The sequence below is a fragment of the Alligator mississippiensis genome, chromosome 6 (genome assembly GCF_030867095.1).
Source record: "Alligator mississippiensis isolate rAllMis1 chromosome 6, rAllMis1, whole genome shotgun sequence".
NCBI lineage: Eukaryota > Metazoa > Chordata > Crocodylia > Alligatoridae > Alligator > Alligator mississippiensis.
The window spans coordinates 40,097,215-40,162,115 of NC_081829.1; the positions used below are offsets into that span (position 1 = coordinate 40,097,215).

The following is a 64,901-nucleotide window of genomic DNA, read 5'->3' on the forward strand; positions in this document are numbered from 1 at the left end:
TGTGAAATACAGTAGATCAAAGCTAGCATGGCTACACTGACATCTCCCAACTAGGGGTTCTCCTACTGAAGAAGCCATTTTCCCTACCTCTTAATGATTTCTGCACCAAAAATAATGTATTATTGAACTTCTCTGAATAGCTGAGAAAACCCAGTGTGGGTAGCTTAAAGAAGTTCAAAACAGGTCCATCCAATATACATGCATGAGTGTGGGATGACAAAGGTTACCAGAAACAAAGCTTATGATTAGAGGCCTACCAAATTCATGGGCCCCAGCAGCCAATAACATAGGTGTAACGTGGCCAAGGCCCCCAATTTCATGGCTATATCATGGCCCAAGCTGCCATTTTGAAGGTGGAGGAAAGTGGGACCTCCATGCCTTTGATTGGCTGAGGGGTGCCACAAATCTCACCCCTCCCAAGCATTGATTGAAAGCCCTAGCTAGAGCTGGCTGGCGTGTTAATTCAGTAACTATCACTCTAACTATCTTCAAGGAGCAGAGGGTGATAATTACTGAGTAACAAACAGTTTAAGTATAGCAATTACAGTTTAAGTGTGGCTCGGCTGTCATCCCGTCCCGTCCCCCCCCGCCCCCCCCCCCCTCAGGCCGCCTTCAGGAGAAAGGAGCTTTTGGTAGGCTTTTTCCTGCCCCCTCGCTCCCCACTCCCCTTCTGGAGACACAGAGACAGGAATTTTTCCCACCTGTCTCTCCCCCACAGCTCCACTTCAGGAGATGGGTAGTCTGCCTTTTTTTTTTTCCCTTTGCTCCCTTCCCCCTCCCTCTGCCCTTCTAGGAGACAGCTTTTTGCCAACTCTTTGCTAGATTTTTAGCACAGCCAGTTCCCTCTGCTTTTTCACAGGGAGACAGCTATTTCATGAGAGATTGCCAATTATATGATTTACATGAAATCATGTATTTCATAGATTCATAGATTCATAGATTCATAGATGTTAGGGTCGGAAGGGACCTCAATAGATCATCAAGTCCGACCCCCTGCATAGGCAGGAAAGAGTGCTGGGTCTAGATGACCCCAGCTAGATGCCTATCTAACCTCCTCTTGAAGACCCCCAGGGTAGGGGAGAGCACCACCTCCCTTGGGAGCCCGTTCCAGACCTTGGCCACTCTAACTGTGAAGAAGTTCTTCCTAATGTCCAATCTAAATCTGCTCTCTGCTAGCTTGTGGCCATTATTTCTTGTAACCCCCGGGGGGCGCCTTGGTGAATAAACACTCACCAATGCCCTTCTGTGCCCCTGTGATGAACTTATAGGCAGCCACAAGGTCGCCTCTCAACCTTCGCTTGCAGAGGCTGAAGAGGTCCAGGTGCCCCAGTCTTTCCTCATAGGGCTTGGCCTGCAAGCCCTTAACCATACAAGCGGCCCTTCTCTGGACCCTCTCCAGGTTATCCGCATCCCTCTTGAAGTGCGGTGCCCAGAATTGCACGCAGTACTCCAACTGCGGTCTGACCAGCGCCCGATAGAGGGGAAGTATCACCTCTTTGGATCTATTCATCATGCATCTGCTGATGCATGATAAAGTGCCATTAGCTTTTCTGATGGCTTCGTCACACTGCCGACTCATGTTCATCTTGGAGTCCACTAGGACTTCAAGATCCCTTTCCACTTCCGTGCCACCCAGCAGGTAATTTCCTAGGCAGTAGGTGTGCTGGACATTTTCCCTCCCTAGGTGCAGCACTTTCATTTCTCCTTGTTGAACTGCATTCTGTTGTTTTCTGCCCACTTGTCCAGCCTGTCCAGGTCTGCTTGCAGCTGTTCCCTGCCCTCCAGCATGTCCACTTCTCCCCATAGCTTTGTGTCATCCGCAAACTTGGACAGAGTACACTTCACTCCTTCGTCCAAGTCGCTGATGAAGACATTAAAGAGTATCGGTCCAAGGACCGAGTATTTGGTAGATCCCTACCTATGATCTTAATTAAATATGCTATGGCACACAACATTCCATAGGACTGAACTGTGAGGGTATCAAAGTATACAGATCCTCCCCTGAAAAGCGTGGGGTGGAGTTGATGTTATCAAAAGAGGGTATCTCTGGAGAATCTTAACTATTGTGCTGTAGGGTTATTATTTTCCACAAAAGCTTAATCACATGAACTGCAGCAATTCAAAGACATATTTCAAAGCCATATGCCATTTTATCTTCTATCTGTAAACTAACCTTGCAGGGTTCTTTGTTTCCAGCTTTTAAAGGACCATCTATTATTCCCTTCTGGAAAGCTCTTCATTTCCAAATAACCAAAAAACTTTGGAAGTATTTTTTCATGACTCACATTGTTAAATCCATTCTGTTTATTTGCTTGGGGAAAAAAATAAACATATGTACATCAAGCAACCAGCCAGTAATAGACTTCCTTACGGCCAAATTCATCCCTAGCCTCAATGCAGTTACATCAAGGATGAATTTGGCCCTTAGACTGCAGGACAGCATCAATTTTTTAGTAGCACAGAAATAGTATGTGAAGATGTGTCTAAGAAGCTTTACAGGAAGGTTAATGCACAAATCACTGCATCCATTATTCTGTAGTACAAAAAGCTTAAGAAATCTTGATTTTACTTAATAAAGATGAACAAACAAGTAAACTGTAAGATAGAAGAACAATGCAGTGTCCGCTTGCAAGCTACGAATGTAATGGAACATTTATACAAAACAGTATGAAAATAGAAAATATAACAATGACATACTTCCAGCTATGAGTCCTTTATGAATGACCTATAAAGTAAAAAAAAATTATGAAATAAACTGAATTCAGTAGTTTTATGGGCTGAGATGTTCACCACTTTTTGTAGCTAGCCTGGTATTTGTGAGACTTCTTTTCATATTTTTGGTCATTTGACTTTTCAGTGGTAGGTTTTTACAGCTTTTTAGAGCAGCTAGTCTTGTTTATGATCTGTCACTTGCTATGTTTATACCAAGCCAGATAAATTATAATACCGTTCAAATATACATCTTCACACTGCCCCTTTTTTCCAAAACATGCTGGATGATATAATAGAGGGACTCTTTAACTTAGTAGGAAAAAGCATAACAAAATCCAATTGAAGCTAGACACACTGGTTGCCTATACATGTGCTCAATGGTGGTGGGAGGTGTTTTAATTGGAGTGATTTCTGGGCAGCCACTCTAACTAAAATGCCAGTGTCACATATATTAAGCCTGCATGTATTTAAAAATGGCTGCAGGACGCTTTAGTTAAACCTCATTCAAAAAGGTTTAGTTAAAGCACCCCGTGGACATTTTGAAATGATTGTGTGTGCTCTGACAAGTTCTATTGCATACATTCTGTATAGGCAACTATTCAGACTAGAAATAAGGGACATTTTTTTAAATGACAGTAGTCAAACATCACACCAGTTTACCTATGGATGGAATGGATTCTTCATCCTTAGATGTCTCCAAGTCAAGACTAAAGTAAAAAAAAAAATCTTTTTCCCTTGTTTGAAAGTTATGAGCTTGATGCAGCTTCCCTGGTGACTGTCTCTAGTTGGGGGTGAGGACTAGGCTTCCAGTGGTGGAAGTGTTAAACAATAGCCCCATTCTCAGTTTCTATCACCCTGGGTTTTCCTGCCATACCTTGGTCTTATGTGATATAATGGGGTGAATGGGAATATACCTTGTCTTCAAGATAGTCCATAACATGGTTAAGAGAGTCCCATCGAATGTCTTCATGGGGTTTCTCCTCCGCTACACCCCACCCACACCTCTCCAGAACAGGTGTTTGCAACAGATGTTGACAGCTTTTCCTTCAGGATTCATCTATCTGGTTCCTCTTTATTTCATATCCTACTTCAGGTCAAGCTTTGGTATTTAAGGAAGGAAAATACTTTTTTCATAAAACAATTACGGAAGGTTTTGATAGCTTATTAAAAGAACTGCAGAATGACATTTATACAGTGTTTGCTTTTTTTCCCAGATATTTGATAAACATTTTAGTTTTGTATGTTTATTTTTATTCCTCTTTTCTGAGTGAATATTAAATGATTGTGGGCATGTCTACATGAGACTCTTTGAGTGCATTAGACTAAATCTACTGTGCATTTGTGCAGTGGGCAAAGCCCATGCAAATGAGTTAATGCGCACTAGATTTTGTCTAATGCACTTTAACATCACTTAAAAACATGGCGCTAATGTGCAGTAGAGCCAATTACAGTGCATTAAGGTAATACCTGGCATTACAGGTACTAAGTTACTGCACCATAATTACGTTACATTAATGAATGTGTAGATGTGCCCTGTAGGATCCACATTTCAGAGCAAAGTGCTAATGACTTGCTCTTTATGAATAAATTATTTTAAGCATTTGTAAAATTATCTGGACATATTAATTATTTGTTGACAGCAGCCTGCACCTCTTTTGCACATAACATGTCCTATAGAACCTTAAATATTCATGGATTTACCAAGATGATTTCATAGGTATCTTCAGGAAAAGACTGTTTCAGTTTCATAGTCCCTTGCAGCAAGTTGCATATATTATGCAATTAATTGGTTAATCATGCAATAGAGTTAGATGGGCCACAAGTGCAAAGTAGTTATCACACCATAAAAATGACTATTCAGCTATAAAAAGAGCCAGCCAGCTACAAAGATAGTGCTTGCAAATATGTAACAATGATCACCTTTACACAAGATGCTACTGCCCAGCAGCTCATTGCTACTGCATAGTAGCATCAGAAAAAAACTGTGCAGGGATGGATGCTACTGCACAGTAATGCCAGTTGCTGTACAATTGTTTAATACTTGGTTATGCAAGTACTAAATGACTGTGCAGTAACAACTGCATAGTCCGCTGCTCATGTAGACATGGCCAATGTGTAATATAAAGGTATTCATGTTTTTAACGTTCTAAACATTTTGTCTTGTATTTTATTGCAGAATTATTTCTCCTAGAAACTTCAGAGAAAGTTTATTCAAAAGATCCTAGTGATATCAAGTGCACAGGACTGATTTCAAAATAGAATAAGACCATTTAGTCTCTCAGCTAGAAAAGATAGCTTTCAAAATGAATCTTTGCTGCTTAGGAAGAATTCAATAATGATTACTGCTGAAAATAAAAGGAATGCTGCACACTCTTTCTACATATTCTAAGCTCTGTCACCTGCTCTTTTTGTATGGTACATCAACCATCAGCAGTCAAAACTACTGTAGTTCCTCAATGGTTTATGTTGCTGGCATTTTCTCTCCCTCATTTCCAACCAAAAGGAACGAACACTACCCCTACGTATTCCCTTCAGATACCTGCTCTAACATCCAGTTAGAAGACCACAATTGAACATGGTCAAATGTTAATATATTTTCACTAGTTCCTTCCACATCTATATCTTCATTTCTTAGGGGAACTATGGTGACAGAATCTCCCCTAAAAGGATTTTGAGTACTGAGGAGACTCTATATTATGAGCCTTTGCCTCATGCTTTATTATGGGGAATAGTTGGTTTTTTTTTTTTATCCTCACTTCCATGGCTCTGAATCTGAAGCAGCAAGCCTCATTTTCTTCTTAGCAACAGTCTTGCCTCAGTAAGGATCCTTCATCTGCAGTCTTTATAGACTGCTGTCATTTTATTCTAGTTATAAAATCTTTATAAAAATACTCCCCTGGGGCACATCCACACATGCAAGCACATGTGTTTGCAGCAGCTCAAATAGAAGCAGTGCAAAGTTGAGCTGGGTCTTTTTGCCTGAGCGCACATGCCTGGACATGAAATTTGTTGTGAAGCAAATTGTGTGTCATTAAGATAGATAGCTGGCAAATGCCATGAACCAAACACCGGCAAGAACTAAGGCAGGAAAAAAGGGAGCCGCACTTCTGGAGTAGCTGCTCGATACAACTAAAGCGGCCCCGGAGAGAGTGAGGAAGGGACAGACCTAGATGACAACAAGGATGGAGGCATGGTGCACAGACATGAGAAGAGAGCCAATTGGAAAGGCAGGGGCAAAGAGGAGTTGGGGATCAGCTGGCTAGAAAAGAGAGAAGAGTGCAACGAGCCGGGACGGAAGGAATAAAGAATCATTGCCAGGAAGGAGATCCTAGAGCCGGCACGAATTTGGGGAGCCAAGGATCTGTTGAGAAGAGATGCCAGAGTCCAACAGTTCCAAGTAAAATTTTTCTTAAATTCTTTGGTTACAATGATGGGCTGGGCTGGAGCACTATTGTCAAGAAAAAACATAAAAATACAACAAGTCCGGTACTGTTAAAAGGATTTAAAGAGGAAGGCACTCACTTTTGTGAGTCTCTTGTTTTAGAAGAAAAGAAAAAAAGGGAAAACAGGCAAAACCTCAAGCCCAAAAGACAATCTTGTCTATGTTTATACTGCTTGAGTTTAAGTTTTGATGTTTTAAAGCGTATAAGGAACACAATACTTACCTCCACTAGGGAAAGAGTTAATCAGCAGTTTGCGAAACAAACTTCTGTCATTTCGTCCAGCTCAAGAGGCACTGAAACCTAAGAAACAATGTATAAAAATTAGATAGATACCTAATAAAAGAACCTTATCATAAAGAGCATACTGTGAGTTTTCATTTTTCTGGTCTTCTAAAAAAATTGTTTTATGAGAAAGTTCAAAACCTCAATAGAATAGATCAGTATTTCATTGCCCGTGGTGTTTAACTTACATCCTCCCAGAATAATCCTTTAACAACAAGATGTGACAGGTGAAACTCAGGCTCACCACTGAAAAGAAAGAAGCAAAGAATAATCAGGTAATGTAAGACCTAATCTATGTAACTGTGATTTATATATGCCAAGAAACTAGACAGAATACACCACATTGTGCCACTTGCGGCAAAATAACACTGCCTGGCTCCTCCCAGATCTGCAGCCAGGGGGAGCTAGAGCCTGGAGCCAGCACCTGTGCTGTCCCCAGCAGGATAAAAACCTGCCCTGGCAAGCAGCTCAGGGCTACTTGCCCTCAGGAGCTTCTGAGGTGGGCCCTGTACTTGACCAGGAAGGAGGCTCTGGCCGGGAATGTACCCAGAGACTGCAGGGCCACTTTCCTCCCACTTGTCCATGCACGTTTCCAGGCAGAGCACCAGTGGGCAGCATCCACCAGCTCCTTGGATGCCTTTGAGGACCAGTGGGTGCGGCCCGGGGGGCTCTGCTCAGTGTCCCCCTCTGGAGCACTTATTTTCACATTTTGAACTTTGACCCCCACATCACTCCTATCCTGTTTTTCCTTTAGTTGTCCCAAGGAATTAGTTGCGTTATTCATTCATTGGCCCCACACCACAGGGGCCACTATTTAGTTAGGTGGGTCTTGGGCCCATGGCATTTGGGTAACACATATAGACAGGAGCTTCTGAGGCTCAGGTACTTGGTATCTGGAGACACTAGCCCCTTGTGCCAGCTAGACTGCTGAAGCAGCATCCCAAATTCACTTTTTAAAATACCCCAAAATCCACATTCTTCCACAGTTAGAAGAAAAGACAGAGAGAGAGGGATTGATTGGATGGACAGTGTTTTATTGCTATATTTAAAATGTTAAAGCAATTTGGAATCCTACCAGTGTTTCTATCATCATAATAAAATAAATCCTAAATATCTAAATGTTTTAATATTTGCTTTTGGTTTCCTTATTGCATGGTGGGTGTGTGATGTGGAGATGTGGGGTTTGCAGGAGGGAGTGGGAAGGGAGGCAGAGGGATGTGAGTGGGTGTGTGGGTGCATGGGTGACTGGTGCCTCCCAGGTCTGGGGGGGCACCAGGTCACCAATGGGGTGGGGGAGTCCCCAGCACCTGCCAGCTTCCGCCGCTCCCTCCCTGCAGTCCCTCCACCAGCACATCCCTGCCAGGTGCCCAGGGCAGCAAATCCTGGTCCTGGTCCTCGCACACATGGACTTTCCTTGCAACCTCAAGAAGGTCTGGTCTTGTCTTTCACTCTACATCCCATGCACTGCCCACCCCTGCAGCCCCTGTGCTTGGCAGAGCCACCACTTGCCGAGGAGCCAGAGTCCCGGGATGAGCAGGCACGTGTCCCTGAAAGATCAGCGGCCATGGGCTCCAAGCGGGCATTGGCGGCTCCGGCTTGAGACCAGATCAGGGCCGGGCTGGAGGAGCCTGGACAGGGGGGATGAGGGCTGTGTGGGCCAGTGGGGGCAAAGTGGGGAAGCAGCCCCTTGCACTGAGGCTGGGGCTCCTCTTCAGCCCCTATGTCCTGCCAGCAGGAGCTGGGTGGACCCAAGGCAATGGCAGAGTCTGCCTTCTGCTGCCCCGCTCCTGATGCCCAGCCCTGCATGCAGGGCTGCCCTGGAACTTATGCCCAGATTTCCCATGTATTAGTCCCCCACGCTCCATGTCTGGCCCCATGCCACCCACCCATATCCCCCTGCTCTGCGTCTGCCTGACCCGCTCCACTGAACCCACGCCCCACCCATCATTCTGGACGGGCATTCCTCCTCCAGCCTCAGGTGACTGTGGTGTTGGCGGGGGGGAGGGGCTACAGCTCCCCCCCGCCCCCCCCCTCCCCACTGGTCTCCAGCCCTCTGATCATTCCTCTGCTTGTCTCCAGCCTCTGGAGGCTACAGATGAGCAGGAAAACAAGCAGGAGGCAGGAGACAGCAGGGGAGTGTCTCCAGCTCATCTCCAGGGGCTCATCTCTAGCCTCCTGCTGTTCCCCTGCTTGCGTTCAGCCTCCTGCTTCTCTCCTGTTCATCTCCAGTCTCCAAAGGGGGGCAGGGGGAATAAATGGTTGGCTTGGGGAATGAATGGGGGTGGGGGAAACAAATGGTGAGTTGGGGAAACCAATAGGGGCTGGGGCTGGGCAGGGCCTGCCCCATGGCCCTTTCCCCCACTCCTCCAGCCCCCCAACTCCCCTATTTACCTGGCATGAAGCTGGGTCCAGGTCCCTGTAGCTTGTAGCAGGCAGGCAGCATACTTCAGCACTGGGAAAAAGGCCAACCACAGGGAGCTCTGTCAGGCTACAGAGTGTCTCTGTCGAGGACTGAGCCTCCAGTTGCCTCAGGGCATGGTCAGGGGCAGTATTGTTTGACCCCTGGATATCCAGGGGTCTTATTTTGCCCCAACACTGCACATCTGCAGCACAGGGAACATTTTTTTGTTCCCACACATGCCTCTTGCAGCATCTCAAAGGGGTTTGAGATGCTGCAAGAGGCACATGCATGCTCATCTGGATGCGCCCCGAAGTTGTAGCAGAAGTTCTATTACCATGCAGTAGCAAGTCAGGAAAATCTTCATCAACCCTCTGCATGTGTAACTTTGATGGCAACAGAGATTTCTCACTCTACCAAACAGAGGGATAGATGTCAGAGACTTCACACACAGGCTGAATTATATAACTGTGGCAATGACACCACCTTGATAGCAACCAAGATGAAGTGTAGGGAAAGCCATGGAACTCAGAAAGAAGATGGAAAATCATGGAATCCATGGCTTCCACAAACTCTATAAATCTACAAAGGTCCATAGGTCCTGGGAACTTCAGAGTATAGCCAAGGGTGTAAACCCAAGAAGAGGAACATGACTTGCGTTCAAAGTGTTAAGAAAAACACAGGTTTGAGAAGATGAGGGTAGCTGGAGACTACAAAGAATTCCTAAGTCTCTGCTCCCTTGCACAACTAGTGAATTTCATTATTCCATATTTATTTTACCATTGACATTATACTTTATTTTGAAAGGTATGGCAACTCCCATTGACTCTCACTTGGTTAATCTGTGGTATTTTCCTAAAACAAGCCACAAGCATATCTATATAGCACAGTAATATACAGCATTCTGTTACTAGTATGTGCATAAAGTTGAGTGCCTTATTCTTTACCATACAGTGATTGCGCTAAATCCAGCTTTCCATATGGTCATACAGAGAACACAGAAAAAGAATGTGGTTTAAATTCCATATTAGATAAATAGCATGCTGAATGCAATCATTCCCTAGTCTTCATTAAGATGCCATATGCCACCAATTAGGCAAGTGTCATTAAACACAGAGTAAGTATATCTACATTCATAAATATCCTCGCCCCATATTATGAAATAATAACACTTATAGAAAAAGAAAAACATTGAGTGTGGTAATAAAACATCCAATGCATCATGGGAGACATATATAAGACTGCTTAGAAAAGCATGTCAGTATAATGGCTGTATAGAAAACATTAAACTACAACTCTGCACCTTGGTTTTCCTGCCATCACAGGGGAGCCCAGGAAGCAAGGGAATCATAATAAGGGTTTTTTTAAATGTAAATGTAAATGCTTTTAAACAGATGTCTTTCGAATTTAATTCCAATTTTTCATAGATTCATAGATTCATAGATGTTAGGGTCGGAAGGGACCTCAATAGATCATCGAGTCTGACCCCCTGCATAAGCAGGAAAGAGTGCTGGGTCTAGATGACCCCAGCTAGATACTCATCTAACCTCCTCTTGAAGACCCCCAGGGTAGGGGAGAGCACCACCTCCCTTGGGAGCCCGTTCCAGACCTTGGCCACTCGAACTGTGAAGAAGTTTTTCCTAATGTCCAGTCTAAATCTGCTCTCTGCTAGCTTGTGGCCATTGTTTCTTGTAACCCCCGGGGGCGCCTTGGTGAATAAATACTCACCAATTCCCTTCTGTGCCCCCGTGATGAACTTAAAGGCAGCCACAAGGTCGCCTCTCAACCTTCTCTTGCGGAGGCTGAAAAGGTCCAGTTTCTCTAGTCTCTTCTCATAGGGCTTGGTCTGCAGGCCCTTGACCATACGAGTTGCCCTTCTCTGGACCCTCTCCAGGTTTTCCGCATCCTTCTTGAAGTGTGGCGCCCAGAATTGCACACAGTACTCCAATTGCGGTCTGACCAGCGCCCTATAGAGGGGAAGTATCACCTCCCTAGACCTATTCGTCATGCATCTGCTGATGCACGATAAAGTGCCATTGGCTTTTCTGATGGCTTCGTCACACTGCCGGCTCATCTTCATCTTGGAGTCCACTAGGACTCCGAGATCCCTTTCCACCTCTGTGCCACCCAGCAGGTCATTCCCTAGGCTGTAGGTGTGCTGGACATTTTTCCTCCCTAGGTGCAGCACTTTGCATTTCTCCTTGTTGAACTGCATCCTGTTGTTTTCTGCCCACTTGTCCAACCTATCCAGGTCTGTCTGCAGCTGTTCCCTGCCCTCCGGCGTGTCCACTTCTCCCCATAGCTTTGTGTCATCTGCAAACTTGGACAGAGTACATTTGACTCCCTCGTCCAAGTCACTGATGAAGACATTAAAGAGTATCGGTCCAAGGACCGAGCCCTGCGGGACCCCACTGCCCACACCCTTCCAGGTCGAGACCGACCCATCCACCATGACTCTTTGGGTGCGACCCTCTAGCCAATTTGCCACCCACCGGACTGTGTAGTCATCCACATCACAGCCTCTTAACTTGTTCACCAGTACGGGGTGGGATACCGTATCGAAGGCCTTCCTGAAGTCTAACTATACGACATCCACCCCTCCTCCTGTGTCCAGGCGTTTCGTAACCTGGTCATAGAAGGAGATTAGATTGGTCAGGCACGATCTGCCTGCCACAAACCCATGCTGGTTTCCCCTCAGCATAATTTGCCCTGCCGGGCTCTCACAAATGTGAGCCTTGATAATTTTTTCAAAGACTTTACCAAGGATAGAGGTGAGACTGACTGGCCTATAGTTGCCCGGGTCCTCCTTCCTCCCCTTCTTGAAAATGGGGACCATGTTAGCCCTTTTCCAGTCCTCTGGGACTTGGCCCATGCGCCACGAGCGTTCGAATATTCCCGCCAGTGGCTCTGCAATGATGTCGGCCAGTGCCTTCAGCACCATCGGATGGAGCTCATCCGGGCCTGCCGACTTAAAGGCATCCAGTTCTTCCAAGTGACTCTGCACCACCTCAGGATCTACGTATGGAAGTCTGGCGCCTTGCTGCTGCCTCTCTACAACCCCAGTGAGAGACTTGTTGTGCCCCTCACTTAGGAACACTGAGGCAAAGAACTCGTTGAGGAGTTCAGCCTTGTCCCCCCTGTCTGTCACCAATTGTTTCTGCCCGTTTAGCAGGGGTCCTATTCCTCCCTGGGCCTTCCTTTTACTCCCTATATATCTAAAAAACAATTTCTTGTTGTCTTTTATTTGGGTTGCCATCCTCAGCTCCATGGTAGCTTTGGCCTGCCTAACTGCCTCCCTACAAGCACGAGCAGAGGAGGTATATTCATCTTTAGTGATCTCACCCTGTTTCCACTTTTTATGTGCTCCCCTTTTGGCCCTTAGGCTGCCCTGGATTTCTCTGGTCAGCCATGGAAGCCTCCTGGCCCCTTTCCCTTTTTTGCCTCGCTCGGGGATCGTCTTGCTTTGTGCCCGAAGGATCGTTTCCTTAAGGCACAGCCACCCTTCTCGGGCTCCCATCCCTTCAAAACTCCTACTCTGTAGTGCGTCCTTGACTAATCGCCTGAGTGCATTGAGATCAGCTTTCCTAAAGTCTAGCACTTTCACCCTACTACTTACCTTACCCACTCAACATCTTATGTTGAATTCTATTATTAGGTGATCACTGTCTCCCAAATGGCTACCGATCTGGAGGTCCCCTATCATGTCATCCCCTGTTGCCAATACCAGATCCAGTATGGCATTCCCCCTAGTGGGACCGTGTACCTCCTGTGTCAGGTGGAGGTCCTGTACACAGGTTAGAAACCTGCGTGAGCAATGGGACCTTGCTGTCTGCGTCTCCCAGCAGATGTCCAGGTAGTTTAGGTCCCCCATGACTACCGCCTCTTTAGCTTTTATGGTCTCCGAGAGTTGCCTCAGGAGCCCCGCATCTATTTCTTCCCCTTGGTGTGGGGGTCTGTAGCAGACCCCTACCACCAAATCCCTTTCTCCTTGCCCCCCATGTAGCCTAACCCACAATCCTTCTACTTCCTCAACCTTGGATTCTGTCTTGATGAGGGTTGATGTATATTGCTCACTGACATAAAGTGCAACCCCCCCCCTTTCTTCTTCGACCTGTCCTTTCTGTACAATCTATAGCCCTCAATATGTACCGCCCAGTCATGGGATGAATCCCACCAGGTCTCTGTTAGCCCCACTAAGTCATAGGTGTTTAGTGCAAGCAGGAGCGCTAGTTCATCCTGCTTGTTCCCCATGCTCCTAGCATTAGTATATAGGCACTTGAGCCCTGCGACTGGTGCCTTTGCTGCCCCCCCACTCCGAGTCCCAAGGGGCCCATTGTTTCTTACCTTCTTGTTTCTTACCTGTTCTGTAGTGCTGGCCTCCCCATGGCTTTCAGGTTTCCAATGTTCTCCTTCTTCAGGCTGGGCTGTCCTTGTGGGTGCCACATGGTTTGGTGGTCCACAGCTTCCCCTGCCCTCGTACTCCCCTCCCCCCGATGAGCCTAGTTTAAAGCCCACCGGAGGAGATCCGCCAATCTAGTAGAAAACACACGCTTACCTTTGGGGGACAGGTGAAGCCCATCCCAGCTGAGCATGTCCCTCGTCATGATGTGCGGGTCATTGTCCAGGAAGCTGAAGCCTGCCTCGAGACACCACTGCCGAAGCTGCCAGTTGGTTTCTCGGATGCAGTTCTCCTGCCGTCTTCCTCGTCCGGTCACTGGTAGGATGGAAGAGAAAACCACCTGTGCACCGAACTCCTTCAGCACGCCGTCCAGAGCGCTGTAGTCCGCCATCAGGTGATCGGGGGTTCTCCTGGCCGCATCATTAGTACCCACATGGACTAAGACCATGGGGTAGTAATCGGTGGGCTTGATCCTGGCCTGGATTACCTCCGTCACATCCCGAATCTTTGCTCCAGGGAGGCAGCATACCTCTCGTGCCGAGGGGTCCTGGCGACAGATGGGTCCTTCCGTACCTCTCAGGATGGAGTCGCCTATGACGAGCACTCGTCGCCTCCTCCTCTGGGTAAAATCTGTTCCATTAAATTATAAGTTATGTATCAAATCTTGGTCTTCACTTCAGTTTACCTGGAAACATTTTTGAATAGTAAATAAAAACCCAGGATGAAGCATATAAGAGTAGGAGAAAAAGCATTGTGTGTCAGTTATCATCCAGAGGCAATCGGACAGATCTGCTCAGACTATCTTTAAGAAATGCTGCAGAGACTTACCCTTGGAGAAAACCTGTCCACCAAAAGTGATGCTCACACTGTGAATACTTTGTTTTGTCAAATACCTCCCAACATTCCACACCTGGAAAAAATACCTAGCCTAATTCATACAGAGCTCTGTTCCAAATAAAAGGAAATTTGCCAGAGAACCCATGAAGTCCACTGGAGATTTTGCTATTGTTATTGATTTTAAAGGGAATATGCTCAGATAGTACAGTGATGAGCAGCAATATAATACTGAAAGACAGATAATATCAAGTATAATATAGATCTGAGTTTCCATTCTATTTACAGTACTTTTAGATCTGTGTAATACCACTGATTTCACTACAATAGAAAATCAAGCCAATACCATTGTAATGGTAGCTTAATCAACAATAGTAAGTGTTCTGACATCCAACCCAAATACTAAACATAGCCTTCCTGGTCTACTTATTGCTATCTTTTTTCTCTTTATAGCGAGAAAAAATTTAAGGGCTTCTGTCATCTCAATCTCATAATATGAATGTTTCTAAAGAAAACATCCATTTACTGCTTACTTTTTTAACTGCTGTTTAATCATTAAGTGCTCTTTAATTTAACAAGTGTGTTGCTCTTAGCCCATTTTTACTTATGTAGTAGTAAATTAACTATAACAGATTATAACTGTTCTCCATCATTTAGCAATAATGCTCCAGAAATGAGCCCCCCCCCATAAATATCTTTAAAGGTTCTAGCAGCATCTGCAATTATAACTAGATAATGTGAGACTGCCAGATACCACTAATCCGCATTCACAGCACAGGTGAAATGGTTCATATCCAATATGGAAAGTTTTTCAGTCAAGATTAAAAATTCCAGACCACTTACTTTCAGTTTACTAAGAAGGAGGTTGCACCACCTGAATTATTACTAAGTAGGCCCTTCAATTCTTTGTTAACAGAATTGGAATATTTTAGTACCATAAATGGATTTGCTGAGTCAGTAAGGCATTACTACGTTTTTAAGAGAATATGCCTCCTTCATTTTCATGCTTTTGTACACCAGTACCATGAATTGATTTGGTAACAATTGTGGACCCCAGAGCTCATAGTCAAGTTTCCAAAACTTTAGGAACAAAAAGTGGGCCAGATCTGTGGATGTGCTTCTCTCGATCAGTCAAAAGTGATTTTCAATACCACTCACTATGCTTAGCTTTTGGGAAAATTACCTTCTTAATTTGATGTCTAACTGAGTCCTGAGCTGTCTTTGAACAATTCTCCTATAAGATGAGCTTTATTTTCTCTGCTTATGAAACTAATGGATAGAAAATTACCCAGAGTGATCCTAACCCTCATTAACTAGAAGCTACTGAAGCCTTTTTTCCAAATTAAGTTCTATCATTGCTCTTAATATTGCTTTCTCCAGGGTCTGCCCAATCCTTTAAGATTATGTACCAACAAGAAGAATGTATTTGGTGTTGTGAAATACACCGTATTTCACCTTTCAGACTAATATCTTCTCTCTTGAAATTATTAGAAGTAGTACATTACGGGCAGCAGTAGTGCAACTATCTCAAACACCTGGAGAAACCGTTTCAATGGAGACAGGGAATTTCTCTGTTCATTTTATCCTTCATCTCTCTGCTGCAAGTGCCAATAACAGCACTTGAAGTGAACTATTATTTATTTTATTATATATGAGGAAATCTCTCTCCTGGGTATAATTGTTTTTTGGAAGTGACCTATTATTGTTTAAAAAATTAAACAAACTGTAACACTTGATTGAAAGAGAGAGGTAGTTAGCCATGTTAGCCTGAAGTTAGGCAGACATTGCCCTGCTTTCCACTTTATGGAAAGTTTTAACTTTTATCTGGTGATCTGCATACACAATATTCTCACTACATTTCTTCAGGACATATTATCGCTGCTAAGGAGCTTTGTGTGGGTGTTTTTACTGTTATTACAGTTGGGAGAAATATTTGCAAGAAACATTACTTTGTCAAATGTTCAAGAACATATACTAAAGAACAACTGTCCTTAGTCTCTGTGGATAAAGCTATAATGACAACTTTCCCCTTCTCACAGTCAGTGTTATACACATATAACTAGAAACATAAGCATATCCAGGATTTTGTAAAGGGGGTGTAAAGACACCTCACTTCCTTTCCCACTCCCCTCCTCTACATGCCACTGCTGGTGTCCCTGGCTGACCCACAGGCAGAAGTAACTCCAAAGCTGCTCCTGCTCCTGCTCCTGCACCAGCTGGGCTCTGTGGGGAACCAGGCTCAACTGGGAGTAGTGATAACAGCAGTGGGCAGCTTCCTTATACAGGAAATCCTTGCTATTCGTGGGTTCGGCGTTCTCAGTTTCAAATATTCACGAATGCCGCACCCGCATTTTAAATACACTTCATACACTTACAGGAGCTCTGTCACTGATGGAGCTGTGAACCCCACTCCCCCCCACCCCCCGCCCCCTCTAGTGCCTTATTCACAGATTTTGCCATTTGCGGGGGATATAAAAACATATCCCCTGCAAATGGCAAGGGTCGCCTGTATGTGCATCTGTTCCTTGGCTGGTGGGGAATAGGCAGGGGGACCAGGCAAGAAGGGAGAAACTAGGCCCTGCCACCACTATTGTTGCCACCACTGCCACTGTCCCCAGCTAAGGCCAGCTCAATGTGCAGCCTGGCTAGAGTGGAACAGGAGCAGCTCTGAAGCATCCCCACTCCTGCCTCAGGGCAGCAGGGCACACCAGCATCAATGGACAGGGGAAGGACAGGGTGGGAGGGGAGGAGGATGTGCAGCTGAATATTGAGGAAAACGGAGGGAGTGCCAGAGCAAAGGCAGGGTGAGATTCTACCTGATTCAGGGACTCAACCTCCCCACCCCCCCAAAAAACCTCACAAAAAACAAAAAAAACCCCAAACCTTTAAATACTGTACAGTGACATGAAGAAAAATCATGTTGGTGAGCAACATGGCAGCTTGCTTTGCAGATTATAATAAAGGTAGAGATCTCTATTAAAACATAATGGCCACATTATAGACAGTATAACTCAATAATTGCCAGTTGTTGTACACCATTTTGAAAGTTCAATGAATAAGTATTCAACATTCTCATCTCAATCTTGCTTATCAATAACTAAAGGTTGTACTATTAATGTCAGATGACTAAGCATAACTTCAGATATCCTGGTGATACAGTGTACTTTGATTATACCAAAGTTTATATTTCTTATCAGACATAATATTAAAAGTATGTAAGATGAACTATGAAAGGAAAACAGACATTTACTATTAAAAATAGTGGGTTAAAATTTTAGTTGAGATAAGATTTTATTCCCATTTTCATTCTCCCCCCAAAAAACCCTAAAATGCAAGCGTGTTGCTGTTTTTTTTAAATATATTCTAACCATGAGGTATTATTGTTACCCACTGATTATGATGAAAAGAAAAGGGTCTATGAAAATGTTTGATCTCTTTCTAAGAGCATAAAGGGTTAAACATGATGTGAAGATCTGTTAAGATTGACTAAAGCATCATCTTTGGCCCTGACCCTAAAAACACTGATATACATACCTAAATATGCATATAAGTATAAATAATATTATATTAATATAAGTTTTAAGCATATCAGGTCCTTTGAATGTAAACTTCTTTGAGTCTTACATGATTTTTCATTTCTTGCATAAATCATGTTTGCACATGTAGTGCATTGTGGCTGATAATAACATACAGATAAATGATTAAAATAGTTTTATGAAGTGTTTATTATTTGTGCCATGCTCCATTGTTAGATATGTTTAAACATTTTTATATGTTCCACACCCTTATTACCCTTTGAGATTATAACTGTTGTTTTCTTGTACATTAATAATTTATTTGTGTATTTGTTCCCAAGAGAACTGGCAGAGAAAGAATGATAAATGCATTTATTAATGTATTAATAAACCTCCCAAACAGAAAATTTCACTCCATCCAGGTGGAAACCAATCACTTTAAAGCAAAACTTAATGAATATCAAAAAAAAAGGGGGGGGGTTATTTTTTCAATAAGTTATGGAAGACTGGTGCCCTACATGCTGGAAGTAATTAGAAAGTACAAATAGCAATTTCAGAAAAAATTCCAGGTCATTTTTTGCTGTAGCATAGAGTTCATGAGCATTTAGGGAAATACATATTTGTTATATTTAAGTAAAATGAATAGCCATTTCCTGGAGGTTGAGAGGTCTCATGAAGTTGCTGGAGATTTCACCTTGTCAATAGAAAGGGTTTCAACTACTTTCAGCATTTCTTTTCATAGGACATAAATGTATAATTCATGCTATAACTTCCAAAAATATGGACAAGAAAAAGAAATCTCTCTTTTTGTACAATTTGTTCAAACAGAAGTTTCAATAAAAGAAATGCTCTGCACTTTGTGTATTCATTTATTCCTACACAAAAAGGAGTCCTAGTTATGCAAAGCACTAGAGTTTCTGCTGATTCTTATGCACTTGAGTAATCCCATCCCTATTCAAAACATACTTAAAGAACACGTTTAAATGCTTTTCTGAAGAGGGATGTGGTTACTTGTATGCATAAGTGTTTTGCTGAATTGGAGCTTCAGTAGCTAGACTTGATAGCTTCATCTATATCTTCCATTATAACTCACATTAAACCCCAGGATGTAAGTAAATGTCATAGCCTTTATTTTTCAAATCACCTGTAGAATAGATAAATATGTAAGTAAATTAATAGTGTACCTAAGACTTGCAGAGTGTAACTTCTTTAACAAATAAATTGATGTCTAAATTTCCAATTAGTTGATAAATTAATACTTATTAATCATTAATATTAAGCAGCTAGAAAAATATGTTTAAGTGTCCATGGGCTCTTCAAGATAGAAGAAATCCCGCAATGAATTCTAAAGGAAAATGTCCTTTAATTACAGTTTTTCGGGTAAAGGGGTCAAGAAAAGCATGCAGATTTCCTGTTTTGAAAATCAGCTGAGGGTTTGTACAAGATGTAGGGCAAGCTACAACTGTGGAACAGGAGAATGTGAAAGCCTGAGAAGGTCAAGGAAAAACAAAGAATCAAAACAGCCAAGGGAAACTGATAGAAAACTCAAAGAATAAACACTTGACAGAGGAACTGGTGGGATATAAAAGAAAGCAAGTCCCAGCTATACTGCAGGAAATACATTTAAAGAAAAATAATTCCTATTTGAAAAAAAATGACTTTATCTATGCTGGAGTATGGAAGAGTCTCATAGATACAAAGTTTAGACAGAAGGAAATTTTTTAAAAAGTGTCATCAATTTACTTGATACAATACTCATTTATCACCAAAACTCCATTGAACTCATGCAGAAATATTTATAAGCAAACATGTACTTGTATAAGCTCCAGTTCTGTCTAAAAATGGGGAGGGGGGGAGGATTTAGTTTGTGTCACACCCATATTTCTTACTAGTACAAGATTTTAAAAAGGGAGAAAAGGAAAATAATAAAAATTGTTGCTTGCAATGTGTGTCCATGTGTGTGTGGGTGTGTGCGTGTGTATATATATATATGTGTGTGTGTTTATGTATATATGTGTTTATATATATATATATATATATATATATATATATATATATATATATGCACACACCTATGTTATATATGCACACACACACACGTGAGATATATATATATATATATATATATATATTATATATAAAATCAAGCGCGCGTGTGTGTGTATAACATACCTACTGCTATATATCTACTACTCCCCCAGCTCCGTATATATACATATATATATCACAAGCTTTCTATGAAGCTTAATTTATCAAATGCTGTGAAAGGACATGCAGAAAGCAGAATACAAGAAGGAGAGACAAATATTGGGATCCAATCCCTGAACCCAAAATTATGCCTCCCCTCCTGCCATGCACTTCTAATAAACCAAGAACTTCTTTACAGTCATCCTCCCAGGCATACATGTTGATCCATCTCCACCATAGCTACAGTCCACCATGCTGTTGTTCTATTCCTTGAGTGTGTGAAGGGCTATGTTTGAAAACTGTTCTGTCATGACAAAGGGATATTCTGCCCATTTAATGGAAATTTCTTTCTTGCCAGGTTATAAGAAGACATAGACAAGAGAATTGTCTTCTCCAGGAGCAAGTCATGCCTGACCAACCTGATTGCCTTCTATGATGAGATGACTGGCTCTATAGATGCAGTGTACCTTGACTTTAGCAAGGCTTTTGATACAGTTTCCCACAACATTCTCCCAGGCAAGCTAAGGAAGTGTGGGCTAGATGAATGGACTTTAAAGTGTCTAGAAAACTGGCTGGAGCATCGGGCTCAGAGATTAGTAATCAACGACTCAATGTCTAGTTGGCAGCTAGTATCAAATGGAGTGCCCCAAGGGTTGGTCCTGGGGCTGGTTTTGTTCAATGTCTTCATCAGCAACCTGGAAGATGAGATGGAGTGCACCCTCAGCAATTTTGTAGGTGACATGATGCTGGGGGAGTAGTAGATACACTGGAGGGTAGGGCTAAGATTCAGAGTGATTTAAACAAATTGGAGGATTGGGCCAAAAGGAATCTCATGAGGTTTAACAAGGACAAGTGGAAAGTACTGCACTTAGGATGGAACAATCCCATGCACAGTACAGGCTGAGGGCTGACTGGCTGGGCAGCAGCTCTGCAGAAAAGGACCTGAGGGTCACAGCGGACAATAAGCTGAATATGAGCCATCAGTGTGCCCTTGTTGCCAAGAAGGCCAAAAGCATACTGGGCTGCATTGGTAGGTGTGTTGCCAGTAGGTCAAGGGAAGTGATTATTCTCTTCTATTCAGCACTGGTGAGGCCACATCTGGAGTACTGTATTAAGTTTTGGGCCCCCACTACAGAAAGGATGTGGACAAATTGGAAAGAGTCCATCTGAGGGCAACAAAAATAGTGAAAGGGCTGGGGGACATGACTTCGGAAAAGAGGCTGAGGGATCTGGGCTTATTTAGTTTGCAGAAGAGAAGAGAAGCCTGAAGGGGAATTTAAAATAAGACTTCAACTACTGTTGGTTCCAAAGAAGATGGAGCTAGACTGTTCTCAGCAGTGGCAGATGACATAACAAGGAGCAATGGTCTCAAGTTACAGCAAGGGAAGTTTAGGTTAGATATTAGGAAGACTTTTCTCACTAGGAGGGTAGTAAAACACTGGAACAGATTACCCAGAGAGGTGGTGGAAGCTCCATCCTTGGAAGTTTTCAAAACCCAGCTAGACAAAGCTTTGGCTGAGATGATCTAGTTGGGCATGGTCCTGCTTTGAGCAGGGGGTTGGACTAAATGACCTCCTGAGGTCCCTTCCAACCTTAACTTCCTATGATTCTGTGAACTGAATTCCAGAATTCCCAAATTACATTATTTGTGACATAGCCTAAAATAGGAACAGGCTCTCTTATTAAATAGGCACTCATAATATAAATAGCAGCAATATATAAGTTCCCAAGACCTGTGCCATATGTCCAGAATACTAAAGCAGTCAGCTGAGTCATAAATTTTCAGGCGGAGGGTTGTTGCTGCCTTCAGATCTAATTTGAAAACTTCAACACCAAAACTCAATTCAAGGAAAAATTGCACCAAGCACAGACTCATTTATTTTCTGCTGATGAACAGTCATGTGAACAATTGATAAAGTTGTCTTTTTCTGCAAACACCAGAGTTGCAGTTATGAGTTTAAACTTCAAACTTCATAATCACCCTATTTGTTAATGCTTGTTGTGGCTTGCATGGTTGCATTGGCCTAAATTTAAAGATTTTTTACTGTCTCATTTAGGGTGATTGGCAAGGCAGAGTGCACACCGAAAATGATTGAATTCCTGGCAAACTCTGTTCTCCTGGCAGTGTCAAAATCCCTTACTAAGTCAGTTATCGATACAAAAATACTGACAATGCATTTTGGAAATCTGTATGGTTGGTTAATGACAGGACATAATATGGAAGAGCACATTCTCTCACAGCTGTTCACCCCAGCACAGAGACTAAGAAAAATGGCTTATACATCTGCTACCTCTTGTGCTCCAGTAGGTAACTCAATCTCCAATACTATTTATGGTATCCTGAAGCCAGCCTAACTAATATTCTTGCAGCAGTAGTGCATGTGGGCTGGTGGACTACTGGGAAAGCCTCCTGCTCAGAATTGCTCCTGCCTGCTCCAGGGTCTTCTGTAGGAAAGGGAGTTGGTCTAGTTATGCTTTCTGAGCATAAAATCAGAACTAGCTCTATATACTGGGATATTTATATGGAGGGCTATTTTGAGGTAAATTATTCCAACTTCACTCATTTAAGTAGCCAGTGTGTGTCCGCAAATTTCTCCATTTGTGTTTTTTGGTCCTACAATAAAAAGAAAGTATATATAATTACTGCATCCGAGATGTAGCTCCAAAGATGATCTTTATAGTATGTGTTGCAAACTAAAGTCTTCTAACATACCCTACACTGGCCCTTACAGATGGTCAAAATTTGTTGTCAGAACCATTATTTATGAAATATGGCCTTCTAAATTAAAATTGACATAGTTCTCATTTCATTCAAACAATTACAGTTTTGCCGTGGAAAAGATGTGAAAATGATTTACTTATTGAAAAATTCAAGGACAGTAAAAACATTTTTTTTTTAATAAAACATTGTTTGGTTTCTCAAGGTCTTTTTTTCCTGTTCTGTAGAAAATATTGAAAATACTTACCAACAAGCTCTGACTGGTAAATATTGTTCCTGTGTAAAACCGGAGATGGATCACTTTAATTTTGCTGAGTCAAAGCACAGAATAAGGCTGCAAAGCTAGACAACTTTATAGGACACAGCACATTTGTGCTATCCTGTAGGGAACAAGGAAAAGGAATCGTTTCTCTGAGTTAAAAAGGATGGTATTGTATTTGTGCATGGCTATTATTTTGCTCAAGGAAGGATCTTGCTAGTGAGCTATTAACTATGTTGTTGTAACCTGAGATTGAACTACTCTAAAGTAATTCCATAGACCTACACCTTAAGGCAATTTGAGACTACATTTTCCCATCTGTTGTGTAAGAAATACTGACACAATATATTGATGGAAGCAAATTAGTTGGAGATTTCCAAATGACTGTGCTGGTTTTCAGCTAAAAGCTTTAAAAGTATTTTGAGCCCCTTTACATGAGAGACCATTTTTCTCCCTATAGTGTTTGCTCTTGGCCACTGGGTTCCTGGGATGGGGTACTTACTCAGACCTCCATGCCCCTGGGGTTCTGTCCTTAAGCCAGCACTCAGTAGAGACCGGTGGGATGGTAAACAGCTTTATCTTTATTAGGAACAGGATTCAGCAACACACACGCTCGCAGCTTGAGGGGAGAACAACAACCCACCACCAACAAACAACACCTACAGGGCATCCAGGGGAAAGATGCATTGCAGGCCAATAAAAGTAAATTCCATATATGACATCCCCTTTCTTTACTCTGGGAGCTCCCTCTTAAGTAGTTGAATGTTCATCAGTAGCTACTTTAACTCAGAACATTTTGGGATCATGGAGCCAGAGGTTGCTGGCACTTGGCTCACTGATGGGGTCTAGCCTTTACTGCTATGCCGTTACATAGTTCTTGTACTTCACAGGCAACTTCACCACATGTCCACTGTTAGTTTGCTTGGTGCCATTCGGTGTCTCTGTGGGTACTGATGGATACTCTGAAATGTAATGAAACTTTTGCACTTGGTGGTCTGGTTTTACTTCTGATGCTTGTTCTGCTGTCATCTCTTGAGGTGCATCAACTTGTTCTGCTGATGAGTAATCTTTCCTTAAGTGTCTTCTGTTTCTCCTATAAACATTATTGCTGGGGGGGGTTTACTACGTAGGAACATGGTTCATCCCTTTTTGTCATAATGGATACCGGTATCCAACCTGTACTTGTTTGCATCCTTACTTTCTCCCCCTCTCGTAGAGGTGGCAAGAATGCAGCTGTGTGGGCATTGTGCATCTTTTGGCACCTTTGAAGGTTCTGCAACTTGTGGGAGGCCTTTGACAGTAGTCTAGAAGTTAGCATTGCCATTGTAGCAGGGAGGGTATTGCTCAAATGTCTCCCCATCAGAAGCTGCACTGGAGCATACTCAAAACCGGTAATAGGTATGTTCCTCAGAATGAGTAAAGCCAGATATAGATCTAAGCCATCCTGCAATGTCTTCTTAAACATTGATTTGATGGTCAGAACCATGCATTCAGCCTGGCCATTGTATTGTGGATAACCTGGACTAGAATGGGTGACGGTTATGCCCCAGTCAGTCACAAATTATTTCATCATGTGACTTGTAAATGGCATGTGATGATCACAAACAATTTCTTTAGGTATGCCATGGCGAGCAAACACAGACTTCATTTGGCTATTACCATTCCGGCTGTCTTGTTGGGTAGGTGCAAAATTTCAGGGTACTTGGAGTAATAGTTGACTATTAATCAAATAAGACTGTCCTCATAGGTCAAAAATGTCTGCTGCCAGTTTTACCCAAGGCAGATCTGGGATCTCATGTGAGATCATGGGTTCCTTCTGAGTACTGGGTTGGAGCTCTTGACAAGGTGTGCAATTTGCAATCCATTGCTCAATGCGGACATTCATTTGAGGCCAATACATGATTTGTCAAGCTCATGCTTTTGACCTTTGTATGCCTTGATGGGGTGAGTGAAGCAATGTCAACATGTTGGTCCTCATGCCACGTGGAATGATTATTTTTGACCCAATCATAAGCAGACCATCCTGAATCTGGATTTAGTCTTTGAGAGGCCAGTAAGGCTTTAGCTCAGGTTTAACTTGTTTTTGCCTGCTCAGCCATCTGTTAAAATGCTGGGCTCTGAGCGCTTGTAGTTCCTTGTCAGCCTTTGTGTTCTCATGTAACTGCTGGAGTAACTGGCCACTGAGTGGCTCTGTTTCAGTCAGACTGTGAATTTGGATGTCATATTTTTGTAGCTGCAATAGCGTCCTCTGTAGCCGTGCTGGAGCCTTTCCTATGGGCTTTGCAAAGATAACGTCCAGGGGTTTGTGGTCTGACTGGGCCCTTACCTGGGTGCCATACACATTGGTTGGAACTTCATCATGGCGAAGACAGTTGCAAAAAGTTCTTTTTCAATCTGAGCATAATTTCTCTCAGATTGTGTTAGAGCCCTTGAAGTATATGCAACTGGCTGCTTCTGCTGCAAAAGACATGCTCCTAGGCCACGTTTGGATGCACCAGCTTGGATTTCCAGCTGTTCTGCTAGGTTAAAGTATGTGAGCACAGGCACCATTATGCTAGTTTGCTTGAGCTTATCCAGGGTTTCCTGATTTTTGGGTCCCCATTGCCAGATAAGGTAATTCCTGAGAAACACTCTCAGTGGGGCTGGACTCATGTGGCTAGACTCATGTGGAATGTATTGCTATAGCACAGTGATGAATCCTGCCTTGCCAGTTTATTTTAAGTTAGATACTAAAATAATAAAATAATTATAATAAAATAATTTCCTGGTATGCACCACATCTATGTTGCATTGGTGGTACGACCAGTGGTGCATGGTTTAGAAAAATTCCCTACGCAACCCTAGGAAAATTGAAGACTGCCCTCGAAATGCTGTAAGCTATGAGAGTCATTACAAAGGTGACTAAGCCCACACCCTCAGTCAACAGCCTTGTGATCACACAAAAGAAGGATGGTTCACTATGACTTTGTTTAGACCCACAGACCTCAACAAGGCAGTATTGAGGCAGCACTTTTCTATTCCCACTGTGGAGGATGTTCAAAAGAGCTTGTTAGGTAAAAAGCTGTTCATCATTCTTTATGAAAAGGATGGCTACTGGCAAGTCAAATTGGACAAGAAATAGGCAGAGCTGTGTGCCTTTAACACCCCATGGGAGATGGTTCCATTTCAATTGCCTTTTCTTTGGTATTAAGTCGGCTAGTAAAGTATTCCAACAGAAGAATCATTAGTGCTTTGGTGACATTCCGGGAATCCACACAATCATGGATGACATGCTCACTGCGGCAGCTACCGAAGAGGAGCATGATACTATCCTGAAACAAGTCCTGGAGAGAGCACGTCTGAAAGGAGTAAAGTTTAATAAGGACAAAATACAGTTTTTAGTCAACAGCATTAGGTATATGACATATCTTCTCAAAAGATAGTGTCATCAGATGATGACAAAGTGGAAGCCATCAACAAGATGCCCCCTCAAACAGACAAAAAAGGCCTTCAGAGACTCCTCAGAACCATTTAGTACTTGGCACAATACATTTCACATGAGTCCAGCCTATACCAGGCATTCTGGTTATCAAAGGTCTGTGAGTGCTGCTTTGCAGACATTGTGCCCATATATAGGGTAATGACTCCTTTTGCAGACTTTGGAGCCTCTACCTTTGATTTGCACATTTTTGCAAAGTGGTTCACTCCAGAGCATTTGTACCACGTTTCTCCAAAAGCTGGGCAGGATCTAGGCATGTGTGTGCTTCCACACTGTTTACAAACTTTGCCCTTTGCAGCTTGATGGCCCTCCTGTGGAGCAAACATCATTGGTGGGTGGCTGCTTTGCTTTTGCTCAACTGTATGCAAGCTTGCTTCTGCAGACATACCATGAGCCTGAGCACTTGTGAGAATGTGCCCGTCTGGCCTCGAACATTTGGTCATGTGCCGCTGTGGCCCGGAGGTTCGGTGGTGTTCGCCTGTCCGTCCCAGGTGTTCTGTCGAGTAGGTATTTACCTCCGGTGTAGCCTTCTCCAATCTCTCCTGCCATGACTTTGAATCTTACTTCAGTGGAGGGTCCGACCACTGGGAGTCTCTCGACGGCGGGACGTCTGTCTGGTGGTCTTCTGCGAGGCTCCACCTCCCCTCTACCTCGCCCTTACACCCAGCCTTGATGGGTCACAGATGTCCTCCTGGCCAGATCCCCGACTGTTGAGTCCCTGAGTATGTTCGCCGGGATGGTCCTCTCTGCCTAGGTGTAAACAGCCCGCGATATCCTACCCACGCCCTGAGGCCATCTTCTTTTCCCTGAGGCTACCAATCCCCTCAAGGCTCAAACAACAATCAGGCTCCACAAGCCCTGCCCCTCAACCCCTACAAGAGTGGGAAACATAAAATACAAACAAAATTGCTGATATACTCTGAGGGACCCTGTTCCCCCTTTTTTTCCCCGGCTCCCCTGGCCTAGTCACCAATACCTGCCCTCAGATACTAGTGGACTATGTTCGGCCCTATATGTGTCCGTGGTAGCCTGCGGGCTACTCCACACTTCTTTTCACTTGTCACCCAGCCTTTGGTTTCGCTGGACCCAATGTGGTCCTCCGGCGGATGCCTGAACCCATGTCACCCGCTGGGTCGGCTCTATGCCCCTGAGGTCCATGTTTCGCAGCCCCTCACACTGCTCTTCCCTCCCATCTCCCACCTGGTGCGCCTCTTCGGCTCTCCTGGTGCCCTCAACGGTCCCACCTGGTCTGTCGTCTTGAAATGTGCTGGCATCTCCAGCTCCTCCGCTGTGGCCACTGGCGTTGGGATCTTCCTGCTCCCCTCTGCCCTTTTGTCTGGGTTCCTGGTCTTGGGGAGCCACCTCCAGTTCCTGGATCCTTTTCTCTGTAGCCAGCAGCGTCTGTCCCGCAGCGAGCTCTGCAGCATCCTCTCCCGCTGGGAGAAGCAGCTTCTGGCTCCTTTTGCCCCCGCAGGAGCCTTGGGAAGACCGCTCCTGCTAGTGCTCCTGCCTGCGTCAATCTTCCTCCTCCTTCCTTGCCATTGGCCCATTTTATTTCTGCCACCCGGCGATTGCGGCTGACGTCATCGGCCGGCCGCAGTTGTATAAAGGAGCAGCTCGTCCTGAGGCTCTGACTTCGCCGCGGGTCCCGCTGCAAGTAAGTATTTCCCTTTTTCTTTTCTTTTACTTTCGTTTCCCTCTGAGGGTTCCTGCCCCCAGGGTTCCTCCCTGGCATTTTGGGGTCCTCCCTTCTGTTCTTCCCTGTGACAGAGAGCCTTTGCTCTGCAGATATCCACAGCCAGTGATAGGGTGAGGGAGGGGTATTCCAGAAGCCTTTCCTTGAGTTTGCTGTCAGTTATGCTGAAAACAATTTTGTCCCTCAACATAACATCCTCAGCAGCTGCAAATTCACAATGCCGTGCTCTATTTCGAGCTCTGTAACAAAATCATCTATGCCTGTATCTAACTTGCCAGAACTGATACCTTTCAAAACCAGGGCTTTTTCTGGGTTCACAGTAGCTCTTGAATGCTGCAAGCTCCCCTGTAAGATTTTTGTTATTAGGATCGGCAAACACATCTTGCATGCTGTTGTAAATTTTAGGGCTTTGTCCCCAATGCAGTAAAGCATGACTGCAATTTTAAAATCCTCTGCCTCTTCCTCGGTCTTTGTGACTGCAAGGTATAATCAAAGCTTCTCCAATGCTCCCCAACGTTTTGAGTTAAGGACAATGCTGGTGGAGGTTTGAAATGCTCCATTTTTTTTCTTTTGAATAAAAGCTGTAACCCCCTTAATCAGGCTGCTGATGACTCCCACGGGATGCCCATGCCCAATATGGGACAGGGAGGTCCGGGTGAGGAAGATCCCCTGCCCTCCATCAATGCTGACCTCATGAAAGAACACATTGAGAGGCTGGATACCTTCAAGTCAGCTGGCCCTGACAATCTACACTCCAGGGTACTCAAGGAGCTGGTGAGCATCATAGCCCAGCCTCTGGCACAGATCTTTGAGAATTCCTGGCACTCTGGTGTAGTGCCAGAAGACTGGAAGAAGGCCAATGTGGTGCCTACCTTCAAGAAAGGGAGGAAAGTGGATCCGTAAAACTATAGGCCCATCAGCGTGACCTCTATCCCGGGGAAGGTCTTAGAAAAGTTTATTAAAGAGGCCATGCTTAATGGACTGGCTGATGCCAACATCCTGAGGGATAGCCAGCATGGGTTTGTTGCAGGTAGGTCTTCCTTGACCGATCTCATTTCCTTTTATGACCAGGTGACCTATCACCTGGACAAGGGAGAAGAGATTCATGTCATATATCTTGACTTCAAAAAAGCCTTTGATCTGGTACCCCATGATCACCTCCTGGCAAAACTGGCCAATTGTTGCCTTGGGTCCACCATGATCTGCTGGTTGGGAAATTGGCTCCGTGGCTGGACCCAGAGGGTGGTAATTGACGGAAGTCAATTATCATGGTGCCCTGTGACCAGTAGGGTCCCCCAAGGCTCTGTCCTTGGACCCATATTGTTCAACATCTTCATTAATAATGTGGACATTGGAGTCAGAAACGGACTGGCCAAGTTCACTGATGACAGCAAACTTAGGGGCAAAGCATCCACACCTGAAGACAGGAGGGTGATCCAGGCTGACCTGGACAGGCTCAGCAAATGGGCGGACGAGAACCTGATGGTGTTTAACACTGAAAAGTGCAAGGTTCTCCACCTTGGGAGGATAAACCTCCAGCATCCTTATAGGCTCGGCAGTGCTACACTGGCTAGCACTATGGAAGAAAGAAACTTGGGGGGTCATGATTGACCACAAGATGAACATGAGCCTTCAATGCAATGCTGTGGCTCGTAAAGCAACCAAAACGCTGGCTTGCATCCATAGATGCTTCTCAAGCAAATCCTGGGACGTCGTTCTCCTCTTGTACTTGGCCTTGGTGAGGCCGCAGCTGGAGTACTGCATCCAGTTTTGGGCCCCACAATTCAAAAAGGATGTAGAGAAGCTTGAGAGAGTCCAGAGAAGAGCCATACACATGATCAGAGGTCAGGAAAACAGACCTTACGATAACAGGCTGAGACCTATGGGGATCTTTAGCCTGAAAAAGCACAGGCTCAGGGGTGGTCTGATGGCCACCTATAAGTTTATCAGGGGTGACCACCAGTATCTGGGGGAATGTTTGTTCACCGGAGCACCCCAAGGGAAGACTTGGTCGAACAGTTATAAACTACTGCAAGACTGTTTCAAGCTGGACATAAGGAAGAATTTCTTTACTGTCCGAGCCCCTAAGGTCTGGAATAGCCTGCCATTGGAAGTGGTTCAAGCACCTACATTAAACACCTTCAAGGGAAAATTGGATGCTTATCTTGCTGGGATCCTATGACCCCAGCTGACTTCCTGTCCTCTGGGCAAGGGGCTGGACTCAATGATCTTCCGAGGTCCCTTCCAGCCCTAATGTCTATGAAATCTATGAGAGACAGGTCACTTCTGATGCCATATAGTGTTTGCCCTTGGCCACTGGCATAGGCGACACATAGGGGGAGCACATGCCCCCCCTAAGATTGGCCCTCACTGGCTGGGGAGCGGGGGTGACGGCTGGTGCTCCCCCCTGAAATCGAGGGGGCACTAAGAGAAGTGCTGGTGGCACTTCTGGGTTGGCTATTGGCCGCTGGGGATCCCCCCCCCCAGTATCAGGAGGCAACAGTCACCCATGGGCACTGGGTTCCTGAGATGGGGTACTGTGGCAGGGCACTGTTTGTGCCTGCCACTTTAAGGGCCAGAAGACAGCAGCCGGCAGGTGCCTGATTAGGGCAGCCCTTTTAGATTCAGGGCTGCCCATATAAACAGGGCATTTTGCTGTTTAACCCGAGCTCCCACAACCGGGTGGGTTACCCCCTTGTAAGGTCTGGAAGGTGGACCCCAAAGAGAATGTGAGGCCATAGACTCAAGAAGCTGTCTGAACATCCCCTGACTGGTCAATGCTGGGGCCAGGACCGGAAGGGTCAAAGGGCCAGGGACCCACCACGAGGAACGCCCAAGAGCTGAGGGCCTGGGGTTCTGACCTGCCTGGAGGTGGGCCAGGGCTAGTAGCTAAAGGTCCCAGAGGGGGGACCATACCCGTAAGGGGGAGTAGCTCAAGGAGCTATGCAGCCAGGAATGAAGGCAGAATAAGCTGCCTGAATGGAGGGATCCAAGTGGGGTTCAACCAGTAGGATTCTGGGGCCCAGTATGGGACCAGTGATATTGATAACATCTGGATGCCATCTGCGAGGCTTGGACTGCGGTGTAGGGGAGGAATGGAGCCGCAGATAGTGCCCCCTGGCACTGGGGCAAGAAGTGGGCAGCCTCCCACTTAAGCAACATTAATTAATTAATTAACAACAAGGTATGGTGGTCAAGAAGGTGGGCGGTTAGCCCAGAAACAGGTGGGTGGACCACAGGAAAATTGGCCCCAAGAAGGCCCCCTGCTTTAGGTACTTACTTAGACCTCCATGCCTCTCTGGATCTGTCCTCGAGTCAGCATTCAGCAGAGAACGATAGGATGGCAAACAGCTTTATCTTTATTAGGAACAGGATTCAGGAACACATACACTCGCAACTTGCAGGGAGAACAACCCACCACCAACAAAACACACACACAGGGCATCCGGGGGAAAGACTAGAATGTTACACTGCACCAAATGCCCTGATGGAAAACATGTAGGAGAGACCAAACAACAACTGCGCACCAGAATGAACACACACCGGAAATCTATCAAAAACAGAAATACCCAATTACCGGTTAGGGCACATTTCTCACAGGAGGGCCATTCTCTCTCCAATCTCTCAGTCCTGATCCTCAAGGGAAACTTGCACAACACTTCCCAGAGACGAGCCTATGAGCTCCATTTCATCAACCTCCTGGATACTAGAGATCATGGACTAAACATAGACGTTGGATTTTTGATACATTATAATCTGCCTGACAACTGACTCCCCAGCCCAGTCCCTGGCTTCTTTACTTTTCATTCCATCCAGGAAGAGCACACACCAACTGCTGAAACTTCCTTAGCCTGACAAAGGGTTTTTGAACCCGAAAGCTTGCTTAATAACTATTCTCCAACTATTTGGGTTGGTATAATAAAAGATATCAAATTCACCCAAGGAACCTTGTCTACGTAAGTAGTAAGGCTTTCAAGTAAGTAAGAATCAGGCCCTGAATCCATTACTTGTCTTCATCATCCTGAACTGTTGTAATCTTGTGCATCTTGCAAACTTACTGTTTCCATTCACACCTCTCCCTCAGATTCCATGTTCTGGTTACTTTTCTACCACTCTTTCACTCTTCACTCAGACTTTACTCCTTCCAACCCTCCACTCACATATTTGATTAGCTTTCTTATTATTAAAAGAAAGAAAAAAAAAAAAGGAAATGATAGGAGGACATACATTAGCTAACCTCACAATCTTTAATGACTTTGAATCCAGAATTTACTTCAGCTTAACCTCAAGTCCTTGTTTTCTGTTTGATACCTACCTCAAGACTCTTAGGCCAGGTACAGACATTACACTTTTACTGCTATTAGTGATCAGAAACTGCTCTGTACCCATAACAGGACAGAAGTTTGGCACATATAGACTGGTTTAAAAATAGCCCACCCCCTCCCCCCCCCCCAAAAAAAAGGGAGAACGTATGTTCTGTTCACTACCAATCTAAACTATACCACTTACAGAAAAACACATAATTTAGATTGATTTCACCTTGGGCTTTTTGAACATCAATGCCTATAGCCTTATAGTGTTCTTTTTTGCCTGCAGCATCATGCATACATACAGTATACTGCTACAGCAAAATCAATTTATTTTGTACAAATTTATACAAATTTATTTGTACATACATTGCTATATGCCATTGAATACACATTATTAAAAAGAACACTTAGAATACAACCAAATAATATTCCTGGATAGGGTATACAGACTTGCCATAACAGCAACAAAGAAGGGATCAATGGAGGCCTAATTACCTCCTTGCCTGTGACTAGAAAACAATTAGAAACAGATGCTAAAAAGGGCTATAACCCAGAAAGAATGGCCCAGAAAAGAATCCCTTTTAACTGAGAAAAGAATGGTCCAGTTAAAAGGGATTGCACCTTGTTGTGCATCCATAGGTGCTTCACAAACATGTCCAGGGAAGTGATTCTCCCCCTTTATGTGGCACTGGTCAGTCCGCAGCTGGAATGCTGTGTCCAGTTCTGGACACCACAGTTCAAGCAGGATACGGACAACCTGAAGAGGGTCCAAAGAAGAGCCATTTGCCTGATTAGAGGCTTACAGGGTAGGCCCTACAAGGAAAGGCTAAGGGACCTTAACCTCTTCAGCCTCACCAAGTGAAGGCTGAGAGGAGACCTTGTGGCAGCATACAAATTCATAAGGGGAGAGCAACATGAAGTAGGCAACGACCTGTTCACCAGGGCACCCCCTGGAACGACAAGGAACAATGGCCATAAGCTACTAGAGAGAAGGTTTAGGCTGGACATTAGGAAAAAGTTCTTCATGATCAAGGTTGCCAGAATCTGGAATGGGCTCCCAAGGGAGGTGGTGCTCACCCCATCCTTCAGGGTCTTCAAGAAGAGATTGGACAGGCACCTGGCTGGGATCACATGACCCCAGGGTCAGTAACTCTTTCCTACCTGCCGGGGGCAGGGAGTTCGACTAGATGGCCCACTGAGGTCCCTTCCAACTCTATGAATCTATGAAAACTGAGAGACAGATTTAGAAGAGTGTCAGAGCTTGGGTCTGGTGGAGACAAAAGCTGTAGTAATGTGATGGGAGAGGTTGATAAATAGAGAAAGTAGAGAAAAAATGAAGAATCATAGAGAGAAGTAGCTATTTTACAGATCCCTATCCTGGACCCCAGAGGAGAATCTGAGCTTGGGTTCTCCCCCAACCCCAACTTATGCAGGAGAGGTAATGATGGCCCTGAAAGGACAATACCAAAGACTAATGAATTGCCAGATTACAGAAAGACTCAAGGTTGGGCATATAGGCCTCTGGATTTTGAGGGTGAATTTGATGATCCAGGTTGTATCATCAGTTTGCATCATCACAACCTTACAGGAAAGCTGAAACTCCTTACCAGCTAAGAACTGATGCCCAGAGGGTTTATCCATCTATTCACTCCTCTGTGAAATCCTATGAAATATGTACTTTCATTTCTACCCAGGAGAACTTTTACAATCTTTTCTCTGATGCCTGATGAAGGATGGTTGTGCCTGAAAGCTTGCAATTAAAGAATTTTTGTTTGCAAAAATCTTGTTGGTCTTTGTAGTCTCCCACATCTCTCCCCTGGGCGTTGCATATGGGGGTTCCTCTCGAACCTCACCATTGTTCTTATGAATGAACAGTTTGGTTATTGGGGTGACTTTGGGTCGGTTCCCCAGGTGGCCTTGCCTGCCACATCTTTGATGATGATTACTTTCAGATTGGGAGGACGATGTTTGGTCCCGCCTCCCTTGGCGCCTCCCCTTGGTTGTTCCTGCTATTCCTCCTTTGTGGGGATCCATCTCCCCTACACCCCACCTAACGCCAACCATGATGTCATCACCTGTGTTGTTGAGGTTGATGTCCTGTACCTTCTTGGTGCTCTGGTTCTTGAAATTTTATGACCGCAGGATGGGGTGGTGTTTTTATCCTGAGTGCTTCCTACAGCCCCCTTTTCTCTGTTTATATGTTGTCTATCTTCGGTACCATTCCGCCCCCCGGCACATCGCCTCTTACCCAGGTTTGGTACTTGCCGTCTGTCAGCCGCATCTGGATCCTGGTACTGCTGGGTTCTGTTGGGCTCCGGTCTTCACTGCAGACTTCCTCTGTCCATGCCAACCCTGTAAGTAAATCTTTGGGCCCTCTCTGGCCCTGTGCTCTCATGGAAACCCCTTCCTGGGGTAACCACCAGGTCCCCTCACTAGGACTGCCTGTCAGCTCTGGCCCCTCCATGCTGGTTGGGGACTCCAGTTCTGGTCCCTCCCGCTTGTCTTCCGCTGGGTCTTTTATCCCAGACCCGGGGGTCTGGCCAACCAATCAGTCCCAGCAATATAAAGCATGCCCACACCAACGAGGGATCCAGTCCCAGATCCTTTGGGCTTGGCCGCTTTTTTCCTTTTTATTTTTACCCATGGTGGCTCCACCCACTGCGGTTTCACTTTCGCCACATTTATTTTCCAGCGCAGCGTCCCACTGCCTCCATCCCTCATCTGGTAAGTCTTTTCCACAGTCTAATAAAAGATATCACCTCTGTCCACAAGCCCTGATTGCTACATTGGGTGCATTTCCAGGGGCTGCTATGGATACTGACTGAGCCCTTTTGGCAACAACTGATGGAGCAATCACATGTCAGCCTCTACTAAACAGAGTAGCTGACAAAATGGAGGGAAAATTACACACCAAGATGGACTATTATGCTTCCTGAAGGTGAAGTTAACTTTTTAAAACCTTAATCTCATTTATTTTCACACAGCTAATGCCACCTGCTGGAAACAAAGAGAAATGATTTTACAGTTCAGAAGACACAAAATACACCAGACCAGACCAAACTGCACAATTCCTGCAGTCAATCTCTGCAGTGAATTGTTTTGATTGTAAGAGCATCCACTAGGCACTTTCCAAATACGTGCCAGGACAAAGACCCACATGCTGAGCAGACTGATGATACAAATCTGTATTATTGGGTTCTGTTGATGTAGAAAGACACCAAGGCTGAAATTTTCAAAGATGCCAGTGAAATAAAGTACCTAGCTCCTCTGAACTTTCTGCTAGAATTGGGTTTCCAGTTTTCTTATGGTTCTTTGAGAACTCCACCTTGGAGGAGGGACAGAGTGGGGATGATGAAGCAGGTAGACTTGAGGAAGCAAAGCAATAGGGGAAGAGAAATGAGGGGGAGGATTTGGGGCTGACCTGTCACAGCTGGGCTGCCAAAGGGTATCAGCAAATCTGTCTCCCATCAAGAGGAAATAAATGTTGGCAATTGGCCTGTTGTCTCCTCTAGGGTGGCCACCCCTCCATAATTGGGAAGGACCGTCCTGGAATAGGAACATCAAGTCTCATAATTAGCAGGTGTTCTAATGTGCCCATAATATGTTTCCTTTCTTTTTTTAAAAAATTATATGGACAACAAAGATAAAATTGCAAATCCAGTCTCTGCTACAGAATTTCTGTCATTTGGAATACTGCGAAAATGTGATTTATTTTTTACCGCTATATAAATATTGGATGTTGCAAGATCCCGAGCTGCATGACTTCAGGACAGCATTTGTCCCGGATCTGCAATACCATGCTCCCTGATGCTGTGTGCACTCCTAGGGAAGGGGATGGGGGGCACATGCCCCCCCTCCCACCCCCATTTGTGCACAGGACAGGGGTAGATGCAGACTGGCTGCTGAGGCTCAGGGCTCCCCACCCTGCTGCCCTCACACCAGGAGCTTTCCAGTGGCTGTACCACCATGGTGAGGTGTCCCCTACCCGTGCAGCAGAGGCAGCGGCAGCATCAAGTTGTGCTACCAGCTGCTGCCAGGCAGGCAGGCAGGCAGGACATGTGGCAGGCATGGGGCTCCTGCGGAAAAGGCAGAAAGGCAGGGAGCCCTGAGCCCACAGCCCACATCTGCTTGCACCCCCGCTCAGCTCTGCTCCAGCTGTGCCACCAGCAGCTGGGAGGTGGGGCAGGCATGCATCCCGCCTTTCCATTTTGCAAAAGTGGTGTGGTGGGAGAAACCTCCCTAAGGTCCGTTGTCTAGCTGTAATTTGATTGACAGACAACGCGGGTAAAGAAAGACAGCTGTTTATTTGCTCGAGCAAAGACCATAAAGCCAGCAAAAGGCAAAATGGCCCCCCCTCAAGGGTGAGGCGATCTTTTATACTTCTTACAACAAAGCAAGACTATATGGTTAACAAAAAGCAATACTTGGGGCGGTGCTCTACAAATCTTTGTAACAGCATATTTCTATTAAGCTGAACTAGCACTTTTTAAAAGCTAAAAGTTAAGTAACAGTAACATTATGTTAGCAAAACCTTACACAGTAGAAGATACTTCTCAAGGACACAACCAGTAAGCTCAAACAATGGTTTCTCTGTCTTATCTTACTTCTAGCTGTAGCTGATTTTTTTTTAGCACACAGACACAGATTCACTTTTTAACTCAGAAAATGCTTGTTGCAGTTAAAATGATTACTTGACACAAGCAAAGGCCTAGCTATCATTCTGCCTTGTGGTCAGCTGCATTATTAGGCCACAGGTCATGCCTTGTATTCAGCTGTAAAGCTAATACTTCTTAAAAAATCCAAATTATTGTAAACCTAACAGTATGCTTTCAGAAAACTATTCTATTTCAGGGCAATGACAAACCTGCGGACTACAGTGGTCACCCTAGTCTCCTCCCTCCTGTCTACCCACCTTCACCCCTGTAACAGGGAACCCTAGCCCTGTTAGCAGGAAGCAAGGCGGCTCTTTTAAATCCAGAACTTTCCAGGCGTAGTTGTCCGGTTGAGCAGGGGTTAAGGATTGAGCCCTGCTGGCTGGTCAGGTGACCAGAAGGGAAAGGCCAGAACCATATAAACCACAGGCGGAGAAGGCCAGGGGAGGTGGCAGAGAGGAGGACTTCTGATGACTATGGAGAAGCTGTGGCAGCTTCCCTGGGAAGAAAGCAACAAGCTGGAAGACAGAAGTCCAATAGCATGTGAGCAGGCAGATTGCCTCTCCTACCTTTATTTTCTTTATATGGCCACAGGGGCCTATTGTTTACAATTAATGTTAAGGCCTGTGGTTTGTGGATGAGGCTGTAGGGGAGGAGGGGACCTCATTAGAAGGGAAGCTAGGGGCCTTGAAGCCGGGTCCTAGTGGGTGCACTTAGGCAAATGGCCCTAACTACAGAAAGAGGGGCAAAGCCAGAGGGGCTGAGGCCCAAGAGCCTGGCACCACAGGGGGCGCAGTGTAGAAGGGCCAGTAGGCCTGGTGTCGTGGAAAGTATAAAATAGAGGGCCGTGAGCCCCAGTGGGTTAAAGAGCTAGAGCTTCAGAGTCAGGCCATGCTTAGTAGGTTTTGGCTGACGGGCCTAGCTAGAGAGAGAGTGGGTAAGCCCACAGCAGCTGAGGCCCCAACATAAAGAGAAAATTATAAAACATTTGCCAGGCATGGGGCACATGAAGGGAAGGTGAGAGCGTGCATTTTGCCCTTAGGGCAACAGCTTATTATCCTCCAGGTGGTGAGCCTTAGAGCCTGTCTGGGAACCTTTGAGTCAGCCTCCCTCTTTAAGAACCAAGTGACATCGAGTCGTGGCAGACAAGCAAAGGGAGGAAGCTGGTCCCCAGAGGAGGAGGAAAATATAGCAGGACTTGAAGGATGCCCCACTCACCAGCCTTTAGAAATGCCACCAGAGATGTCACCCTGTTACAACCCCCCATCCCAATCTAACTATGCAGGGACCCCTTGTGGAGGCACCGCTCCTGCAGCAGAGCAGTTGGGACAGTAACCACCAGCAAACTCTCTGTAGGTTGGAATCTACTGAATGTTCAGCAAGTATGACTTACTTGAATAGTGAACACTTTCTCCCTCACTCTATAATATCATGTATTATACACTGAAACCATCTATGACCAAATTTGATGACGACAGATCCAAGCTACCAAGTAATTATTTTCCAGCTAAATGATATTGACTATATCTATTCACAGACTATGCATCTGATGTATAGCGCAATTTTAATTCTCATTTCAATATACTACAAAATGAGCTGTAACTTAAATAGATTAAAATACAATTTAAATTAGGGTTACCATATGCCTGAGTTTTCCTGGACATGTCCTCTTTTTGGGTTCTCCCATCTCTGTCAGGGAGTTTTGGGTTTTTTTTAAATATGAATAAATGTCCGGGATTCTGCTCTGCTCTGCTCTGCTTCGAAGTTTTTCCTGACACTTCCTGGCTTGCGCCAGCAAGGAACTGCTTCAGCTGGGGGCAGCAGGGGAGGGCAGGTGGAGGCAGGGGCATCATATGTGTCTGCGCACTCCCCAGCAGCTACAGGCATGAGTCATGTAAGCCTATGGGGGAGGTGTGTTACCAGGGCTTGGGGACTGGGGGGGGGGGGGGGGGGGGTGAGGGCATGAGTGTACAGGGAGGGTGGGAGCCTACTGATGCTGTGAGAAGCTGCCTGGGCACCAGGGCTACAGCAGGGTGGGGCGGCAGGGGAGAAGCCTGCCCCTCCAGTGGGGGGAAGGGGGTGAGGGAGTTATTCAAGGGCAACGGGGTGCTGCATGGGCAGGAATCTGAGTCAGGAGTGAGGGGCACCAGGAGAGCTGGGGGCGGGCTGTGGCTTGGGAGTGAGGAACACCAGGGAGTGGGGGACTGTGGCTTGGGAGTGCGGGGCACAGGTAGGGCCAGAAGGCTGTGGGTCAGGAGCAAGGGCTGTCAACAGTGATGGGGGGGCTGTGGGTTGGGAGTAAGGGGAACCAGCATAGTCTGGGGGGAAGGGTACTGTGGTTCAGGAGGGGCAGGGCTGTGGCTTGGGATTGAGGGGCAGGAGTGGGGCACAGGCATATCACTTGCCTCTGCCCCGCATCACCCACTTTCATAAAACTGGAAATATGGTTATAAGGGGGGAGAGTGATTTGTAGTGAGACCAAGATGCAAGTGACTCTGATGGGGCCTCAACCACCCGTTGCCCAGAGGTCAAGGCAGCAATACAGCTGGCTGCAAGGAAAACCATTGCTATCAGGAAGACCACAACAGGGGAAAATCCTGCCCCTGGAGAAGCCGAACAAGCACTGGGAGACGGGGTCAAGGACTTGAATGCCTGAGAGTGGGGCTCCGTAGGGAACTGCCAGTGAAGTGCACGTCCCCGCCGCGGGCACCCGGCAGAAAGGAGCAGAAACACATGGATCCGTCCATTCACGTGGCTTCCGCTTCTGTTGCGGGGGAGGAGGGTTAGGTGTTTGGGGCTTTTATTGTTGTTACAAGGAAAGAGGCAACTGCCTACTGCTCCGCTGCGCCCGGGCAGTGGCTACGGGAGGGATCCCCGCGCCTGGGACTCGCAGGCGGCCGCAGCCTAAGCGTGGAACTTCGCGCGCAGCACCACGGCGCCGCCAGAGGCAGCTGCTGCCGCGTCTCTGACGCTCGAGCTGCGGCCCAGGCCCAGGGTGCAGGCGCCCTCAGCGATTCGCCAAACCGAGGCTGGAAAACGCCCGCAGCCGGGCCGGAATCCCTGCCCTCGCTCAAAATGGCTGCCGCTGATTTCCTTCACCAAATGCAAAATGGCTCCTTGTCCTCTTCCAAGATGGCTACCGGCGGCGTCCGGGTCCTCCTTCCGATTGGCTTCAAACGCCCTTTGTTCAAGATGGCTTCCAGAAACATCCTCGGCTCTTTGCCCTCACTAAAGAAGGCCGCGAGTGGCGTCTTTGCCACAAGCTAATGGAGCCAATGGCCGGCGTCGCTCCTGGACATCACGTGAGAGCCGGGGGCTGCGCCTGTTCTTACGTCACTTCCTAGCCAGGTTAGTGGCGTAGCGGATGTGCGGCGGCGAGCGGTAGGTCAGGGGTCGCGGGGTTCCCTCCACATCCGTTTCGGTGCCGAAGCCCTTTTTGCGGGGTGGGCGCGGAGCCCGCTGGGAAGGGGTAAGTTGAGACGTGGGGGTGGCGCTGCTGGGAGACTGGCAGGGCACCTCGCCTAGCTTGGCCTCTCTTCAAGGTGTTCAAAGCATGGATTGTTTGCAGTGTGCTGTCTTTTGAAACTGAAAGGACTGTTGGGTGGGAATGGCTTTAAAAGTATTAAGAACTGCCTGGCTTCCTTCCCCCCCCCCGCCCCCAAATGAATTTTAAACCCTAGATGTGTTGTGACCAAATGATTCTCCACTGGTGTTCAGAGGGATTTGCTTTTTGTAAGTCAAGTAGTGGCACTTTACAGCTGAATGTCAAAGCAAGCTTTCTGTCTTAAGAACTATAACAATTTTGATTTTTTTTTCTCTTCCACTATTTTGAAATTGACTCAGTTGATATATTTAATATTAACTTTTTAATTGCTTATGAAGCATCAGAGTTTGGGGCTACATTGAGTTGTATAAACAGAAAGATGCTGGCTCTGTATTGGTGATCTTAAATCAGGGATTTTTTCAGTTGGATCTAAAGAGAATGTTGTGTTTATAACACCTGTTTAAATTGTATTTTAACCTAGGCAGGTTAGAGCTCACTTTGTAGTGTATTAAAATGAGCATTAAAAATGCTATGCATCCGATGCATAGTCTGCAAATAAATATAGTCAGTATGACTTACCAGCAAAATAATTTGTTGGTAGCTTGGATCTGTCCTGTCATCAAAGTTGGCCAGAAGTGGTTTTAGCTTGTAATACATAATATTATAGAACGAAAGAGAAAGTGTTCACTATTAAAGTAAGTCGTACTTGCTAAATGTTTGGTAGACTTGTTGATGGAAGCCTTCAGTATTTCCTGTATGCAAAAGAATATGTGCTGTAGTCCGTGACCCCTGACTATTAAATAGTTGAAGCTAGGTAATTGTTCATGGGAGGGGGGGAAATGAAAAGCTTGAGTGGTGTAGCGTGGTAGGGATTTTGTTTGTGTATTCTGTCTTTTAGTTTGTGCAACTCCCTAGTAGCTAGGTTTTTGAGTAAATATCCTTTATACATGATAGTCTTGTGGGGGTTCCACACTTCATGAGAATTTGGGATGAGAGAAAAATGTGGACGCATCATGGAGCTTGCTACTACTTATAGCAGGAATTAGTTGCTGTAGGGTCTCAACCCTGAAATTGTCAGTCACCAGTTGTGAGCACAGGAAAGTTGGAACTTTCCCCCATGTCTATCCCTAATTGCTTGCTCTGCTTTGGTCAGCATGTAGCATTAATTAAAGTTCCAAAGTAGAAAATCAAACATGATTTTTCTAGGCAGAGATAAGTAAATATTCAGTCAGGATGCAGCAGAGATAACTATGTTATAACTCCAGGAGTCTCATTATAGTTGTTAGTCTTATTACTGTACTTGATGATTAGCGTAACAGGTTTTCTGTAATGTATCCAGCTTATGATCTTACGGCTGCAACTCGTTCTGCTGTTCCTAATACTATAATCAAGGTGTAAAATCCATGTTTTCCATGTCATTACAGAAATCATTTGTATAATTTGCGGTAACCATGCTGGCAGCAAGGCTATTCTGTCTGCGGGCACTGCCATGCCGAAATCTCCGTCCTGCCCTGCCTTGCCCTCCAGCTCTGAGAAATTCCAGCATAAGGCCAAGTCAGTGGCTTTGGCAGCAAAACCAGGTGAAATAGGTTTTCTTTATTGCATCAGAAATGCTTTCGTGTGAATGGTCACCATGGACCATTCAGCTCATCAAAAATCCCTCCAGCCCAAATTATTGTCCATCCCTGACTTAGAGCCCTTGTCTCAAGCATCTCTAATCTTCTGGCACCTTTCAAAATTCATAAGTTGATTTCCACATTACTTTTAAATGTACTCTTTTGTATGTAGATTTTCATGGGTTTTTGATGTATATTTTATACTTTGACTCTTATTCTCATTTGGAAGTAATAGTGTCTCACTTGCATTTTATTAAAAAATGCATTTGTCATATTAAAACAAGACACTAACAAGCCTACAGTTGAAGCCTAGCCTTCAGGTGTTTATCCTTCCTTGCAGAGTTGTATAGATGTGTTTCCCAGATAGACTGAGTAGAGGTTTTTTTTAGTTCCCAATACTTGTTTGTCATAGATGTAGCTTAAAGAAAATTGTGCTGGGGCTAATTCTTAACTACTCTTTTTCTTATGTTGTCTAAATTAGAGCCAAACATCTTTCAAGCATTTTTTCTTTGTGCTAGCAGGCCAGTATTGGGGAAACAAACCTGCTTATGGACTGAAAGGGTTACATTAACAACTCTGACAATGGCTTTCTGGGGAATGACTTTCTGTTTTCATCAGTGAAAGTTATTCACTTTTATTTCAAGAGCTCAGTTCATCTGAATGCAGATTTCTTTTAAAGCATGTCAGGCCTGAAGTCTTTAATTTTTAGATGCTTATTTCATCTTGGCCCTCCAAGGTATGGTTTAGGCATTCCTAGAGGTAATTTTGGTGACAGTCCAAGTGCTATACCTATAACTGTAGTAATCAATTAAAGTTCAGTCTCCATCTTCTTCCACTTGGCGTGCTATGCAATCAAACATTAGGCAGCAAATATTGAGCCATTTTATTGCTGTAAACTTGAGGTTTTTTCCCTTCATTGTGACCTTTTTAGTGTTATGGGAGGTAAAGAAGGTGAGGCACTATTATTCAGTTTAATAATTATATTAATGAAAGTGCCAGCATTCAAGGCTGTTTTAAAATAACATGGATATCTTTAACTGCGATGTAGCATATTTAAGAATGTATTACAGCAGGGGTTTTTAACATGTTTTAAAGGAGTGTACCCTTCTGGGTACATTTCTGGTGGGTGGGAGGGTGGCGGTGGCCAAATTCAAAGCAAGGAAGGGGCTTGCACAGGGTGGTGGATGGTGGTAGCAGATGCTGCATAAGAGTTTTCCCCCCCCCCCACCCCGCACCCCCCATGTCTGGCCAGTCAGGTGGAGCCAGTGTGGGCTGCAGAGGGGAGCCACTGCTCTTGCCCCCCGCCCCCCAACCCCTGTTCCTGTGAGGCGGCAGTGCGGAGTGGTGGGTGGCAGTGTTCCATCTGCACCCACCTATGCATACCCACTAGCCCCTTTTCCAAGTACACCCGGAGGTACACGTATTCCCAGTTGACAAACATGCATTACGAAGATGTCCAGGTACAGGCAACCCTTGCTTAGTGCTCTTAATTGGTTCTTGAAAAACAGCGCTAAGCAAAACAGTGTTAAGTGAAACCCAGTTCCCTATAGGATTTAATATAAATAAATATATTTGTTTCTGCACAACTTGCTGGCCCAGACCCTACACAGCAGGGCTCCAGCTGGCACGTTGGAAGTAGTGGGGTCACCCGCCCACCAATACCCTTGCCCTGCTCTGCCCAGCAGGGGCACCCGACTCTGGAACTGTCTGCCGCCACCAGATTGCTGCAAGCTCAGGTCGGTTTTCATGCCCTGCAGGTGAGTGTGACTAGGACAGGACACAGCCTACAGTTTGGGGACAGGGGCTGTACAGGCTTGGCCCCACCATGACCTAGAGCGGGTGGCAATGTACATGCTGCCACTCCTCCCCACCTGCCTACTGGCCGCAGACTCCTGCCACCCCACCCTGGGACCTGCTGGCCCTGGGCACCAACCCAGGCTCCACGGTCATGCTGCCCCCCCCGCCCTGCTTTCTCACCACTGCTGCTTCTCCCCACTGGCTCCAGCACCACATGCAGGAGCAAATCCTGCTCTCCTGCTAGTCTACCCTAGGCCCCTGCCGGCTGTCACTCACCTCTGAACTTTCTGCTACCACTCCTCCCCAGCCTCACACTGAGTGTTATAACAAAATGTTCTGAGCGCTAAGTGAAACCAGATATGTATTTTACATGAGTACTATAGCGAAACTGTGTTAAGCGGGGGTTGCCTGTATACCAGAATAGTGTCCAGGAGTTCAGAGTGGATTTTCAATGTGCATCTCAAATTCCTACTAGCAATCAATGTGCTTAGTAAACTAACTTTTTAGCTTCCATAAACTAGGGGTGCCCAAGCGAAAAGCAGTCACAGTAGGAGGTAATGAAATCCGGAAGTTCTTGTTTTACCTTTTTTGTTCTTTAGTAGCTTCTGGCTTTTAATATATAAATCTAATCTTTGATCATATAATTTAATAATTTTTTTTTCTATCCAAACATAAAAGGGATATGTCACCAAAACAAGAATCGGTATACGGCCTAGAAAAAGTGGGCTAGAAATCAAAAAAGCAGCCTTCGAACCGTCAATGGAAACTGCTTTTAAAGGTAAATCCAAATAAAGAGTTTGAAGATTAAATGTAAAGCTGCTTTAACTTTAACTTTGGTTTTCCTGGATTTAAAAAAACTAAAATTAAAATTAGACTGACCATAGTGTGGACAGATCACTTTAAAAATAAATAAATAAAAGGATGGGTCACTTGCAGCATTTCATATCACAGAAAGCTCCAATTGGTGTGGAATAACTTCTGTTGTTAGTGCACTTTTTACAACTGTTATCTTTTAAGTTAAAGTATTAATCCAAACTCCTGAACTTAGAAAAAATTAGATCATCTTCCATGGTTTCTGAAAAATGTGTCTTTACTGTGGGGAGAGGGGAGGAGAGCCCTTGCATATGTTATATGTAAGACTTGTATTTTGTGTGGCTTTGTAACATCCCTGAGAAGCCTTGACCCCTCTTTTACAAATACTTTATCTCAAATAAAGCAGTTAGAATCATAGAATTGAAGGACCAGAAGGGACCTGCCAGTTCATCAAATCCAGTCCCCTGCCATGGGTAGAAAGTAACTAGGCTCAAGTGAGCTCAACAAGGTGCTTGTCCAGCCTCCTCTCGAACATATCAAAAGATGGTGACTCTCCTGGGAGTGTGTTCCAGATTCTGGTGACCCTTGCAGAGAAAGTTCTTTCTTATGCCCAGCCTGAATTTACTCTCAATTAGCATATGCCCATTGGTCCTCATCCTCCCTTGATGTGCCTTCCTGAAGAGTTATTTACCTAGAGCTTGATGCCCACTCCTGCTGTACTTGTGAGTGGCTATCAAGTCACCTCTCAGCCTTCTCTTTCTTGGGCTGAACAGGCCCAGTTCCTGGAGTCTCTCCTCATAGGGTCTGTCATCCATGACCTTAATCATACAGGTGGCCCTTCTTTGTACCCTCTCAAGCTTATCCACATCCTTCTTGAAGTGCAGTGCCCAGAACTGGACACAGTATTCCAGCTGTGGCCTCACTGACACCAAATAGGGAGGGAAGAGAACCTCCCTGGATCTATTGGCCACACATTGGCTGATGCACGCCAGAGTTCTATTTGCCCTCCTGGCAACCTCATCACACTGTTGGCTCATGTTCATCTTCCAGTTGATTGTGACCCCCCCCAGGTCTCATTCAAATGCTGTGCCAGCCAGTGGGCCACCAAACAGCATGTAGTTATGGTGAGGGTTCTTCCTACCCAGATGAAGAACTGTGCACTTCTCCCTGTTAAACCTCATCTGATTCTATTCTGCCCATAAAACCAGTTTGTCAAGGGCAACCTGGATTTTTGCCCTATCTTCTGTGCCTACTTGTCCCCACAGCTTGGCATTATTCATGAGCTTAATCATTGAGCTTTCTACCCCCTCATCCAAGTCATTAATAAATATGTTAAGTTACTTGTTTAATGTTAGAGTGAGTCACTGATAGAATTCAGGTCTCCAGTCAATTTAGCTTTCTTACTTCTAGCTTGCATAACTTCAAGAAATGCCTCACTTCTAAATTGTGGGGTTTTAAATACTTTTTTTTTTTTTCATGACTAAAGAGAACTGGGCCAAATGCAGCTCAGTTACAAACAGTGGAATTTCTTCCAGTTTATAGTGCAATATCAGCTTTTGGCTAGTGAGCACAATTGACTCTGACAATGAGCCTAGAGGGCTAGGGAACTTTTTAAATGGAAATGCTGCAAGTCTGTGGGAGGTGGGTGCAGAAGTATCCATCTTACCTTGTACAAATGTATGTTTGTTTTTGGCGTGGATAGCTTTGTGCAAGGCAGGTGCTAAAAATAAGTGTATCACTTGGTGATCAAAGAGCCTGCTAGATTCTGAATGAAGCTGGCCAAATGCAGTGACTTACAGAATCATAGAAAGTTAAAGTTTGAAGGGAACCTCAGGAGGTCATCTAGTCCAACCTCTTGCTCAAAACAGGACCAGCCCCAACTAGATCATCCCAGCCAAAGCTTTGTCTAATTTGAGGTTTGTTTTTTAAAACCCCAAGGATGGAGCTTGCATAACCTTGCTGGATAACCTGTTCCAGTGTTTTACTACATTCCTAGTGAGAGAAGTTTTTTTCCTAATATCTAACCCAAACTTCCCTTGCTGCAACTTGAGACCGTTGCTCCTTGTTCTGTCATCTGCCATCACTGAGAATATCTTAGCTCCATCCTCTTTCCAACCCTCCTTCAGGTAGTTGAAGACTGCTATTAAGTCCCTTCTTCTCTAGACCAAATGAGCCCAGTTCCCTCAGTCTTTCCTCAGACATGTCTTGCAGCCCCCCTGACCATTTCTGTCACCCGTGCTGGACTCTTTCCAATTTGTCCACGTCCATTTGTAGTGGGAAGCCCAAAATTGAACACACTACCCCAGATGTGGCCTCACCAGTGCTGAATAGAGAGGAATAATCTCTTCCCTTGACCTGCTGGCAACACACCAACCAATGCAGCCCAGTATGCCGTTAGCCTTTGCAGCAAGGCACACTGCTGGCACATATTTAGCTTATTGTCCACCGTATGCCCCAGGTCCTCTTCTACAGAGCTGCTGCCTAGCCAGTCAGCACCTAGCATGTACTGGTGCATAGGATTGTTCCATCCTAAGTTCCGGACTTTATACTTGTCCTTGTTGAACCTCATGAGATTCCTTTTGGCCCAATCCTCCAATTTGTCTAGGTTGCTCTAAATCCTAGCCCTGCTCTCCAGCGTATTTACTACTGCCCCCATCTTGGTGTCATTTAGCAAATTTGCTGAGGGTGCACTCTGCCATCTTCCAGGTTATTGATGAAGACATTGAACAAAACCAACCCCAGGACCAACCCCTGGGGCACTCCACTTGATACTGGCTGCCAACTAAACATTGAGCCATTGATTACTACTCTGTTAGCCCAATGCTCCAGCCAGTTTTCTATCCACCGTACAGTCCATTCATCTAGCCCATACTTCCTTAGCTTCCCTGCAAGAATGTTGTGGGAGACTGTATCAAAAGCCTTGCTAAAATTTAAGGTACACTACATCCACTAGTCTTCCTGTATCCACAGAGCCAGTCACCTCCTCATAGAAGGAAGTCAGGTTGGTCAGACATGACTTGCCCTTGGTGAATCTGTGCTGACTTTTCCTAATCGCCCTTTTCTCCTCCAAGTGCTTACAAATGTATTCCTTTAGGATCTGCTCCATGACTTCCAGGGACTGAGGTAAGGCTGACTGATCTGTATTTCTCTGGATCCTCCTTTTTCTTAAATATGGGCACTGTTTGCCCTCTTCCAATCATCCAAGACCTCTCCTGATCACCGTGAGTTTTCAGAGGTGATGGGCACTGGCTCTGCATTCACATCAGCCAACTCCCTCAGCACCCTCAGGTGCATCCCATCTGACTCCACTACTACATTCCCCTCCAATTCTTCCCTGTTTGTGAGCAGCAGGTCAAGAAGAGCAGGACCTCTAGTTGGCCACTCTAGCGCTTGTACCAGGAAGTTGTCCTCAATATTCTCCAAAAACATCCTGGATTGCCTGCACACTTCTATATTGTCCTCCCAGCAGATGTCAGAGTGATTTGAAGTCCCCTATGAGAAGCAGAGCCTGTGATCAGGGAAACTTCCACTAGCTGTTTGAAAAAAGCTTCATCTACCGCATCCTCCTGGTCTGACATCACCCTTGTTGTTCTTCCCTCTGACCCTTACCCAAAGACTTTCCACAGGCCTATCTCCAGTTTCGTACTGGAGCTCTGAGCAATCGTGGTTCTCCTACCTCCTTCTCCCCTGCCTGTCCTTTCTGAACAGTTTGTACCCATCCATGACAATGATCCAGTCATATGAGCTATCCCACCAAGTCTCCAATCATGTCATAGTGCTATGACTATGCAAGGACTTCCAATTCTTCCTGCTTGTTTCCCAGGCTCTGTACATTCATGTACAGGCACCTGAGGCAACTTGCTGATTGCCCTGATTATTTCAGGAAGTATGAGAGCGCCTCTCCTGTTGCCCCCTCTTGCTTGCTTTTCTTCCAGGTCTTCCGCTTCCCCCACTTAACCGCAGGGCTTTGGTCTCCATCCCTTGGCATACCTAGCTTAAAGCCATGCTCCCTAGGTTAGTGAGCCTGTCTGCAAAGAGGCTCTTCCCATCTCTTCCCAGCAATCTTTCATCTTGGAACAACATCCCATGCTCAAAGAAGCCAAATCCCTGCTGGCGACACCACCTGCACAGCCAGGTGTTGATCTGCAGGATGCACCTGCTCCTGCCCAGGCCCTTTCCCTTGACCAGAAGGATTAATAAGAACACTGCCTGACTTCTGCTACTGAATATTGGGTCCAGTGCTCTCCTTCACTAAATATCGATTATTTTTCTTACAGATGGACGATGGGCTGGAGGGGAGTTGCTGATGAGTAGCACATTTAATGAAACACTTGAAACTGAAAATACATTCTTGATATTATATATACTTTGAAAACTGGAGTCTCTTGTCAGTTGTTTTTTTTTTTAAATACAGCTGGGAATCCTTTATCACAGAGAGCAATTTCTAATGGTCATTAGCAGTTTAAAAGTAGTGTCACTTACTCTGAGCAATCTTATTGATAAAAGCTCTCATTTTAAAGGACAGCATCACAGGGGGAATGAATGAGGGCAGGAGACCTAGAGGACCTGATTCTTTTCTATGTAGTTCTATTCACCAAGCTAAATATGAATATGGTGAGGGTTCTTCCTACTCAGATGAAGAACCGTGCACTTCTCCCTGTTAAACCTCATCTGATTCTAATCCACCCATGATGAAATGATGTATATTGCTAACTAATCGGATGGCCTTGGTCTGATGAAAAAAGTCACACATTTTTTATTCTATATTTCACTAACTATATATAGTTAAATGGCTCCTCTTGTGTTGAGGATCAGTATACTAAAAATTTTTTAAATAAATGTTAATCTATGTAGTTAATTGGACAGCTGTTCTGTTGGGTAGCTGTCCAAGGAGATTTCATGACAGTGAGTCTCTCTTCTTGTTTTACCTTGGTTTCGGGGAACTGAAGAAATGTTTAGGAGATTCCTAGTAACTTAAAATTGTTAGTGTAAAAGCTTCTGTTTCTTAGGGCATAAGGTTATCTTCCCAGGATCAGATATGAACAGGCATAATTAAACTGACACTTGGGAAAGTGCTTCTGTTTACTCATTCTAGGAAATGACATTTATAGAAATATCAATATTTTCTTCTGTTGTATAGTGACTCAGATGGGAAGATGGGTTGTCGCTGGAGGGGCAGCTGTTGGCCTTGGAGCTCTCTGTTATTATGGATTGGGGATGTCAAATGAGATTGGAGCTCTTGAAAAAGCCCTGTAAGTAAAGTACAAACTTATTATGGTTTCAATATAGGTTATGTAAGATGCAACACCTCATTGATTTGCATGACTTCCCTTAACCAATACTCTCCAGCAGACATCTCTGCCTTTAAACAGAATTTTTAAAAAAAAAAACAAATCCCTGTTGAATTGGCAGCAAGCTTCTTGTTTATACACAAAAATGAAAACAAATGTTAAACTTGAGCTTTAAAAGCAGTTTGGCTAACTACTATAAATGATGACAACCTCATTCCTAAGCTTGCAAATCCTATAAATGTAGCTTGCTTGGCTCCCACTCTCATAGGATGTGCATCTATAGACTTGCCTGGAGAATGTCAAGAGTGAAAAATACAGGCGGGGGAGAGGGTCTGACATCCTCTCTGTGAAAGCAGTAGTTGAGATTACATTACTTGACATTCCTCTGAGACACTTGCTTATTGAACAAAAACTGCCTGAAACTCACCAGGAGCTGTAAGAAAATTAGAACATTGTGAGCAGGGTCATAACTATTGCCTGCCTATCTGTCTCCTGTGAACACTTATTACTTACAAGAAGTATCTGCCCTTGGCATAATAAATTCTGTTCCACATCCACAGTGGATGTGTAGCAAACTGTTTAATGAAAAAGCCTACCTGCATTAAAATCAAGTCTAATGAAACTTAGAGAAATGTGCACTTTAAAATTAAGAATTCTACCCAATATTGGAACTCTGACTAAAAACAGGAGAATATAGAAAGTAGCATCTCATTTTAGTCTTCTGTTGTGTAAATATTGCCATTGATCATCATCTGTGTTAACACGCTGGGGACTAGTTTGTACTTCTCTGAACTGCTGCTGTTTCATCAGCCAGAAAGAGAACCTTTTGTCAAAAAGTAAAATGGCAGGAAGCATACAGCACACCTCAGCTGTCAAGGAAGAAATGCTCTGTTTGTAGTATGATCCTTCCTTAACTATATTTAGGAACAGCAATACAGAGGGTCTAAGGTATTGTGTGAGAGAGACCTTGGTGACTTTTCATCTTCTGACTAAGTGGGTTGTGGCTGGTGCACATTCTACAAATACTTCCCTTTTTATGCTGTGTTTAAACTTAAAGTAGTGACTATGTGAATATATTTCAAAGGCAGCTTATGCTCTGGAAAGAGGACTTGAAAAACGTTGGGTTTTTGTTTTGTTTTTTTTTTCTGTTTGTAATAGAACGTTGTCCTAAACTTAACTGATACAATTCTTTGCAAACAACTTGGTGGAAGGGAAGCTAACACATTCAAAGCCTAGTATAACTTACAGCAGAAGTCTAAACTGAATGGTGCATGCCACTCTGAGAACCACTGTTCTAACAGCCTTTTTAGACTTGAGGCACACCTCCATAACTTCTGTGAATTAAACAGCACCCCACTTCAAAAACTAACTTCATTAATTATAGTGCTTGCCTTCTTGCAGAGGGGCCCAGCCAGGGAGGGGTGGAGGGGGGCAGTGGCCAGGCATAAAGAACGCAAGCCTGGCTTATTTTCTCCCTCCTTGTGGCACACTTAAGGGTCTCAATTCCCCAGGTCTCTGGTTGAGAGTCACTGTTACATGTTCTGAATAGTTACAACTCAGTGGTACTAAAATGAAGAATGAATAGCAAGGGCTATATGAACAGATAGTAAGATAACTATTCATCACATCTTCTTCTCTCTTTTAAGTATTTGGCCTCAGTATGTGAAAGACAGAATCCACTCTACCTACATGTACTTTGCAGGAAGCATTGGCTTGACAGCAGTATCTGCTGTAGCAGTCAGCAGATCTCCTGCACTCATGAGGCTCATGACAAAGCGATCTTGGCTGGTAAGCTGATTTGGACTCTTCAACAGAACTTTCAATGTTGAGAATAGTACATTCTCATATGAGATGTATTCAGTGAGCTAAAAGCTGCCTTGATTCTGACAGCTGGTACTAGCAGTATGGGGTCTTTAAATAATTAATGACTACAAACTTTTATGTTCATCAGTGAAGGCTCACTCCACCCTCTGCCCCAGTGTAACAGAGCAGGAGCTCCCTATTCAGAAGCACCCTAAGTTTGGTGAATTACAAAATGACCAGTCACTGCTTTTCATGTCAGTTTAACTGAAGACCTGGAGCTGGCTAGAAATTCTAATTTTTAAATACTTGTTGAGAGAGAAACTTTGTTTAAAAAAAAAAAAAAACAACAACAACAAAACCAAACATTGAAACCCTGCCTTCAGGAGACCTGTCCAGTTTTCCTACTAACTTCCCTGTAGCCTGCCTAGCAAGCTGCTGAGGAGTCCAGAGCTGAAAGTGGCTCACTGTACAAGACTGCCTCTACAACTCCCAAGGTAGCCCAAGAAGTTTGGACACACAAGGAACTGACATAATTCGAGCTGGAGTTGCTGCTATCCATCACTAAATATCGAGGCTGAAATTGACCAGCATAACTTCCGAATTGACCAGACTTACCAAGTTTCCAAGTAGAAAGGGACATCATTGAAACTGGCTGTTTTGACTAGTTTATAAGGTGTCATAGACCAAGGTTTCTCAACCTGTGGGTCATGACCCAAAAGTGGGTCACAAGAATATGTGAAAAGGTCACGAACAAGCTTTAAGAATGGATCAACAGACTTTAAAAATGGATTCTCCTTTTAAAGGAGAAAATCATGGGAAACTGTGGCTTTTCTCTTACAGGCTATTGGATGCCCAGTCTGCAGGGGGCTGCTTGGGGGTCCCCACACACTGGGGCTCAGGCCTTGGGATGAGAGACACTAGGTCGGGACTGGCCACTGATGTTTACAAATGGGTCCTAGTACAAAAAAGCCTGAGAACCACTGTCATAGACATACCACACCAATTTAGTATGCTACTGCATATGAGCCAATAATGCAGACTTTCTCTAAATTCTCCAATTGTGGCTTTATACAACTATGCAGCCTTCTGTAGGCTCCATGAAAGAATTGCACAGTTCTGGGCTATGTGTTTGTATGCTAATAAGTCAAGCCATCGAGTTCTAGAGGGAAGTTGAAAGGAATAACGTTTGAATTTTCTAGCTTGTACTGCTTTGTTACAGGCAATAGGTGCAACATTCGCTGCTATGATTGGTGCTGGAGCGCTGGTTCGGTCAATACCCTATGACAGTAGTCCTGGTGCCAAACACCTGGCCTGGATGTTGCATTCAGGTATGTGGTCTTATCTTTCAGTATGAAAATCAAAACAACTGAACATCAAATGCTTTAAATAAAGTAAGCATGTGGGTTGTAAGTAAGTGGGGAGGGGTGTTCTTAGCGAAATCAGACTGCCTTTCAGAATAATAATGAATTAAGTAGTTTTGGGGAGGGAATTGAACTTCTAATCCTTCTTTTCTGAAGTAATTTCTGTGTGGATGTTTAAAGAATACTGTCACAAAATATCCTTACTGTTTTATGGCTTAGTTCTAAAGGTGCCTCTTGGCTAGTGTATAAAATACATTGTCTAGTATTCAACGATCTGCTATATTTAAATAAAAACAGACCAATAGCAGGTTCACCTCTGTGGAGAGCCTCCTGGAATTCTTTTTCCTACCAACAGTTTCTAAATAGAGTAGATAACAGGGGGAAAATGTTTGTAAAGTCTTAAAGAGTGTGAGTTGTAACCTTTCATTCACTAGTCAGGCACAGAGTATCCAAGGCCCTTCTTTAAATCTAAAAGCTTTCCAAATGTAGTGAGTTTTTTCCTTTTTTTTCCCTTTTTATATGTTCTATAACATGTCCTCTGAGCTAGTAGGTTAGGTACAGCTAAGAGTTTGTATTAGGTGAGATGTTGACAGCCCAGAATAAAAGAACAGATTAACCTTCCTGGGGAGATTCAGAAAGATACCTGAGCAGTTGAAAACTAATCCAGACTGAGTGCTGGAAGAAGTATAAAGTCCTAGTTGGGGTGGCTTGTTCTATGTGTGACCAATGAATCTCATCAACTCTCAATGAATCTCTTCAATTGTCTAACTCAGAACATGGAAGTTAGTGATAAATAAGTAGCATATTGAATGTTTTCATAATTAGTTATAACTAGCTTTCAATTCTTGAAAATTTAGTGGAAACTGCCCTTTAAAATCTTAGTCCAAAGCTGAAGGTATAGACAGACAAATCAGTTAAACTGATTTGAAAGGGAGCATGCTTATTGCAGTAAGGCAAAATTTTTTCCTCTGACAGGTTCAACTGTCTGCTCCACCCTGTGGTAAATGAAACTAAATGGCAATAACTTACCACTTGTTCACTCAGTAGCAAATAAATTTGCCTCACTTCCTGCAGAATAGGAGTAGGCAGGTGAAACAATTCCAATGAGTTAGCTGAGGTGTTTGTCTGATTAGATTGCACAAGTGTAGTGCTGTGAAGGGGGGCATCTGTCCACATTACTGAAAATAAATGACTTTGGAGTGTTCTGTTCCCTTGTCACTTTTTCTTTGGGTCAGTTCAAAATGTCTTGGTAAATAGCAGGTGAGTTTCCACCTGTCCCTCTTTGTTGGATTTACTGTGCTCTGAAGAGCCTGAGAGGCTGCTCCCTTTCTACACAACTGAAATTGACAGTAGAAAAATGTACCATCAAATGTAGGAATTTAACTAAAATTTTTAATCTAATCTTGGTTACATAAAATGAATTTGTAGGTAGAAATGTTTGTCAAGTATAACCTTCTAAAGAACTGTAACTTTTCTATTGTTATATGAAGATATGTTGACATTAAACCTATAATAATACATGGAACTACTTGCCTCTTGCTGTCTTTTTCAATTTACTAGCTGAATGATTGCCTTATGGTAACATGGCATTATAAGTACTATTCTAGTAGTAATTGCCTCATCAAAAGTTTTGTATAATCAGGTTGTACGAGTGCCTATGCAATAGACTACCTCTAGAGTTCTAAAATGGGTGAGTCGGGTGTTACTTGGATTGGTTTTATTTCTATAAATGTATGCAGTTTTGATCTGTGACAATACTTTAGTGTCATTCAGATTACTTGGATGTAAGCCAGTCGCTTTCAGTCTGTTCCCTGTTGTCACCATATTTCTAGTGAGCCATCAACTTTATAGATAAGTGAGGTGTTAGAACAACACCATGACTCTCGTCTTGATAGGAGCTGCTAGTTAGCTGCTGTACACTTACGGTCTTAGAAGTTGAATAAATATTGTACAGTAAGTGAATCTTATTTCTGCAATATTCCCTTAAGTGAGTTATGATCTGACAATCTGAAATCGTTCTTGGGGAAATAAGCTTCTCAGTAAAAAAATTTTAATTCCTCTCTGTATCTGAACGAACATTTTATGTACCTCTCTTTCTTGTGTGTATTGTGGCTTTTTTGTCAGAATTCACTCACAAATTAAATATCCCCATATTCCCTTCACTGTAAGGAGAAAGGAGCCAAAAACTATACCTAAAACAATGGGTTTCAAATAAGGGGTGGTTGATAGGCAGCTGCTTTATAGGAGTCAAGTTGAGATTTGAGACCAGTATTATATTTGCAATACACTAAAAATATATTAGGTACTGCCTCTTATTTACAAAGTCAACAGCAGCTTTGCAGTGCTACGGTTTCCATATATGCCACTTAACCTGTACTATAAATACATACATAAATGTGATTTTGATTGTGGGGGGTTTCCTGGCTTGGATGGCATCTATCCTAAAATGTATTGAGATCTTAAGGTTTGACAGATGTAAGGAGGCTAATATTTGGCTTCTCTACAAACTTAATACCATACTTGCTTATTCAGATTTTAAGATGACCCTCCAATAATTAGCTTGTATGTATGGAAAACTTCATAAATTTGTTGTTACTCTTTTCCACATATAGAATCTAATTGGACAGATGTCTTTTAATTCATCCCTCAGAGGGACAGGCAATTGGGAGGCATGTAATATTGCCCCTGCTTGTGCTGGCTCCCCTTCCCCCCCACTTCCTGGGGACATGTGGTGGGAGGGAACCTTGTCTTTAAATACCATATTTACTTTACTTTAATGCTATATCGAACATCATTCTGTTTGGGAGAGGAATTCATTCCTGCGCTTGTTACAGTGCTTGCACCCTGAAGCATGTGACTGGTTTTCTAATATTGGCATAGCTATGCAGTCTATCCTTCCCTCTTCATACTACAACCACAGTATCAAGTACCTATGGGATAGGCTAAGTATCCTATGCAGCACAAAGCATTTCTTTTGCCTGTTCAACCCTTAGCAGTGGTTAAGTTTTGAATAAGTCCTTGTTATTGTCACCAGCCAGCATAAAAAGGCGGATTCTTTTTCTGAAGTTTTTCTTCAAGTAAATTAATGTAGCTCACTTCCTCTAAATACCATACTTCATGGTGAATGACTCTTTTTCTTCCCCAGTAAATTACATACTAGCTCTTCCCTCTTGTAAGCCTTCTGAACCCAGTAAGATTGAACAGAATGTAAACGAGTACAGAATACTCATGGGTCATCAAGTTCAGTCTCTGAATTTGGGCCATTGACATTTGACTGAGACATTATCCATGAGTCTTTGTCTTCAGCTGTTCAATACTAAACATGATTGTACATCAACTTTTCTTGCTTGTCTTTTCTAGGTGTCATGGGTGCAGTGGTGGCTCCTTTGGCCTTCTTGGGTGGCCCTCTACTGATCAGAGCTGCCTGGTACACAGCAGGAATTGTTGGAGGTCTCTCTATGGTGGCCATGTGTGCACCAAGTGAGAAGTTTCTGAACATAGGAGGACCACTAGGAGTGGGCGCAGGCTTCATTGTTGCATCTTCAATTGGTAAATAAAAAATCTGAATTTCTGATAAGTGTCTAAAGCTGAGTTCAGTTAACCATGAAGGCTAAGTGGAGAAAGGTACAAGCAACATTAGCTAGTGAGAATTTGTCTTGCTCCCGTAGATTTTTCCAGTCTGCAAAGTGTCATCATGTTTCTGTCCACAAACACTTCTGTACTGTTAAAAGAACTCTGTAGAGAAGCTTGAAAAATAGGCTTGTTATGGAACTTGAGGGGGGCGGGGGTGGAATCAGCCTGCTTAACTTTTTAAGTAAGCTTTACCTCAGTCAAAAAACATAGCAGGCTTTTCTTATTTTACTTAAGCAACATTTTTTTTTTTAAAAAACTTGTTTTTAATTCCCTGAGGAGTTGTTGATTGCTTGTTTTTTATTAACTTGGGGGCGGGCGGCGCTACACTTTGAGCAGTCTGAACGTTAAATTTAAGTCTGGACCCTCTTCATTTTGGGACTTCCATGCTTAAGTCAAGGTTGCATGTGTGCTGCATTACCCCTTCATATTATGATACAGCTAGTCACTCTAGAATGACTTTCAAGTGTAATAATCTGAATAATGTATTGTAAATTTTAATGTCACTCCCTACTGTGTTTTATATGACCAAATCCATGAAAATAACAGGCATACAAGATGCTTCATAAATGGGATGAAATTTCTTAGTAGTGGTATTGTAGCTGTGATGGTCCAGAAGTTATGCGAGAGGAAAGGATTTCTTAGGGTGATATCATTTACTGGGCCAACTTTGTAGCTGGGATCAAGTTAAACAAGCTTTGGACTGCAAGACATTCTTTAACAGGTCCCTGCTCACAGGAAGCCAGCTCGGGTCCATTTTAAAGGTATCTCCCTAAAAAAACCTTACCTCTCATGGAATTTCTTCCAAGATCCTTTCTGTGTGACTTTATTGTAGATAATATTTGAGCAATACTCTAATCATGTAACAAAGATGATTGCATAACTAAGAAGTAGAAGGAGCCAGGGGCATCTTTTTAACATCATTTTTGTAAACTTTATTTTAGGATCTATGTTTTTGCCTCCTACTTCAGCACTTGGTGCTGGCCTATATTCTGTAGCAGTTTATGGTGGATTGATACTCTTTAGCCTGTTCCTGCTGTATGATACACAACACATTATTAAACATGCAGAAACTCATCCATTTTATGGAGTAGTAAAATATGACCCCATCAATGCGTAAGTATTTTTTTCCCCACTGTGTTTCTTCTCCAGAAGACTTTGAGCTGTGTAAATTTTGTTACCTGAATAAGTTAAATCAATTACATTGTAACACAAATTATTTTTAGCATTTCTAGCCTCTGTCACTATAATACACTAAAACCAGGAACACTGTAGCTACAAATAGTAAGGATTACTTCTGTCTTCACTCAGAGCTAGGTCTCTAATACCAATTGAACTGCATTTAGAAGTATGTTTTTACTCTACTTTGTTTTGGAGGATGAAGCATACATTTCTAAGTAGTACAAAAGTATAGTCCTGGGGGAGAATAGTGGTGGGCTATCTTTTAGGATTTTATGTTATTTTAGGATCAAATAAGTTTGATCCTAAAAGAACATAATTGCCACTGACTGGGTCAGACCATAAGTCTGTTTTGCCCCGTATCCTGTGTAACAGTAGTAGAGCGGATGCTGAAAGGGAGAATGATCTGAGTATGACCTAAGGTTATTTTCTACTGTTCTCTCAGTTGCATCCTCCATCATTTAACATCTGGGAAGTTCTGATTCAGAGGCTGTATCCTTAACTCCTGTTCCCAATAGCTATTGGTGCCCTCTTCCATCAGGAATTTGTCCAGTCCCTTTTTGAATCTTGCTAAACTGTCAGCTTTCACAACATCTAGTGGCAAGGAGTTCCACACTTCAATGACACGTTGCATGGAAAAGAGCTTCCTCTTGTTAGCTTTAACAAGAAAAGGCATGGAGGTAACTGGAAGGAGGACATGGGGACCTGCGCAGAAGAATGTAGAATGTTGACCTATAAATCTTGGTCCCAGTAACCTAAAGAGAAGCTCAGTGAAAATAGAACTTGCCCCAAACAAACTGTTACTGCAGAATCCTGTGACAAACTGCATTTTCCTCAACCTTTAGCTGCTTGTTAACAAATAACTTGGCTGCTGTTCATCATGCAGAATCTCGGTGATTCACATCTTTTTAGATATAAACTAATTGTAAGACGGCTGCCTGGTCAAATGGCAAAGGTTCGGGGAGGCACAGGTTCTGTTTCTGCCACTGGCATGCAAAGGGATCTTGTAAGTCAGTTAACCTCACAGTGGGTGTCTACACATGCACTTTAACTAAAGAGAGTGGTTTTCAAGTGATGTCTACACATGCACTTTAATGTGCATTAAGATGGGCTAATGTGCATTTTCCTAGTATCTCACAGTGGAGGGTGCCTATAAACAAGCCAGGAGCCTGCTCCGATGTGCTATAATTGCAGTGTGTCGGAGTATGGTAATTGCCATGCTCCAACCAGGCTCCACATCACGTGTACCAGCATCACCACGCTTCAAAATGGTGGTGGGGGACTTTAAAGGTTGTTCGAGCTTTAGATAAAGCACCCCGCCACCATTTTGAAGTGTGGGAATACTGATATGTGAGATGCTCTGGGCACTTTTAATTAGAGCAGCTCTCAGAGCCATTCTGATTAAAGTGCTGCCATCCCTCCCCACCTCCACTCCTTGAGCACATGTAAAAAATGCCTGGAGGCACTAGATTTAATGTCATTAACTAAAGAGTATTAACGCACCCGTAGACATGCCTGGTGCCTCCCTCCCCAATGCACATCTGTCATATGGGGGTAATTAATATTGACCTCCACTCAGAATGTAGCCTGAGAGAAATTGTGCTATTAGAAGTAAAACTCCAAAGTCTCTCGCAAACTCTAGTTTCTGTTAGTAACACTTGCACTAGTTCTAGTGTTTGGAATTCAGATGTAGCAGTGTCACTTTAAAACAGCTGATTTTTTTTTTTTTCCCCTTTTACGTAATTTTAGATCTTTTGTGAGCCTTTATCAGTTTGATCTTTTTAAACTTGTTTGTCACTTATTGTTGCCCTTTTATATTGGTGTCACTTAACTGACTGGTTTTCTGTTCCTTAGGTGTCTGGGCATCTACATGGAAACACTGAACATCTTTATCCGGGTGGTCGCTATGCTTGCTACTGGGAATGCAAAGAGAAAGTGACTTTTTTCTTTGCAACTATCTGATCACTCACCAAACACTTCTTAAGTCTTCTATCCAATAAAATGTGATATTGTATAGTAAGCTCATACAAATCAGCTTGAAGTATTTCAGCATCCTTCTTGTGTTACAGTACAGTGTGATTCAGAATTAATAGTATTTTTCTTCCCCTCAAGAACACATTTCTTAGTTAACTTGTGGCTTTAAAAAAAAAAAAAAAAGAATTTGAACTAGTACTTTCAAATATGTACATATTCTCAAAATTATGTTCTAAATATATGCAACCAATATGAAGCCTGTTCATCTGAAATATTTTTTTCAAGCGTTTAGTTCAGTAACTCACCTTGTACAAAAAGAGCAAGCTCTCAAAAAAAAAAAAGGAATAAAGCATACAGGAAGCTGGCCCAGGAGATGGTACTGGAATAAGGAATCTTGTAACAAAAAAACAACTGGATGGGTTTGAAAGCTAGTACTGTCTGGTAACAGTTGGGTGATTTGTATATCGGCAAACTAGTTTTTAATTCCTTAATCATAGGTGGACCTTTATAACATCTTAGCAGAAAACTCTGTGTTTCTCTATGCTGGCTTCAAGGACTGGATGGAATATTGTGAACCTACCTGAATTGAGGTAGGCAGCATGAAGACGCTTGTGCTTGCGCTAAGTAGAATGTCTGTCCTACGGATAAATAGAACTTCAGCCCCTTTCTGGAGCAGCCTTGAAAGATGAGGATGCCCAGTAACTTGATTTTTGCACTGAGCAGTTTAACCTCCAAAATTTCAACCCATATAAGTATTAGTCCCAGAATCCACAATTTGAGTTAGTATGTGTTTTTTGTTCATGATTCCCTCTGCAAATATTACAGTTAAAACTCTCACTTGCAGTGGTGAACTCCCAAGGTCTGTATCTAGAATGATCATTAGCTGGTCAGACAAATGTTTAGCAAGTCTGAGTGCTGCTGAAACAAAAGGATTGAGACCTGCATTCAGCTTCTTTAAATCCCTGAGTTTTCCCTTCCCCAAACACATGCCATACAGGTGACATTTAAAGTTCATTCTGTTTTGGATCATACTGACTTGCCAAAGAAACTACCACTTTAGTAGCAGTTTGGGATCTCAAAGAACGCCCCTGCTAAGATTCATTGTGAACTTTGGCAAGGATGCATTTGTCTTTATCTAGTATCACACTTCATAAATCAAAAAACTACAAGATTGGGTTAACAGAAAATATTCTGAAATTACTGTGTGCCAGGTGGTGTTGGAAAATCTTTAGTATAGAAGCAGTAAGATGTTTTCCTTTTTTAAACAAAGATAGTGACCAGTTCTGGTATAGGTCATCAAACCAAAGTTTTTGTTTTCTCTTGTCTAAAAAATGCTATGCTTGTGTAGTTGATGTCTGACACTAAAGTTGTATGGCCAAACTGCTGGGTTACAACTGTTTGTTTTGTAGTCCTTTGTTTAGTTTAGCCACAGACAGTGATTAAGGATTGGCAATGGCACAAACTTCTTTTTTTTTCTTTCCCTCTGTTCTTCCTCATCCTTCCCTTGTGTTTGAGTCCTTATACAGGAGGTACCATGTTTAATTTTTTTTTCCCCGTGTGTGCATAAAGACAGCACTACCACATGCAAATATGAACATCTTACTGGGTTTTTTGAGCAAGCAAAAGACTTGTGATTGCTGACACAGGCAGAGGTTCATAGCCCATTCCAAGGGCCTCATTTAAAAGGCACCCTTTAATCATTAGCCTCTTTTATCAATACAGGTGTTATCAATTTAAATTTAAGCACAATATAAACATTTTCTAATGCAGCTCAGTCAGGTTTGTTTTTTTTGTTAAAAAATTATATATATATTATGAATCTCAAATGTAAGGATAGAATTGCAGCTTTTAGTTAAGAGTGACTTGATGGCCTTAGAAAATTCTGGCAATCTTAGTAATGGTATAGGATGATATGCTAACTGTCATAATCTGTCATCATCACTTAAGTACCTACCATCAAGACAGTAGTTTATCCAAAAGTGCCCATGATGCTGTGTGTATCGGCAGCACTTCATAACATGAGGATATGATTTCTGTATCGGTACTAACTACTGCACTCTGATTTGCATTGGTTTCAGTAAATTTCTAAAAGCAATGAATTGGAAATATTTTTTGTTTGTTTTTTATAGTTATAAATTACTGCCACTTCCAAGCAGTCTGTCAAAGCAACATTCCCTAACGGTAAAATGGCCACCACTCCAAGCATACATATTACAAGACTGAGCAAGAGTGCCTGCTATACCAAAGGGGAAAAGATGGGGAACAATCTTAACCTGCTGATTTTTGTATCTGCTATGCCAGGGATTATCAGTGTCATTGTTGCTGTTCTCTTCAGGCATTAGTGATGTGTTGTTGTTAGTGTTGAAGTCTCAGGAACTGTGATGACAGCAATAGTCACAGCCAGGGGATCCGAACACCAATCATGACTTAAAGAATGACCATAGGCTTGGTTTTTTGGAGTGTTTTTTTCAGTGGCAAAGATTGGACCAGGTTTGTTATCTGTAAGCAGAGTCCTAACATGTTTTAGTCTAACAAGTACATCGGACCAGAAGTTAAGGCATTTGTACCTCTGACAAAGTAATCAGCTCAACGTAGATTCCCCTAGCTGCTACAAAATTCCCGTTTGCCAATTCTCTGTCTTATAAGGCTCAAAGCAAATTATGCATTACATTCTCTCTGTATCTTGAATCTCTCAAACCATCCTGCACCTGGGCTTGTTTTCATGTGCTGTCCTGGTGTTCCTGTCCCAGCCTTATCTGGTGTTCCTGTTCCAGCCTTATCCTACCTTACACTATCTTGGTAGGAATGCATGTGTGATCCACATGCCAAGTTACGTTTATGTGAGGAGTCCATGCATTCATCAGGCTTGCTAATGAGGTGTACTCTGGCCAATGCTTTAGTAAAGCCTTTGTGTAAGCAGCATATATTGATGTGGTATAGGCCTTGCTAGAACATTGATCATCTGACCCACAGAGCTCCCTGTGGATCCGTGGGGAGTGGACTGTGGCCCCATGGACAGTGGTGCGCTAGGTCATGTGCATGGGGCCCAATCCCCACTCAGCAGTGCAAGGCCCCTAGAGTCTACTCCTGGTGCACAGGGGTGATGCAGGGCCTTTGTAGCTCAAGCCCTTAATGCAGGACCAGGTGAGGGCAGCATAAGGCCCCAGCACTCAATCCTGGTACATGGAGACTCGCTCTATACCCCTTATCTGGCCCACAGTGCCAAAAGGTTGAGCTCTGTTGTACTATCCTGAAGAGTTAAGCTACCATATACTCGCATATTTACTACATTCTATAAACTAGTAATAATGAAATCTTAGCACTAGGTTTTACATGTTTAGCCTAGGGTGGCTGTCATAGAGGAGCAGAAAACCTGAATCTCCTCTGTCTTCTATTGATATGAAACCCCATGCTTTTTATGACCTATTTTTTCTCTTCAAGAGAAAAGTAGGACATAAAGGTGTGGTGTTTTGTATTGATTAGAGGACACTCTGGTTGTCCTCTATCCTGTGATGGCCACCCTAGTTTAGCCCTATCACCCTGATGTCTCACTATTACAAGACTTTGAACAAGCTAAAAGAGTGAGCAACTAAACTTACTAATTCAGTATTTAACTTTAATGTACAAACAGAGCCCAATCTTGCAAGATTCAAGATTAATTTTACTCACCACAGTATTCCTATGGTTTTTAATAGTAAATATTTTGCACTTTGTGATGAAGTTGTAAGAGTAATGATCTGAATTATAGGGATGTATGTAACAGTACCCTGAAATAAGAGTAAGGTGCTACTCATGCCCTTCTAAAATGGTTTTCTGTAACTTTTTGTTTTCCTGTACCACCACTAGGTGGAGCTTAAGTGGAATAAAAGGAAGGCTCTTAAACATGTTGATTAAGGGCACTTCTATTTTCTAATGACATAAGCTGCCCCAGAAAGAAGAACAAGTAGAGAGAATGTGAAAGACCAAATTAGCTTAAATGAAGGTAAAAGTAGCAAGCCAGTGGGGTAGGGGGTGTTGGTAGGGGGGTGAGAGATATTGGTAAGATACTACTTTTAAGACCGGGTTAAGTTTTTCCTCCTCACCAACACTCATGTAAAGTTCAGGGAACTAAGGAAAGTCTGGGACTCTAAGGAACTAAAGATGGAAGCAGAAATACAGGGAAAAAAATCCTAGAAACTACAGAGCCTACAGGTGAAAGAGAGACCTAACTGAAGCAAGAAACTGGGACAATGTTTTTAAAGCTATGAATTTCTGTCTTAAATCTCTGGGTGCATCCAGCTTATCTAGTGTGGTTTGCGGCACTTCAAACCTGTTTGGGACTCCTTAAGCTGCATGTGGCACATGTACAACTCTTTGCTGTGCTGCAAGTTTGATATCAAGAACTCCCAGTGTCAAAAAATTGCAGCAGAAACAGCATGGCGCACACTCCAGGAGCTGGTGCCAGCAGACATGGATACTCTGTACTCTAGGGAGACACTGGCTGCCAGCCAGAGCATCTCTCCTCCACTAGTTGTCCCCAGCTCCTGGAACAGCGGGAGCTGGAAGTAGGGAAACAGCAGTTTCCCTGAAGCAGGGAATTTGCCCTACACCAAACTGCACATATAGTGACACAAATTTGTGCCTTGTTTTTGCCACTGCAAGCACACACCCCTGCATGAGGAGATGCACCCCCTGAGTTTTATCTTGTGAACCATGTTTCCACACCTAATAGTGCTAACATTGTGTAGTGTCCTAAGGTGCCACTGAAAGGGCTTCAAGGCCCTTCAGGGTGTCGCACCATGGTTGAATCACTGAACTGTTGCGTTTATGTCCAACAACCAATGGAAAAGTCTCTAATGTAAATTGCAAAGACCACTTAATTACGGAACTTGATGCTGGGAAACAGGTTCATATCAGTAAAAATATAATCGGGGAAAGTATTCATGTGGAATTGGGTATGATTTAAAAAAAAAAAAGTTTGACAGATCAACAACATCTAAAAATATTACCCAATGTGACCAGTGGTGACA

At 43.8% G+C, this 64,901-nt stretch overlaps 1 protein-coding gene and 1 long non-coding RNA gene across 3 annotated transcripts; both read left to right on the forward strand.

Moving 5' to 3' along the window:
- The first annotated feature begins 36,456 nt into the window (after window positions 1-36,456).
- On the forward strand, window positions 36,457-38,631 carry LOC109285600 (uncharacterized). Its single transcript, XR_002093378.2, has 2 exons — window positions 36,457-37,427; window positions 38,170-38,631. It is a non-coding gene; the product is annotated as an uncharacterized LOC109285600 (long non-coding RNA).
- A 1,612-nt stretch (window positions 38,632-40,243) lies between these two features.
- Window positions 40,244-60,148, forward strand: GHITM (growth hormone inducible transmembrane protein). Of its 2 annotated transcripts, none has more exons than XM_006270173.4 (9): window positions 40,244-40,265; window positions 41,853-42,008; window positions 44,520-44,619; window positions 49,795-49,906; window positions 51,592-51,733; window positions 52,968-53,076; window positions 56,470-56,658; window positions 57,684-57,855; window positions 59,773-60,148. In XM_006270173.4, exons 2-9 carry the CDS (start codon window positions 41,880-41,882, stop codon window positions 59,855-59,857), a joined length of 1,038 nt encoding a protein of 345 aa, XP_006270235.1. In that variant the 5' UTR covers window positions 40,244-40,265; window positions 41,853-41,879; the 3' UTR covers window positions 59,858-60,148. The 2 variants fall into 2 exon arrangements, with proteins under 2 accessions (XP_006270235.1, XP_014457197.1); XM_014601711.2 differs by having other exon boundaries at window positions 40,264-40,353.
- Window positions 60,149-64,901: the final 4,753 nt, after the last annotated feature.

Bases quoted from the DNA above. Each gene is read 5' to 3' on its own strand.
- GHITM (XM_006270173.4), top strand. From the start codon at position 41,880: ATGCTGGCAGCAAGGCTATTCTGTCTGCGGGCACTGCCATGCCGAAAT. The intron at 42,009-44,519 runs GTGAAATAGGTT...CAAACATAAAAG, and splicing joins GGCTTTGGCAGCAAAACCAG to GGATATGTCACCAAAACAAG. The intron at 49,907-51,591 runs GTAAGTAAAGTA...CTCTCTTTTAAG, and splicing joins GGAGCTCTTGAAAAAGCCCT to TATTTGGCCTCAGTATGTGA.